At 40.8% G+C, this 70,825-nt stretch overlaps 3 protein-coding genes across 11 annotated transcripts; 1 reads left to right on the top strand and 2 right to left on the bottom strand.

Annotated features, from left to right (window-relative positions):
* Positions 1 to 15,340: 15,340 nt before the first annotated feature.
* Positions 15,341 to 29,699, bottom strand: CBX3 (chromobox 3). Of its 4 annotated transcripts, XM_059845291.1 has the most exons (6): positions 28,592 to 28,734; positions 27,014 to 27,064; positions 23,144 to 23,286; positions 21,462 to 21,627; positions 20,019 to 20,113; positions 15,341 to 18,479 (listed from the first exon to the last, which is right to left on the bottom strand). In XM_059845291.1, the coding sequence occupies exons 2-6, from the start codon at positions 27,035 to 27,037 to the stop codon at positions 18,353 to 18,355; spliced, it is 555 nt and encodes a 184-aa protein (XP_059701274.1). In that variant the 5' UTR covers positions 27,038 to 27,064; positions 28,592 to 28,734; the 3' UTR covers positions 15,341 to 18,352. The 4 variants fall into 4 exon arrangements, with proteins under 4 accessions (XP_059701274.1, XP_059701293.1, XP_059701284.1 ...); XM_059845310.1 differs by lacking the exons at positions 27,014 to 27,064; positions 28,592 to 28,734 and adding an exon at positions 29,482 to 29,699; XM_059845301.1 differs by lacking the exon at positions 27,014 to 27,064 and having other exon boundaries at positions 28,592 to 28,741.
* HNRNPA2B1 (heterogeneous nuclear ribonucleoprotein A2/B1) lies at positions 28,796 to 44,955 on the top strand. 6 transcript variants are annotated; one of them, XR_009486309.1, is made up of 12 exons: positions 28,796 to 28,993; positions 34,018 to 34,128; positions 35,069 to 35,215; positions 36,242 to 36,452; positions 36,745 to 36,846; positions 36,936 to 37,025; positions 37,528 to 37,590; positions 38,052 to 38,171; positions 38,446 to 38,568; positions 39,612 to 39,694; positions 41,018 to 41,148; positions 41,976 to 44,955. XR_009486309.1 is itself a non-coding variant. In XM_059845251.1 (11 exons), the coding sequence occupies exons 1-10, from the start codon at positions 28,964 to 28,966 to the stop codon at positions 39,671 to 39,673; spliced, it is 1,059 nt and encodes a 352-aa protein (XP_059701234.1). In that variant the 5' UTR covers positions 28,796 to 28,963; the 3' UTR covers positions 39,674 to 39,694; positions 41,976 to 44,955. The 6 variants fall into 6 exon arrangements, 5 of the variants coding, with proteins under 5 accessions (XP_059701234.1, XP_059701227.1, XP_059701240.1 ...); XM_059845251.1 differs by lacking the exon at positions 41,018 to 41,148; XM_059845244.1 differs by lacking the exon at positions 41,976 to 44,955 and having other exon boundaries at positions 41,018 to 41,414.
* A 2,355-nt stretch (positions 44,956 to 47,310) lies between these two features.
* NFE2L3 (NFE2 like bZIP transcription factor 3) lies at positions 47,311 to 65,435 on the bottom strand. The gene is made up of 4 exons (XM_059845216.1): positions 65,348 to 65,435; positions 53,342 to 53,443; positions 52,406 to 52,489; positions 47,311 to 50,081 (listed from the first exon to the last, which is right to left on the bottom strand). The coding sequence occupies exons 1-4, from the start codon at positions 65,354 to 65,356 to the stop codon at positions 48,870 to 48,872; spliced, it is 1,407 nt and encodes a 468-aa protein (XP_059701199.1). The 5' UTR covers positions 65,357 to 65,435; the 3' UTR covers positions 47,311 to 48,869.
* Positions 65,436 to 70,825: the final 5,390 nt, after the last annotated feature.

The raw sequence follows: 70,825 nt of genomic DNA, 5'->3' as shown, positions 1-70,825 counted from the left end.
AATCTCAGGTTGCCCTCCCTTCCTGCCCTTTTGTTCATTTTGTAGAACAGCCCCAAAAGACACAGTAAGAAATGTTCCACTTGAAACATAAAAAAGCTGCTTTCCAACCTGATGGAGCCAGCCTGAACAAATCTTCCAGAGCACACAGAGGGAGAAGGTTACATCCTTCACAGAAGCTGGTTTGCACTGCAGAACTTTTCCTGTTTCAATCCTGCTGCTTGCTGACATAGACCTAGCCTAAGTCACAGAGTGATTACAATGCTGGCTTTGTTACCCCATGTTTATAATCCCTCAATTATTTCATTCAAGTTGAATACATTTCTGCACCCAGAGAATGTTACAGGACTGGATCCTGACTCCTTGATCGTATAATGGAAAAATTCCAGATAAAAAGAAAGATTCTTAAATTTGCAAAATACACTGCTTTGAACTAAATAGAGTTAAAGAACAAAGAAATGTGGGATATCATGAAGACAAATTAAAAAATTATTTTTAAGACTTTCCCATATTTTCCTTTTCATGCCTGAAGAGGAAGAAATCATTCAGCTGTAGGCTGCAGAGGGATTCTTAGGCATTACTCTTAGAAAGCATTAATAAAAAATGAGAGTTGTGTCAATGACTGCAGTTCTGAAAAATTCTTGGTAAAGATGCTCAGTGTTTTCATCTTGTGGAAGGTGTAAGGATTGAAAAAAGAGTGAGATGAACAAAAGAAGGAACTCTGTGAATGTTTCCCCCTACTGGTTTGTGTTCTGAGGTGGAAAACAGCAATTGTCCCTCCACTATGGTGTCGTGTTTGCGTGTTTGCAAGGAGGGATTTCTTTGTAGCTTGTTTGCAAAAAAGCATGAAATCAACACATTTTCCAATGTCTTGCTACTGATTCGTGTCCATTTTCCAAGTATGTATGGCAATAAGCAGATGAACATATTTAAACACTCCCACCTGCAAATAGGATGTTCCCTCATGCAGCTTGGGCAAATGTTCTCCAATCTAAAACTGCTGAAGGAATGAAACTCTTGGCTTTAGCTTATCCATTTAGGTGACCATGGCTAAGGGAGGACTTTTGGTTAGAACAAGCAAGTTGCCATGACCCTGGACATTTTCATGCAATGAGTGCAGTAGCTTTAGACTTGGTTTTGCAAGTGCTGTGCTCTCACATTCAGTAGAATCTGCTAAATTGCTGTCTCAAATGTGCCGGGCTTACAAGCACAAAGTCTGCCCAAGCAAAATTGGGTCAGACTGTGGGAGGGAGAGGATTATTTGGATTTGCATGTAATATGAAAAAGGACAGCTTGTTTTGTTTTGTGGGGTTTTTTTTCTTTTTTTTTCCAATAATTCCAGTTTTCCATACTATATCTGATCTGAAGACAAGGTCAAATGGAAGGCCTTGATGGTTTTAGTGTGAAGAAGAAAAAAATTATCAACTGACAAGAAAAGGATTATTAGTGAAATTGCCATCTTTTCAACTTGAGCTGAAGCCAAGAGCCTTATTAAAAACTGAAAACCATCAGAAAGAGCTATGGTTCATTGCCACACACTTGTTTTTGCATAGCGTTGTCTAGTCAACCTGCTGGACTTGCATGATACTCTGCAAGAAAAAAAATTAACAAGGAGGAAAGAAACATGAATATTTTTAAAGGGACTCCTCCTTTACATGTTTGATAGAAGCAAATGAATACTTTTTTTTCCTTTTTCTCCCCTAAATTTTCTTCTTACAAGGTTGTTATTGTTTCCTCCCTTTCCTTCCAGGCAATTTTTATTCTGCTTGGTTTTGTTTCTCAAAGTCAGTTTAAATAAAATTGCATAGAGCCACTGTTTATTTTGCATGAATACACCAGACTGACCAACTGAAATCAATATCCAGGGCAAATTCTAAAGTAACAAAAGATACAGCCCTAAAATTTGCCTTGATATTTATGACTATTTCAGAGAAGGTTATAATAGTGTAGAGCAGTGGTTGACTGGAAGAGCCTCACACACTGGTTTTCAATCTGCAGTTTCTTATTGGTTGTGTGCTGATTTCTTGCAGAATGCGAGACCAGAACATTATTGTTCTTGAAGGGGACTCCAGCTAAGTGGCTTTTCCCCATCTTTTCCATCTTCCCTTTCTATTTGTGTCCCTTTCTAATGGGATGCAAGGCACAAAAGCCAAGCAGCTGGCTGCCCTATTTTCCCTGCTTATACAGCGTACTGAGATGTTTGTAGTCAAGACAGACACAAACATCTCCTTCAGACAGCTCAGATTGCCCAGGAATTAATTGGTCCTCCGAAAACACCTGTGCCCCCAGGGTCCAGAGCAGCAGCCAATGGCAATTCTGTACCTCAAGTGGGTGATGTCTGGGTCAGACTGGCTATAAAATGGTAGCTTTTTCCTTAAGTTTCCAGAGGCTTGGCCATGAGCTGCCATTTGGTTAGCACGGAAAATGTGCATGTCATTTGAAAGGCAGTGCCTGTGTGGATTACTGTGTACTGCTCACTGTTGTCCTGATACATTCAGAAAAGAGGTAGAATAAGAAGAGGCTTGTGATACTTTCAGTCCAAATACTCTCAGTTGGTACAAACCTTTCTGGTTTTTCTTTTGACAAGAAGAAGCCACTAATGGACTGTCATGTGCCATTTATTCCACATCTGTAAACAATAAAATAAAACTTAAAAATTTAGCCATTCTTCATAAACTTTAGTTGGAGCCCTGCTTTAAGCAGGTTGCACATGTGTATTTCCAAATGAGCATCTCTTTCCTATGGCAAATTACCTCACAGTTCTCACCACACTCCTGAATGCTTGGAAACTTTCTTCTTCTGCTGATGGGACCCCAAACCTGAGGGGCAGGTGGGTCTCACCTGGTGAGGTGAGCAAGGCTGCTGCAATTAACTTCTAGACAGTATCTGTGCAATGGCTTGATAAGGTAACTTTTTGTTCCCTTTAGGCAGAAGGAAGTTGGAGTATCAGCAATGGGAACCAGGTGTGACAATAAAGAGGCTGGGAGGAGTTAGTAATTTTGAAAGGTATTTGGATTGATGGTTTTTGTCTGAGATGAGCAGGGACAAGAGTGGTCAAGTTAGTGGTGAATATTTTAAGACAAGCTGCAGCCACGTGGCTACCAATGGAGTTAGAAGATCCAGAACAGCAGAGATGCAATTAGGAGAAGCAGGCTGGAAACAAGAAGGTTTACAGGGTCTGACATTACTGACAGTGGTTAAGGTACTGGGGAATCGTTTGTTCAGCAGAGGAGATGGGCAAGGAAAATGATCAGTTGTTCAGAATCACCTCTTATATTTTAGGATGTTTTGCTTAGTTCTTTTAATAGTAAGTCAGATGCATCAAATGCCTTCTGCTGCCTGGCACAGCCACATCAGACTGGTTTTGCCCTCCCTGTTTCCCACATATTCTGTTCCTTTCAGAAGGGTGTATCCATTGTTTTAAAGTTGTTACAGTGAAGAAAAGCTACTACTTTTTTCAGACTCAGACTGAAACGTACATGGAATAAGCAGTCACATCTGTGTAATATTTGAACCTACAGTATGAATTACCCTGTATGCACTAGTATGTTTGCAACAGCTTCTTGATTGTCTGAGAAACACCTGCAATGTCATTTACAGCCGAAGAAACATGTTGTAGGGTGGACTTTTGTTGCTTCTTTGCAGTTGGCAGCCTGGGCTCTGTGAGACTACATGTGTGAGTTGCAGCAGTAGCTCAGCACCAGCAGCAGCCTCTGACTATTACCTCATCATGAATCCATGTGGTCTATTGATCCATTTCCTTCATTTTGTACATTTACAGGGAAGGAATAGTGCACTTTGGCTTGATCTGTGTAAGGTGGTTACTGGGAAACAATCTGAAGTGCAGAACTGAGAGCCCAGAAGCTGTGGTGCACCAGTCCCTAAAGAAGATGCTCTTATTTCCCATGATGGATGCTTCTGTTTGCTTTTAACACATCTCACTTCTCATGGTCAGCTAAACCACACAAATGCATACTTAATGTAAAAAAAATTGTCTCCATGGAAAGCTGTTGCAGAACAGACACTCTGCAGTGGTTATTCTTAGCTCTTTCCTGTGTAGACAAGCCCTGTGATGTAGATCATTGCTTTCCCTGCCCTTAATATCCTCATGTGAGGTTTCTAAATTATATTACATGGCCAAAAAGAGCTAATGCCAAGATCTAGCTGAAATGTGTTATTTATTTAGACATGGCTTTAGGAGTTTGATTGACTCTAGTTTCCACCTGTGTCTTGATTTCCTCTCTCTGACTCAAAATTTTAAAACATTTGGGTTTGTTTTTTAATTACCTTGTAAATTACCAATGTTGGATAATAACATAATGTGGGAAGAGTGGTAAGAATTCCTTAGTTAAATTTTTACAAAACTCATTGGTCTGACCTTCAGATTTGTTGACATTGCAATACTCCTGGGGAGATTTATAATACCTCCTGTCTCATCTCAGTTTGGGATGTGGGACTCTACTATGCACTTGCTGTGATTTCATGTAATTATTTCCATGCTCTACTGTGCTGTGTTCTCACTTCATTAGCACAGTTAAGCAAGAAACCAGAAGCAATTTTGCAATTATTTATTTCTTTTTAAAGAAAAAAAAAAAAAGAAAACTTTTCAAAGTTTTTGTATTGCTAAGCCAAACCAAAAGGAAATAATAAAGAAGCATTTTGCCTGTGTGAATGGAGAGCATGGTAGCTGGGCTTGCTGTTGCTGTTACAGCCACTACACTTTGATTACAGAAACATTGAGTAATATCTGGGGAACAGGGAGAACTGAGATTTGAAGGGGCTACAGAAGCAACTCTTCTCTACCCGTGCCTTTGTAGAGCATGTATTCATTCATATCTGCAATGTCCAGGCCTTGATATACTGACCTCCACTCAAACCAGCCTTAGCAACTACAGAATTAATTTCTCACTAAGTACAGGAAAGAGGCATGCAAATTTCATGTGAGACCCTGCCAAATTGTTTTAATAATGACACGTGGCTGGGTCAGACACAAAAAGATGAAGCTGGATCTGGTTTTGTGCTTATTCAAACCAGACACAAGCAGTGGGCTGTCTGTAGCTGTTCTAATTGAGCAGCTTCAGATGGCAAGGCATATGAAGGGTGATAAGCAGGAGAAGGAAGTTTGAACCTCAGTTTTGGTTCAAACGTTTGAACCTCATGTTTGAACCTCGTTTCTCCACTTAAGAGTATCTCTTAAGATTGTAACTGCTTTGAAATACTACTGCTTCAGTGCTGACATCTTTAGGTACATACATCATCCTCTGCTAATTCAAGCTTTAGTATTGCCTTAAACTTTAATTTTGCTTTTTCAAAGCACTGTCAAATAGATTTATGTCTTTTTTAAAAATACAGCATTGCTTATTTTGAGAGAAGTTTATATTCTTCATGGGAAAGAGTGAAGGATTAGGAATCAAGCCTGTGATGGGATTGGTGTTATAGGTTTCTTGCAACTGTGGAAAAAAAAATGCTCTGTGTCTTTTGTTTTCACATAACACCCCCAGTGTATACTCAATCATTCTATCTGTATGGGTAAAGTGCTCTCATTTATTTTCACTGTTCTTCAGGTGATTTGCTGCATCCTCAGCCTTGCATTGGCAGGTCAGCTCTGAGTCAATCCAGCATTTACATGTGTAGGGTGTGATTGGTGTTACTGCCAAGGAACAGGAATGTTTCAGTAGGTGCTGCTTCAAGGGCTGTTTTAGCACTACGGCTTTCTTGGAAACATGGTGATTTATCAATGCATAGTCTTTTTACCAGTTTGACATTTTGCACTTCCAGCTGTTGAGATGTGTCCCAAATCTCTCTTTATCACTATTTGCTCTGGTTCTTCTGTTGCTCTTGCACATACACACAGCAGGCAAACTGCACATCACTGTGTACAGCTGGTCTGCATTCCTCCATATCTGCTCTCTCCTACCACTCCACACCTGTCCTGCATGAAGTTAAACAACTCCTGCCTCCTGCCCAAATGTTCAATGAGGCCATTTGTAAGCCACTGAAGCAAATAGTAAGTCATATATTTTGGACATCACTACCACCAGTGTGATACACAGCCATGAAATCACAAGCAGGAAGGCAACCTTGACTGCCCCAAAATCAGCTTGAGAAGCTGTTATTTTTCAGCAGAATTGTTGGTAGTTTAAAATAGTCCTTTACAATGTCTTTGGCAAGGGATTTAAAATTCTTATCCATGTCATTTTACGTATCTATTGAATTGAAATTCAAGATTTGTCATTCATCCTAAAAATGCATTTAGAAACTTCAGCATGGGTCTTGCATTTCTGCCATGAGATAAAGAAAATCAAAATCTCAATTATTCAAGCCTTGACCCATACTTAAGCAGTTAATATTGAAGATTTACATTACCATCTTTATTCCCCTGGTTCACTTACTTCCCTCTAAGCAATCACAACATCCTCCTAATGGAGGCACTAATCTTCATGACAGGAGCTCTGACTGCTGATCTACTGGCAGCAAATAGATCAGTCACTAGAAAGCAATGAGCATAATTAGATTCCTGGGTGAGATGTCAATATATGGAACCATCTTGAGGGAAGTCACCATTCATCTCTAAAATTCTTTGGCCACTGCTTGCCATTCCATTCTTGGGACTAGCACATCCTGAGTGGACCTTTACAAGGAGATAGCCATACAGAAACAGCTGCTGTCATGGTTCTCTTTCTCCATATATCATGTCACAGTGGCATAGAATCATTGAATTAAAGAATGGTTTTGTCTGGAAGAGACCTTAAGGAGCATCTAATTCACCCAGCCTGCCATGGGCAGGGACACATTAGACCACGTTGTTCAAAGCCCCATTTTCCAACTCTTTGAAGTCATCCACCAAGAAAAGGGGCAATATGGTGAAGAACAGTTCAGTGTTAGTGTCTGTCAGAAAGATGGTGCATGGTATTTTGAATACGGCAGCAAATTTAGTCTGGAGCACTGAACATGGAAAAGGGGGTACATTGTTAGTTTGGCCCCAGTCCTTAGTATTCTGATAGGTTGTAAAACACATTGCATAGAGCAGACAAAAGGTATTTCACTGCAGAATAGCACACAGGCTATGAATTCTTTGCAGTTATGTGGGGAAACCCAAACATCACCCCCCAGCAGCACCTTTTTGAAAGAGGAGGAACAGACTGCAGCAATCTGCTGTTAAAACACAGCACCTCAGGGTCCCTTTAGCCATGAAACTCCTGAAAGAGTCTACAGCAGGACGGCCCAAGGATGACTGACTCCCTGGAAGACCTCGCCGCCGTTCACACCGTGAACACCGGCTGTTCCCAGAGGTGCCCGTGGCTCCCCATCACCTCCCCGGAGGTGCCCGCCCGGGCAGGGCGGCACGGCCGCTCCACCTGCCGGGGACCGACTGGGCTGGGTGCGGGCAGCAGCGCGACTCCCAGGCTGGAGTGCCATCTACTGAGTCACCACCGCTGCTACCCTTGGCACTTGGGTGATTCGACCGCAGGAGTCGAAATAAAAGCAGCAACACCTGAGATATTTAAATTTTGTCTTATATATAACCACACGTTTAAATGCTTGAACCTATCAATTGTGTTTTCCATTGTCCCTGAAAGGGTAAAATTAGCTGTAAGTTAACAACCCATTCAAAAAAAGATAGATTTAACTAGGCTCTTTTCTAAATTGAGGGAATAGCATACATTTTCTAAGCAGTGATGTGCAGAATATACTGAGACACGCCACTGGTACATTTTTAACAGTTTAGAGAAACAGCAGAATTTCAATGGGAAGCACACGAATTCTGCTATTCATCTAAGAACTACCAGGCATTATTCCATAAAAGCAAAAGTTCTGAGCACCTCCACCTGGGTCGTTATTAACACTGTCAGGACACAAGCATTTCCAGGTAACTGGAAGCGTGCTGCCCGCACACTGCTTCACCTGGCTTTTGTCCAACAGAAATGCTGTGTCCTGTCCAGGCTTCTTGTGGTGCTTGCTGATTGAAGGAGTAAGCAGGTTCTCAGTTCTTCACCTTCCCAATACATTTAGTACAGAGCATTTGGTGGTTCTGGGAAAACCAAAGTCACAATTCATTGCCTGCCTTTTGATTGGTAATTTAAAAGGTGCGGTAAAGAAAATTCAAGCAGCCTTTCAATTGCAGACAGTGGAAGAGTAAAATGCATTTAGCAGCCTTCTGTTGTCCAACTTGTGTGGACATATTGGCTCTTGTATAGTAGCCTCTATAACTGTATTTGTCTTGATTGGTGACATTCTCTTGGCTTCTTTTGAAACAGATTGTCCACAAGAAAGAAAGCTATTTTTAGCTTGCTGACCATAGCATGTGTGTGCTGAAGAGAAATTGTTATTGCCTGTGGGGCAGCAGAAGACAATACAAATCAGTACTGTAGTAGTAAGTGTTATTGTTCTCTGTAGCTGAGAATGCTTTTATGTATTTCTCAGTATTTTCCTGTTTTATTTGTGTTTAACTGTAGTTATCTAGTTTAAAATAGCTTTTTGTTGTCATTAAAGGAAAAGAAGATCTGACTTTCTAACATCATTTATGGAATACTTGAAAATTTGCAACTTAAGTCTATTAGGGCTGACATCACTGAGAATTAGATTGAAAATCAAAATTTGTAATTCCTAATTTCTTAAGGAAGCAAGTACTGTTTATTCACCTTTACATACATCTCAGATGTATCTTTGTAGTATCTCTTGCCTTAAATTTCCTCATCCAGAGAGTTGCACTGACCTATTTCTTTGCCGGATTTTACACTGCAGTGAGAGAAATGGGGGAGTTGCCAAATATAAAATCCCGAATTCAGAGAAATACATTTGCTAGAAAATCGACCGTGCTGTGACTTGTCAAAATCAAGTAATATTTAGCAACAGCATCCAAAACTGCAGATTAAATCAGCTGCAGTAGATGGAATCATAGAGAAAATCAGAAATGCTGCTCAGTAACAGACAGTGATGTTCCTGCAACAACTGCAGAATGTCTGTGACAACAATGTGAGATGCTGCTTCTCCCTTGAATCTCTGATTTTACTGCCTTCACAGGATATCTGGTTTAGTACAACTGTTGGAATATCAATTTTAGAGGTTCAGCATACAGGGAGATTGCCTTCCTTGCCCTGGTGAAAAATTTCTCCTTTCTAGTTTTACAGGTGCATGTGTGTGTCTGGTTTTTTTTTTTTTTTTTCAATTAATCAAATAAATGAAAATAAACTGAAAACCCAAACTGCAACTCTGTTCATGATTAAAATTAATTAATAAAACTATCATTTCTTTGTTACACAAAGAAGATTCCTTTATGTACCTATGATTTCAGCTTTTCTGAAACATTAAGACGTGCTTTTTTGCAGGGTTTTTTGGTTTCAGGTCAATAATTTCAAATGATGGTAAACAATCCACTGAACACAAAGTCTTGCATTACAGTAGGGTCTGGTAGAATCATTAGACCTCACCCAATTTTCTGTAACAGCTCCTTTGCTGTGGTGATGTGGAACTGGTGTGCAACTCTATGTGCAAAACTGATTCAGTACCTGCAAAAATTATTGAGAAGGTCATGCCTTTTCCCTGAGAACCAATTCAGGATATAGTATGAATCAGCAAAGTGTCCTTTCATGGCTTCTCCTGTTTCCTGCTTTTAATTATGTTCCTCTTTTGCAATAGCATTGCTGCTGCAGTTCCATCCAGCTTGTCTCCCTCTGCCTTGGCTGCAGTGCTGGTGTGTTGAACTGGTGTCCTCAGCACACACCTTCAACTGGACTTAGCAGTACTGCTGTAATGTCAGGGTTTATTTGCACTAACCCAGCAGATGGGTGTGTGTATTTTTATATATATATATATATATATATATATATATATATATATATATATGCACACATACAGACATGTAGGTAGATAGAGATATATAACTATGGGTACAGATATATAGATAGACATAGATGTGGGTAGTTGGGGTAGTTGTGTGTAGATACTTTTTCCCCAGTGATTTTGAGAGGTGATTTTGCTCATTTTGTTCCAGGGGTGGGCAGAGACAGGAGCATTTTCTACTGTTGTTTTGAATGTGAATAACGGTGTTGTGCCTAAAAGAACAGTTTGTTCAAACAAGCACAAAAATTTTCTAATTTCAGATTGGAGCCCAGCTGGGGCTGTCTTCTGCAGCCTACAGCAACATCTCCAACAACACAGTGACTCTCCCTTTTTCTCTGAAGACCACTCGAGAAATAAGCCTTAGTGGAGGAGAGATCAACAGTCATTCTGCATTGCAAGGATGTGAACAACATTGCCAGAGTGATTTCTTATCAGTCTCTGAATATCTGCCTTCTATACAGTACCCTTAAGTGATCCTTAGCTGAGCTTTTTTAAACTCTTGTTTTTCCTGAGTTTTGGAGGGAAAACCTGCTCAGTCCACAGAGCTGTAAACCAAATTGGCATAAAAAAACTTTATTGATCTGTCAACAATATGGAATTAAGCAGCAATCAGTGAAGTAGTAATGCAACAAGTAAACCCTCAGACTAGACACATTAATGTTAATTAACACCAGCAATATAAACACTCTGCAAGAAATACAAGAGATTTTTGAAATGCTACAAGCCTGCCTGACCACACATGCACATTATTTCAATACTTGTGAGCATCAACTCTGAAACAGATTCAGGAAAATAAAACCCTGTTTCCTCTTGTGACCTTTTGATTTGTCTTCTTGAAAGTGGTTTTTGTAGCTGACAAACCCCTGGCATTTCATGCAAATAAAGATGTCATTTTTATTCAACTAATTGTGAGTTCAGGGAAGAGAATAGAACAGAAGAAAATCTTTACTCTGAGGGTGGTTAGGCACTGGAATAGAATGCTCCAAAAAGTTATGGATGCTCCAGCCCTGGAAGCATTTAAGGCCTGGTTGGATGGAGCTCTGAGCAACTTGGTCTAGTGAAAGGAAGACAAATTCCACTGTCTACAGTGGGGGAATTGAAACTAGGTGCTGTTTAAAGTTTCCAACCCATGCCATTCTATGATTCTATTAATAAAATAGAATAGATATGCAGTGTTAAGACCAGCATTATGCATGACTAACTCTGGTGTAGAAGTGAGGGGTCCATCCAGGACAGCATCTCTCTGCTTTGCACATCCCAGGCCCATCCAGCACACAGGGGCAGAGATGGATACAGAAGGGGAAAGATGGGCTCTAGAAGAATATGATAATAAATAGTGACTTTCTTAAAAAAAACTGCCACCATCTTCTTTTCATTATGATTTCCCAGAGCAGACGCGTGCCTTTAAATGTGTGAAAAAATATTCTCAGTTCTAGAATTTAAAATACCTTCAAGCTGAGAATAAGGTAATTTGCTCATCTTCCATCCAAAGAGACATGATTCATCTTTGCTCTGGATGGGTGGTGGTGCTTCACTTACAGTTGTGTGATATTACCTTGCATTCAGTCTCCAAATCCTATCTTGTGATACAGCCATCACTGATAGAGTTTTTAATTCCCAGACATGTAAGAAGGAGGGTCGGCAGAGCTGCACCTTGGACTTCTGGAGGGCAGGTTTTGGCCTGTTTAGCAGACTGATTAACATTGGCCCTTGGAAGGCAGTCCTGAGGGCAAAGGGGTCCAGGAAGGCTGGTCATTCTTCAACAGGGAAATGTTAAAGGCAGAGGAGCAGGCTGTCCCCATATGCAAAACATGAACCACAGGGGAAAACTAGATAGCTTTGGCTAGAGCTCAGTCTGTGATACTTAATGCTTTCTTTGCTGCAGTCTCTAATGGTAAGTCTGGTTGTCCTTGGAGTATACAGCCCCTTGAGCTGGAGGACAGGGACAGGTAGCAGAATGAAGCTCCCATAATCCAAGGGGAGATGGTCATCAACCTGCTATACTGCTTAGACAAACACAAGTCTGTGGGGCCAGATGAAATCCATCCAAGGGTACAGAGGGACCTGATGAAAATGCTCAGCAAGCCACTATCCATCATTTAGCAGCAGCCCCTGCTAACCAAGGACGTTTGAGTTGACTGGAAGTCAGCAAATGTGACACCCATCTGTATGAGGAGCTGGAAGGATTTGAGGAACTACAGGATTGTCAGTGTAACCTTGGTGCTGGAGAAGGTTAGTGAGCAGCTCATCTTGAGTGCCAGCAAGTGCAGGATAACCAGGGGATTAGGCCCAGCCAGCATGGGTTGACCAACCTGATCTCCTGTGACCTGTGGACCCACTTAGTGAAGAAGGAAAGGCTTTGGTTTGTGTCATCTGCACTTCAGCAAAGTCTTCGACACCCTTCTCACAGCATTCTCCTGGAGAAACCAGCTGCTCTTGGCTTGGACAGGTGCACTGTTCACTGGGTAAAAAACTGGTTGGATGGCTAATCCCAGAGAGCGGTGATGAATGGTGCTACATCCAGTTGGTAAGTCACAAGGAGTTCCAAAGGGCTCAGCACTGGGACCAGTCCTGTTCTAGAACTTTATTGATGATGCAGATGAAGGGATTGAGTGCATCCTCAGTCAGTTCATGGACAACACTAAGGTGAGCAAGAGTGTTGAGCTGCAGGAGGGTAGGAAGGCTCTGCAGGGAAATCTGGACAGCCTGGATTGATGGGCCAAGGCCCATGGTCTGAGGTTCAACAAGGCAAAATGTTGGGTCCTGCATTTGGGTCACAGCAATCTCATGCAGCGCTACAGGCTGGGGTAGAGTGGCTGAAAAGCGGCCCAGCAGAAAATGACCTGGGGACAGCAGGTGAATGTGGGCCCAGCGTGTGCCCAGGTGGTCAAGAAGGCCAATGGCAACCTGGCTTGAATCAAGGATAGTGCAGCCAGCAGGACCAGGGCAGTGATTGTCACTCTGTACTGAGCGCTGGCGAGGCCACACCTCAAATCTTGTGTCCAGTTTTGGGCCCCTCATGACAAGAAAGACATTGAGTTACTGGAGTGATACCAGAGCAGGGCAACGGAGCTGGGGAAGGGTCTGGAAAGTGAGTCCAATGTGGAGTGTCCGAGGGAGCTGGAGTTGCTTAGCCTGGAGAAGAGGAGGTTCAGAGGGGTCTTGTTTCTCTCTACAGCTGCTAGTTGTAGCTAGGTTGAGGTCAGTCTGTTTTCCCAAACAAGCTACATAACGAGAGGAAATGGCCTCAAGTTGCACCAGAGGAGGTTTACATTGAACATTAGGAAATTTTTTTTGCTGAAAGGCTTGTCAGTCATTGGAACAGGCTGCCCACGGGAAGCAGTAGATTCACCACCCCTAGAGGTATTTAAAAGATGTGTATATGTGACACTTAGGGACATAGTTTAGCAATGGACTTGGCAGTGCTGGGTTATTGTTTGGACTCAATGACCTTAAAGGTCTTTTCCAACCTAAATGATTCTTTGATTCTAAGTTTCTTTAACATCCATTTTCTTTAAGACAGAACTTCCTGATTATTGATCCTGCTTATACAAACTCAGGCAATAAGGCCCAGTGCATTTCAACAAAGATTCTGGAGCAAACCTACATACACATTTCAAATTGTAACTCTGTGCAGAGCAATGCACCTGGATAACATTTCTGGGAAGGAGAAATTGTATATAGATGCCTATGATGCCTCCTCTGGTCTAAGCAAATCTGAGGGATTTACACATCCAATCAAGGAAAAAAAAGAAACCAAACTCTGCCATCCCATCCCCATAAGGGTGACCTTTTCACCAGATCAAAATATTTTGGCAGACACTGCAATGCATGCAAGCACTTGACCACTTACTTTATCCAGTAAGAAAATCCATCACAAAATGTTATTGCATTCTCAAACACCATGCCATCAATGCCACTGTCTTAAGACAATATGAGCTTCCATCTGGCAGGTGCCATCTGGAGCCCTGGGAATCAGATCCAATTCTCTCACCAAGTTAAAAAATGCTGCAGCATTCAACAAGGAAGAAGAGCACCATTTCTACTTTCATCAGACTGAAACAATTGCAGGCTTTTTTTTTCAGGACAGGGGTTTCAATTTTGCTTGGCATTACTTATTAGTTTTTCTAGCTTAAACCATCTATCATTTATTTGAAATCAGAGTCCAGAATGTCAGGAGTTCCTGACAGGCATTTTGGGACATGGAGGTTTGCTATTTAAACTTCAAAAGGATGTGGTATTACCCAAACTGATGGCTGGGATTGTGTCAACAAGAGGCAGCAGGAATGAAGCACAAAGCCTCTGCAACTCTTTCCTGGTCCTGCTGAGATGAAGGTACTACCAAACACTTTTGGCTCCACTGCTGCATGCCCTCAAGTGTTGTCACAACTAAAGGTTAGGAAATTAGGAAAACACTGTCAGGTGGAAACTGCTTGTGAAAATATACATCAGTCAGGTAAACTCTGCAAGAGCTAGTCTGGATATTCACTCTGCAAAACAAAGCACAACTCCTTGAGCTGGTAGAGTCACAGCATCATAAACCTAGAGGGAAAAACATGGTTCTGTTTGATCCTGTGACATTTTCTTCCAGGAACCACACCGCCCTACTTCCATGGTATTGCACTTCAGCTTTTAAGGTGCAGTAGGTTTGTGCAGCAACTTTTCACTTCAGAAACAAATCTGGGGGCATCTGGCTTGGCTACTAGCCCAAGTTTAGAAACCTCTGTCAGCAGAGTAGACATCTCTTAATATAAGCAGCTAAATTCAGGAGTTGAATAAAAGGCAGCATTTTGAGAAGACATATTAAACAGAGAGAGAGGGACACCAATGGCAAGGAGAATACTGAGAATATTGGAGAAAGGTCTTAGGAGTACAATATTTTATGCTGCAAGAGCCCAATTCAGGTAAGCACATAAGATAATTTGCAGTTAAAGGAAAAATGTAGTTATAGTTACATTTCAAGTCATGACAACATATGTTGAGTCCTAAATGTACTATAATCTATTGCTAAGAAACTGTCACACAGTTTTGAGGAGAACTGCACCATAAATCTAGAAGAATTACCACCAAGCATGCAGAATCCATTTGTGCTGAACTGATAAAAATCACTTGCAATGCTAATAGTTTTTGCAGGTGCCAGACTTGTTTTATTCAATTAATAGCAATTACTCTCATTAATTTGCAAGTAATACAATACTAATTAACAAAGTATGAGTTTTATTCTTTCCTAGCAAAGAAGTAGGAACCAGGCTATAAAAGGATGATATCATAACTGATCATGATCTCAATTTTACATAATCTAGCACTACCTGAGTATTTTCTTCAGCCAGAGTGAGAAGCATTGGAGCAAGCACAACTGTGATTTTTGTGTTTTATATGTTGGTTTTTTTCAGGAGAGCACAATTAACACAGAGTAATCACAAAATGACAGCCTGAAACCCATTTGGTTTGGTATAAGAAAGGAGACAATGACGAGAAACCTATGCACAACTCAACTAACTACAGAAGATATCTCATTTATTTAATCAGTAAATTTTAAATTAATAACATTTGTTAACTTTTTGCCTATGTATGCAGCACATTCAGCATAACTTTACATAACTTGTAACTTTAAAGTGTTGCATTTTGTTACTAGCAAAACTCAGTTTGACACAAAGTGAGGAGAAAAAAAAGGAAACAAATACCAGTCAGCATATTTACCATCATAACATAAAAAAAATCAGCAATCTAAAGAACTGTCTAACAAGCTGCAAAGCTGTTTAAAAGTGAATTCAGTGTATTTTTATTAAGTCAGAAGGAAGAACCAAATATAAGGTAAAAAGCTGTATATCGTTACAAATCTGTATTTTAAGGGTTACAAATTGAGGAGAACCAACCTTTCAACAAAAATCTTTGTCTACCACTAACAATAACCAATAATTAAAAACAACCATTTAACCTGTATTGCTTCAAATCAGCAACTTCACACAGACTTGATATCCACACTTGAAATGTGTTACAGAAACTGCAAAGTTTCAGGCAGTAAAATGCATCTTGTACAGTAACAGTTTTAAGACTCTACAAAGTACTCCATACTGAAGAAACTGTCAGGAGAATACAAGCTGCTTTGGAATTCCTCTTCAGCCCATCTGTTTATCAAGCTACTGGACAAAAAAGCAAGGATTTCAGAATCCTATATACTAGGTGTGTAAGTATTTCTATTACAAGCCTTCCAAAAATTAAGCCATGAACTCTGTAGGAGTCTTAAACGTGATAAAATCAGGGTGATTTGTCTAAGGAATAAGCAAGAGAGGTTAGTTAAGTGCTTAAGTTATCATTATCTGGTGCAAGGGAGCTCCATGCTAACAGAGATATCAGATTATTCCTAGAGCCACAAACAGACTGAATTCTGCCCAAAACCAGTAATAAAAAATCTTTAGGAAAAAGTGCATATAACAAGTTTAGCCATTGCTGTTTAACTACAAGTAGGTGTTCTATGGTGACAGGCTTTGTTTTGCAATATAAATGGCTTTTGAAACTATTGAAAGGACAAATAATTATAGTAATGATTTGTGAAACAGTATAAAAGAACATCAAGCAGACTCAAAAGTATCAACAGTATCAAAAGAACATCAAGGATTCCTTCCTTCACTCGTCAGGCTATGCACACTATATGAGGGTTTCCAGAAATATCTACTTTTTTTAATCTTCTGAAAAAACATACCCAGGCAATCCCAACTGTCTCACCTATGAGAAGGGCCACAAAGATGATCAGAGGGCTGCAGCACCTCTAGCACCTCTCCTGTGAAGACAGGCTGAGAAAGTTTGGATTGTTAAGCCTGGAGAAGGCTCCAATGAGAGCTAAGAGAACCTTCCAGGACCTAAAGGAGGCTTACAGCAAGGCTCGAGAGGAATTACAAAGGCATGTAGTGACAGGACAAGGGGAAATGGCTTCAAACCAAGAGTAGGGTTAGGTTAGATATTATAGGAAGAAATTTTTTACTCTGAGGGTGGTGAGGCACTGGAACAGGTTGCCCAGAGAAGCTGTTGACAACCCATCTCTGGAAGTGTTCAAGGCCAGGTTGGATGGGGCTCTGAGCAACCTGGTCTAGTGAAAAGTGTCCCTCCCTATGGCAGGCAGGTTGGAACTAGATGATCTTCACAGTCCCTTTCAACCCAAAACCATTCTATGAGTCTATGGACACTGACAGTGTACTACAGGATTACATTTTTTAGTCAAAACTGTAAATTAAGGATAATTCTGAAATAATCTTGGCCATTGACATATAAGCACAGCTTAAGGCAAACTATACTATGGTAGTCAAAACACGAAGATGGTTTTTAGATAAAAGCAAGTGAAAAGATAAATGGCAACTTTACTCTTCCTGAGTTCCCCATCTTTTACTTCTGCCCTTCTAAAGGGATTATCCAAGCAGCTGATTACAGGACTAATTTCAAAATTGTCTGAAGTAGAAAGAAAGTCTTTTGCTCCAAGTATCTGACTTAAGTATCTTCATTTAAATTTTCCACTTTAAAAGCTGAGCTATGTAAGTATTCTTGAGGTGATGGCCTGAAGAATAATTCCATCTGAACCTGCCCTAGAGTACATTATAGCCTCTTATTAAGAGCTGAAATTAAAGCAAGGGCTAATACTGTCAATACATGTCAAATATTTCCTAGTATGCCTGCAGAGGCTACTTGGCCTTGTGACCAACTACTGTACCTAAGTTGTGTGGTTGCAATCTGTGACTTACAGGAGTAACCAAAGCACATTAATGTTACAGGCCCTTCCTGACTGAGAAAAACCCGTGTCTTAGGCAGTATTCACGAAAACCTCCGACTACTAATCAAAGCATGGTACTTGTCCAGTATTCTGATAAGAGTAGCAGTGGGGTAATATTAATAATCAACCTACCCCCCGAGAGAACAAATTACAGTTAAATATATTACAAACTGAGTTTAACATATCAAAAGTTGAGAAATACCCCGCTTCAAAAGAGTCACAGCCTATCAGTATAAAGGAAGAATATAAAACTATTTTATTGACCACTGCTCACCAGTATTTACAATAAAGTAAACAATATACAGTCTGATAACATTCAAATTACTACAAAGTTAGTTTTCACCTGGTCTTCTTAAGACCAAGTGATCCCAAATACTAGAAAGAATGACCTTACAGGTTTAAAGGGCTAGGTTTGGGTAAAGAAGATACATGCACATCAATAGTATAGAAGACTACAAAACATCTGTGAGTTTGTTTAGACATTCATTATGATTCTGTAATAACTAAGGAAGTTCATCAATGTTTTATAAAAGCTTTACCTAATATGGAGGAAGTAGTAGTATCAAATGCTCTCTTGTGGTAAATGAAACAAGTTACAGAAAGCCTTTATTTACTTGCTGTTGATGCAAAACATACTACTTCAAAAAAATATCAAATTTGAAACTTGTTAGAATGTATGCTTCTCACATTGCTAATAAATCAAATTTCAGGTTTTAATATTCTTATATATAAAAAAAGCAATGCAAACAATTATTGTGCTTCATCTTCTGGGCATGAATGCCAAGTTAGCCGTTCTTCATAAAAAGCGATTACGATCTGAGGACACTTCACATTAGCTTCTTTGGCCAGCACCAGATCTGCCTCATCAGAGTCTTTCCTGATGTAGAAGAGAGCAGGAGTTGAGAAAATTAACAATCAGTATTTCAAAACATTTAGCAGCTCTTCATAAGTCCTAAGTTCTGAAAACAATATCAGCTAGAAACCAGCTTCCAGTATACCTTTCACTAAAGCTACCAAGACTTTCCATGCTAATGGTAATCATGAGGTTTCATAGCTCCATTGTTCTTCCCTTCCCATGTTTTTTTCTGTTTGAAAGGAAAATGCTATTCAAAGGGAATCAGTCATAAGGTTACATACTGGAGTATGTAATGAAAGAAGTACAACTCAGTTACTTTTGTCTTTTAAAGACTAATCAAAGCTTCAAAGTAAGACTTCAAAATCAATAGGACCAACCAATCTTAAGAGTTGGTACTTACATGCAAATTACATTTACTGTTATGCAAGTAACTTCCTGTATTTCGTACTGTTATTCTTGATGCTATCTTGGGCTAAGAAACCAAGCTTGCCTGTCTGCCATGACTTCACTTCATTTGAAGTATGCTGCCTTTAAAAGTCAGCTTTGTGCATACAAACTCTTATCTATGTTTGTTACCTAAGACAAATTATGAAAAACTAATCAACAGCAACTGAACTAAACAAAAAGTCCTCTGTGTTTGATATTGCAAATTATCACTACAGAAATTCAAACACTAATGATCTTTGTTTTTCAACTTTTTTAAGTTTATAGAATTTATAGAAAATTTGAGAATGCAGAAGGGAGACAATCTCCCACAGCACTAATCTTCAGCAGTCTAGGTAAATCCCAAGATAAATCATGTCTCAGGAGATCACTCAGTTTGACTCCATTCAGAAAATCTGCCCCTCTCAAAGGCTGTGGAAAGCCATCCTTCTTATCCCACCACCTTACGACATCTGACTCTCAGCAAATGTCCATTCAATCTCTTGATTTCTCAACACTGGGAAGAAGCATTAATTTTACCCCATTTGTTCACAAAGCAAGAAATCCTTCTCCCAACACTGTAGCTAAGCTGGTCCCCATCTATCCTCCCAGCAACACAAACTCCCCACATCACTCTTGCCTCTTACTAGCCCATTATGTCAAGCCTCTACATATTGTTTATTCTCCATCTCCATTTCTGCTTTCTCCCCCAGTTGCTTCCAATTCCACTTCGATGCATGCGAACAGCAGGCACTATGCTTGGTTAAACAGCTGGCTATCCAGCAGCTGGCTTCTGCTTATTGAAACATGTAAAGCTGGATTTCTGCCTGCCACTTCCTCTGCACGAGCATTACCAAGATCCAGTTTTTTCCATACAGATGCCAATTTCTTCCTATTTTATCAGAAATTACCTTTTAAAGTAAAACTGAACCAACAGAAATGAAACATATTTTGGGTTTTGAAGGAAGAGGGATTAAGTCCTAACTGAATATAGAAAGCTTGTTTTTCTAAGAATACAAGGTTAATAAGGAGACCACAGAGCTTCTGTGTCTTACTCCTGAGACAAAGTTGTCTCTTTAGGCTAAGTGCAGCTGCCGCCCTCCCTTTATGGACAAGAACTGTGGATGTAAGACTTACCATTTCATGAGGAACATAAGCTCTCCACTGCTATCCGTAGCCCCAATTATCCGCTCAGGATCAAGACCCCTTGCAAACCCTCTTGGTTTATCAACCTAGTAAGTTAGAAGATGGTTATCTAGTTTAAGACAAAATTCTATTTTGGTACTAGATACAGGAATTTTTGTACATACATGCACGTGTGTGTTTGTGTATCAGAACGAAAAAATACAGCCTTTAAACCCCATCAAATCTATAATTATGTAGTATTTTTTCATGACCAATCTTCAGGCCCAGGAATTTAGAGGTATGATACTAATAAAGGATTTTATATCCATGTTTCCAGCATTTATTTCTGAAAATATAATGGATGAAACAAATGGTCTTAAATAATTTCAGCAGATAAACAAACAAGCGTGGTCAGCAAAAATAACAAAAGCAGCAAAGTAAAAAAGCATGCCTGGAAGTGGAAAAAACACATCCTTTTCAGCGAAACAACAGGCATGGGTTGGCTAAACCAACAATGAAACTGCACCCTTGGGGAACACCTCAACTCTTCTTGGCTCACTGACATTACACTGGTGACAAAAAATAACACAACTATTTCCTGTATTAGCTCCTTTATATGTTCACAATATCCTTTTAGAGACAGTGGCCACTACTGTACCAGATGAAGCCAAACAACTGATTCTATGCAGAAAGCAAAATATTCTTTGTATAATTCATAAACTATTTTTTCTGATGCCTTCCAACCTTTTTGACAGTAACCACATGTTCAACTGCCTGCCATCTTCAGTATGTGAAAATGATTGGCAGTGTCAGGTTTCAAACTGCTAGGCCCAAAGTTTACAAAAGAAAATGTGAACTGCTGAATACATTACTATGTGTGCATTATTCTGTACTTATCAGCACTAAATGTATCAGGTTGCCTACTCATTTCAACTGAAGGAGAAATCCAGACCTCTCAGGAAAGGTAAGCTTTTTTCACTCACCCCTTCTACTCCTTCTCCACCATTATGTCTGCTCCTAGTCTAACTGATTTTCACGTTCTGCCATCTTGCCACTGACCCATCCAAAATCATATACTAAATATGGCAGCAAACCAGAACTTCATCTTTGTTCCATTCATGGACCCTTTGTTCTAATAGAAACCTATCACTTAATACCATTAATTAATAAGTCTTAACCAGTCTTACTTACAATTATTCCGTAAGTGTTAGGGGACAATGTAAGAGCTTCTAATCATCATGTCAGTCAATCATCCTTTACTAACCATTTGGACAGTCTCATTACCCACAATGAATGTATACCCTTTTCAAACCACAGATCCATATGCTATGACATTTTTACAGTTTTAAATCAGTGTTCAGTCTCATTCTCAAAGTCACAATATGATTTTTGGGGGATGGAGAGGTAGGGGAGAGATGAAGGAAACAAAAACTTAACACATGAACATATACTTACAGAATCACGCTTTTTCTTTGATTTACTATCATCAGATTCGCTATCTGACAAAGATTTTCTTTTGGCACCATCTGTTTTTTCTTTACCAGCTTTCTGAGAGTTCAGAAAAGCTTCAATTAGCTCTGGACAATCTAAGTTTTCTTCAGGTTCCCATGTGTTGTCAGCACTGAAACATACACACATTTATGTAAAACTAAGTAAAAAATAAAAATGTAAAACTAGCCCCATGGCTCCCCTTAAAATAAGCAACTTAATTTTTGTCTCACTATATAAGGTAGGTCTGTTAAACCCTAAGGACGTTTATCTTGCCACCTTTAATAGCCTTCATGTACTGCATTTGATGACTGAAAGGATGCTCCACTAGTACTGAAAAACAACATTCTTAATGTGAAGGTAACACGAAAAGCAGCTCTATTAACACCTGTGTCTCCAGTGGGGCATGAGAGTTGAAACAAGCAATCCACACCCTACCAAAACTTAACTGTCCATTTAAACTGACTCACTTTCCTGGTTCCTCTGAAGACTGTCCATGAAAACAAACAGTATGATATGAGTACTAAGACTTACAGACAACAGAGTGTACACAGCAGTCATTACAAACAGCCTAAGTATAAATACATACATATAAGCTTTCACACATGAGGAACACTCTAACGTTGTCTCTGAGCACTGAACACAACTATACCTAGAACTATCTGCTTCCTTCAGTTGACTGACTGCAGGAGGGAACAAAGGTGGGCAGAGCTGGGCACTGCATATGTTTCAGTGAGTATGCATTTTGCTAACTAAAATTTGAAGAAGAATGTTCCCCACCACCACTATGCATCTCACATGCAAATACCGGCACAGCACTACTGCACCAGCAGGATACCTACACATTATTTTCCATTACAATAACATATTATTTCAAGTTCAAATCAGACCCTCAAATACTAAACACATTGTGTTTTGTGTTTATGCACACATCACGACACACATTTCAGGTTGCCAGACTGCACAATGTTGCAATGCACTCACTTTGGGAGGTATGCAACAATAATATCATAGCACACATAACCATTTATGCACAAATTCTTCTTTCAGCTGGTAAAGCAAGCTGCCACAGAGTGTCACTGGAAGGAGGCACAACTACATTCCTTCTTAAACAATCAGCTTCTTAAGTCTACTGCAAAGTTTTAACGTACATATGTAAGTCCTACGAAAGAAGATCAAAAATTCCTTCAAGTATGCCTAATGAAGGCAACCGTTCCACAGGCAAATTCAGTTAATCTGAGAGCAGTTCAGGAAAATTAATAATAAGCAAGCTACCTGCTTCAGAGCTGCCTGCAGTTTACATTCCTGTGTGATTTGTTACTCAGAAGTACCATTTATTCTGCTACATATATGATAACTGTCAGTCTATCTTACCTTGATAGCTATGGACACAAGCTCAGAGTGGTAAAAGAACAATCACTAAGAACTTGGTAAAAGTCCTCAAATATTTTATATAGTGTGAACAATGAACTACATTATCTTCTATTTTATTTTCATACTCGACTCTCCCACTTGACTATGCATTTAAGGATGTCCTTCCCTCAAGCTTCTTTGAAGCAGATGCCCATTGTCCAATCTCTTGGCACAGTTTCAAATCAATGGTGTTTATCATTCTATCAGAAAAAGAAAAAAAAAACGGAATGCCTTACTCTGTAAATCCTTTCCACTTCAAGTAGTATTCCACCTTTCCATTTACAACACGTCTGTCCAGGACTTTCTCCACAACAAATTCTTCAGGCTCTGCCTCTTCAACTTTTTTACCTTTGCCATTCTGTTTCTTTCCCATTTTGTGCTACAAAAGAAATTCAGAATGACATTATTCTTTTTTTTTTCCTTGCTTTACACAGTTACTTCACTGGCTTATTAACATTAAAGCCAGAAGCTCAGACTCCTTTCATGTTAGTGCATGTGGTCAGGTAACCTGAGCAAGACATGGTAATCTTTTGGGTTTTTATCAGTTGCTTAATGAGATACCCAACACCAGTTTTTAAAAAGGTGAATTTTTTTTTGTCCACATACTCAGTGACTATACTCCCCTTAAAAATTTAATTCTCAGTGCTACATGCTCAAAACATCAAGGAAGCTTCTAGAAGTTAACTCTATGCCTGTGAAAAGGCAGAGGGCAAGGCAGAAGTAAAGAGAAGTAATAAGGAAACTGTGAAAATGCATAAAATAGAAAAGGGATGGTACTGAAAAAAGGTGGCTTCTACCTTTCCCAAAAAAAACCAAGGAGAAACTGATGGCAGCAAAGTTTATGATGTATTGCTACAATAAGCAAAATACTCAATAATAACCCGCAACTATTGAACAGGACACATGCTAGGAGCATTCCATTACTGCAGTCCCTTCTCATTCTTAGCCATGCACCCATGTAACTTACAAAGAGACTCAAAAAGGTGCATAAATTTAAGACTGCTACACTTAAGTAGAGCACTTAACACATAAATGGAATTTTGCTAACTTACAAAACTTTTTAAGTGTTTTAAAGCTTACATTTGATAGTTCAGGTAATATTCTTTAAGTTCTTAAAGCAAATATTACATCCACATCATCCTCAAGGCATTCCCAGTTTAATAAGGCATAATTAAATAGTAGTAGAAGGACACATTTCAGAATTTCCTTGTTTGTAATCTTAAAAAAGCTGGAATAAGCCTATCATGCTGTATCACAGTTCGGGAGGACTAGCAGACCAAAAGCAGTTTGCTTGCCATTTTGGACTGCACCTCATAAAGGAATTGTCAAGTGGCAGCCATAAACTATTAACCTCCTAAGAGTTATGCAGCACCCTAATTCAAAGTGGACAGAACTAATTCCTCACTAAAGCACTTCCTCTACAGCAGAACACAGACAAGCAAATATGACAGAGCACCTCTACTTGCTTGATAGCCATTCTCTAGTCCTCTCTAATGTGGGTTAGTTTGACAACACTGCAATTTTTAAATTTTCAAACTTTTAGACTTAGTAGAATTTTGTCTTGATGTGGTGAAAGGTAAAAAAAAAAAAAAAATGTATGTTAGAAAAAAAACTGTATTCTTTTAGTGAAGACTGGAAGATGATTCTCTTGCCAAAGCCCTGTCTTTGTACCCCTTATTTTTTATAATTAATTTTTCCCTCCCTCCCCAAAATACTTCACTCTTTATGGTTGGCAACTCATAAACTGAAGGTTCAAACAACAAAGAGGAGAAAAAGTTTCTAGTTTCTTTTTTAAACGGCAAGTTTCTGTATATATCTCACATGGCCATTGTTTTGATTTGAGAGCATAGAAGAGAGAACAGAGCATGTATTTCCAATTAGATTTTAGATGCCTGCATATCCCAGGTGTATTTTGACCACAGCATTCATGTCTGAAAAGTGTTAACTTAAGCATATTGGCTTTTTTTGCCTCCACAGGAAAAAGAATGCAAGACTGATATTGAAGGGAAATACAACATGAAGATGTCCAAGGCTTCTATGAGGGCAGCTTCTTTCAAAAAATGGAAGTGTGAAATAGAAAGGGGTAGATATGAGGAAAATAAACAAATAATAAAAGTAGCAGAGGGGAAAACGACAACACAGAAAAAGACAGACTCACTATACCATAGTAATAACATTATAATTACTGGTGATGAGGCAAGCAGGCTACAAGTGGGGAACATCTCCATCTGTATTCTCCGTTGGACTAAAATTCTTTGATTCAATGGAAGACTGTTTTCTGGTACTCTTTTCGGCTTCACTAATTCTTGTCACTTAAAGATCAATGTTTTGGATTTCTGTATCAAAGCAACAATTTGGTTTTTTACTTTCTAAAACTTAAGTATCTTAAGTATCTTCCACAGAGGAAAATGAATGTCATGGGGGTCTGTATTTTTTTCTTGAAGCGCAGTAAGAAATAGCAAAATAAAGAGTATGCTGCTTCTGTTTTAAATATTAGAGATTTATTAGGTCTTGTGCATCAGCACTGCTCTTCAAACTCTTGAGCCTATTAAAATAACACTTGATTGCAGAGCCTGCAGAAATACTGAACATGTTAAAAACCTGTACATTCTGGGATTATACAAGCCCATGCAAATCTCAGCCCACAAGTGAATTGTGACACCTGACTGAACTTAAATCATACTAAATGCCCACTTGACCCCTGAAGCTCTCTTCTCTAGGGTTCCATGTTGTAAGCTGTAAATTGGACATTTGACCATGGAAGGCTAATGTATAGCTTGTTTCTCTTTCTGCATTCAGAAGTCATATGACACCACATACGACAGATGCAGAACTATGGATAATCACTCTTTCTTTGAGGGGCAAGCTTAAAACACTGATGTGACACTGTGGTGTAGAATTTTAACATACAAGATATAAGAAAATCAGAATTACAGCTCTAGAGCTACCCTATCCCTTAACACATTTAGGTTTTGCATGCAAATATATAATGAAGCAGAATTAGTTATGGTTCCCATGGGAACCATAACTGATTTTCCTGACCTGTGCAGCAAAATTCTCGACATCAAAAGATTAAAAATACTGCATTCGTAAGATTTTTTTTCCTCTCTCCAAAGCACTGCTCCCCAGGCTGGCTAACTTCTTCTCTTCTTCATATTAGGGATATGTGGACAATCAATTACTAACAGAAAGTTTAGACATTCACCTTGGTGAAATATTTTAAACTAGTACAACAAAGAGGAAGCACTCCATTGCACTTCTAAGCCAGGAGTCAATACAAGTTTTGAATACATTTTCAGCTGAGTGATCATTTCTGTAAATTTAAGAACAGGCTTTTTGAGTGTATTATAAACCAGCTATTCTGCTATTGAAGTTTTGAATTGTGCACATATATTTTTTGCTTACTTCCCCATCTCAACCTCAGTAAAATCTCACATAATACTTCTACATGTCTGTCTTTCATGAAACTATGTATCATTATTAGTTGAACTGTAACCAGCAACCAAGTGCCCTTAGGAGTCCATATTTTAATGTCAAGCAAAGCTTTAGAGGACTTGAGATCCATGAATGCATCATTAAAATGGTCCAGGAGGGGTTGACATCTGATAATCTCTGCTCCTATGAAATTCAAAGAAACTGTTATTTGTTAAAAAGCATTTCAAAAGGCATCTTAACTATGCCACATCATTTCTCAATAATGTTACTTTTCATCTGTTAAAACTGCCTTTTGTTAGGCAAATACACTGGGAAAAATTAAATGAGTACATGATTTGGACTTTATTTTTTACATGTATGATGAATTACATGGTATGTTGAAAGGAGGCTAAAAAAAATCCTCAGTGTTTTCTATTGTAGAATAGATGAAATAGTGCAGAGTCCTTTCACACTTTTTTCCCAACAAGTTTCTCTTTAGAAATGGCAGATTTATTAAAACCAAAGACAATGTCCTTTCTAGTAGCCTTACTTTCTGGATCTGAAATTTTGGTCAGAATAATGCTGGGGAGGGGAGATGTGGATGTATCTCTTAAATGGAGATGCCAAGTTATAAGTTTGAAGAAAAATATGTTGATTAAATCCTTATATACTTTAGGTGTGCATGAACTTACCAATGTAGTTTTATTGGAGGCCATTTTTATTGCAGACTTGCAGAGCTTTTACTAGAAAAATGCATGACAATTAAAAGGAAGTTTGCATTACTCAAAGAAAGGCATCCCAAGACAAGCATGGTCCTTGTTCCAACCCCCATGTATTCACTGCATACAACATTTCTTACACGGATTAAATCCAGAACAAAAAGTAGGTTACTACTTTGTCTGGCATAACCCATTAATGCACCATTAGGCTAGCCAGGATAAATGATACTGACAAGGTGGTATATAGGGTTGAAAAAATATTTTTCCCAAGGCCTTCAAAAGCATAGACATGTTTCTAGGGAAAAGGGGGAGGACCATCAGGGATGCTTATTTCCTTAAACCAAATAGAACAGGAGTTCAGATTCTAGCAATCGAAGATATACCTAAGTTATATTAACTGCAAATATCTGATGGGGAACAGATATATATTTGTGGTGCAACGAATCACCCATTATCCTTACATAGTAACAAATTCTTATAAACAGCAAATATTTATCTTAATGCAACTATAATGTTGCCTTCTGATTCTCAAGTTGGCAAGAGTTAAGGTCCTAGAACAATATTAACTCAGCTAAGATGTACATACTACATATTTAACCTATGTAAATTACGTTGAACACAATCCATCCCCTTTTCCATGTCATTTCTCATACCGACCAGCTCCATAGGCATGTATTGTCACCACCCCGCAGCGAGCTATAGAAATGCTAGAATTCCCCATATGCCTGGGTAAAGCAGAGAAGCCCTTTAAGGCCAGAAAGCCTCCTGGACTCAGCAATCCCGCCCAATCCTCCCCTGACACGGGAGGTGGATTTTGGCAGTCCCATGGGCGGTGGGGTAGGCGAGGTGGGAGAAAGGCCGGGGCCAGGGCGCCACTGCCGAAGGTCTTGCCTCGTGTCTCCCGGAGAGGTAGCAGAAAGGGGTAAAAAAAAATATCCCCAGAACCCAATAACAACCCCCCCACCACACAACAGAGGCAGCCCTGCGGAGGCCTGCTGGGGGCGGCTGCGCCTCGGGCCTGCGGCGGGCGCACATGAGGCCGGCGGGGCCGCCCCGGGCGAGGTAACGGGGACGCAGGGCCCGGGCCGCTTCCGCCGCCGCTGACAGGGGCCCTTCCACGCCGTCTTCCCCCCGCCCCTTCACGTTTCCCCCGGGCCGGGCACACGCAGGGACCGCCGGCGGGCCGGCTTTGTCTGCCGCGCGGGTGCCGCTGCCCCCGCCCCCGGCGCTGCTCTCCTTCTCCGGGGCTACTGCGCCCGCGGGTCCGGGGCCGGCCTGCCTCCCTTCCTCCCTCCCCGAGCGGGTGCCGAAGCCCCGATTCCCCGACAGCTCCGCTCCGCCCGCCACCCCCCACCGCCAAGGAAGCGGGGGTGGGGAAGAAGCGGCGGTGGGGGGAGGCGGGCGGGTTGCGCTCCGCATCTCCCCGCGGCGGGCCGCAGCGAGCCGCAGAGGAAAGGGGAGTCAGGGAAGGGGACTCGAGGGTGAGTGGGGTGAAAGGAGGCGGCTGCAGCGAGAGAAAAGAGGGAGAGAGAGAGAGAGAAGGATACAGACTTCAATGGTGCCCAGCCGCTTGGGTCTCCTGTCTCCTCCTGGCTCCCGCCCTGCGCGCACTGAGCGGCGGCAGCAGCAACAGCGACATCCGCGGGGGGCTGAGGCGGGGGGTGGGGGCAGGGAGGGAGAGAGAGGGAGGGCGGGAGGCGGAGGGCGGGGAGCGGCGCGGCGGTGGCTGGCGGGGCTGGGCTGGGCTGGGCGAGCACTGCGCGCCGGCGGCTGTGACGGGGCAGAGCGCACGACGCCGCCGCCGCCTACGCGCGAGCCGCTACAACCTCCGACCGTCGTCGCCGCCGGCACAGGAGGGGGGCCAAGACGTCTCTCCAACGCGGGGCGAGCGCAGGACCGCGCCAGGCGTCCAAAAGAAGGAAGATGCCTCGCGGCGACAGGGAAAGCGACTGGGTAAGCCTGGGGGCGCGGACGGGGTTGGCGGACCCCGGGAGCCACGGCCGCCATCATGGCCGCCGTTGCGAATGCGCGCGGGGCCGATGCTGCCCGCCGCCGCGGAGCGAGGCCCTCGATCGGTGCGGCCGGGCGGGCCCCGGGCGTGGGGAGGGCGGGTGAGGAGCGCTGGGGTGGGTTTGAAGCTCATTTGGAGGGGCCCCCCTTGGACCGCCGCCATTTCCCGCGTTGCGGCGGAGAGGCCTGGGCGTGAGCAAGGGGAGGGGGGAGGGAAGCGGGCTCGGAAAGCAGCTGGGCTCTGAGGCCCGAGAACTCATTCATAAGTGGGAAAAGAGGTTCGGGGAGTCGGCTGGGGAGGCTTCGCTGCGGGCGGGAGATCCGCGGGTGGATCCGCGGTGAAGCTGAAAGGGAGGGGGGGAGTAGAGGGGGCGGGAAGAAAGGAGCTGCTCCAGCGCCATTTCTTTGGCGCGCGGGGCGGCAGCACTCACCCTTTGTCGCGGTGCGTGTAGGGCCGCCGAAGAGGGAAAAAGGGAGGGGATGAAAGAGGGGAGGAGGACAGAACGGCGGAGCGGGCGGCACGCCTGATGCCGACGGTGCGGGATAGAGCGGAGCGGGCTGCGGTGAAATCCGCCACCCTCCGCCGGGGCCCCGCGACGTGTCGCAGTTGTGCCAAAATCTGTGTAGCTCTCACTTCCTCCTGCCTGGGCGGAGGGGGAAGGGGGCCAGGGCGAGGTTTCGGGGGGAGATGCGCGGCCGCCCCCCGACTAATATTAACGCCGATGTTTGAGCCTTCGGGGCCTTTTGTCTATTTCCGGGAAAAAAAAAACCAACAAAAACAAGTGACACGGTGCCAGCGGCGTTAGAGGCCGCTTCGGCTGCGCTCGGGCACGTCGGGCGAGCCAGTCGGTTGTCGGAAACTGCCGAGCTGGCTGAAGTAGTCGATGACTAGCTGCGTCTTTCTGTCCGGAAATTGCCGAGCTGGCGCCGAGCGCCATTTTCGCGTGCTGCGGCAGATTCCGGAAATTACCGAAGCGAGTCGAATGGGCTTCCATTCCTGGTTCGGCTTTTTCCGGCGGCTGTCGAAGCGGATAAGCTCGACGACGACAGCTCCTTCGGCTCATTTCGGAGACGGCCATTACTAACGGAGTCGATGACTTTTCATTACACGATAAAAACACGTAGGGGCGTTATTCAGAACTGCAGCCCCTTTGGAGATATTTAAGCTCCGGATCCTGGCTTTTTTTCCTTTTTTTTTTTTTTCTTTTTTTTTTTCCTTTTTTTTTTTTTTTTAATTAATTAAACCTCGGAAGCTGGAGTAGGAGGGCGCTAACACTACGCGGAGCTGAATTTCAAATTACGTAACAGCTCAGGCAGCCATTACCGACCGGTTGTACGGTACTCTCGAGCAGGAATACATAAACCATGAAGAACATGGTACGTGCAATGGGAGGCTTTAGAGCTTGCTTTTAAGGAGGGACACGCGTTTGCTTGTGCAGATAGAGTGAATTTTTTGGGGGCTGAGAATTACAAGCAATCTTGAAACGTCCGCGCAAGTCCGGGCGCTGCTGCCGGGTCGCAACGCGGGGCAGTGCTGGATGTCTTTGCGCAGAGGAAGGTTCTGGAAGCGGCGATTGGGGCTGGCGCGCAGCCGGGCGAGGCGGCGGAAGCCGCGGTAACCGGTCATGGCGGACAGCGCGTTCTTGAGCCCGTGGCCATGGCTATTAGCTGCGCTGATGCTTAAGTGTCGGAGGAGGAGGGGGAGTCGGAGTTCCGGGGCCTGGGGGCCGTCTTGGCCCCGCGAGGCGCGGAGCGGCCGAGGCGGCGCTGCGGGTAATGGCGGTGGCGAGGGGGAGGGGTAAAATGGCGGCCTGGCTGAGACTCGCGGCTGCAAGGGGCAGTGGGGATCCCTCCGGCAAAGCTGGCAAGGCGGGGGACAGCTGTAGTCGTCTGGTATGCACTGGGGCGAGAAGGAGCGCCGGGGAGGTCTTAGTACCGTGTGTATAGGTGCACGCTGGAATCAATTTGCAGCGCTCTCCCTGGAGGCGGCGGCTGCTCCCGGGCGCCATTTTCCCCGCCTGGCTCGGGGCCGCGGTGTTCCCGCTGCCGCCACATGGCGGAGCCGGCGCGGCCGCTGCGTCCCGGCCGCCACGGGCAGCGGGCGAGCAACCGCTGAGGGATTGCCGAGCCCTGGAGTTCAGGGATGATCCCCCTCACTGGTCTCCATTAAACATTTTTGTTACCCGAATTCTTAATTCCTCAGTCAGCGTGGATTGTGTGTGCGCACGCCTTTCCTTGCTCTGGTGATTAATTTTTTAGAAAAGGTTATGCATTTTCCAGTGCTTTCAAGTTGCCTTAAGCCTGTGAAAGAAAGGTTAAAATACACGTGGATGAAGATCCTAGAGGGGTAAAAATTTGCTCTGGCGCTTGATTCCTGCCAAGGGATGTACTGTGGAAATCCTGTAAAAGGTGTTACCTCCAGCTTTTATATTGTGGCCTTGCTTAGGTATGAGGTGTCTGTGTCTTTACCAAAAGAGTATTTTCCTCAGGATTCTAAGAGGTACTGGCATGATAATAGTTATTGTTGTACATTTTATACTTTCTGCACAAACTTTAGATGGGCAGAACTCTCTAGACTGTGGTAGGGGGTTAGTGTTCGGCCATCCAGAGCTTCTCGAAACTGGCTCATTTAAGACATAGTTTCTCTGCATCTAGAGATGGTCTCCATGTTAGTGGAGCAGTATGTGTTTGTAGTTTTCGCACAGTGGTTTTCATTGAAGAACTGGTAATGAATTTCATTATTGCTGTTTTCTGATGTGTGGTGCCTAGATGTTCTAGGTAGATCATGACCCTAAATACATCTGTAAAATGTATTACTATTCTGTTCAATGTCTGTTAGTTATATATAGTATATTTTTATAACTGCTCCATTCTTTCCTTGAGTTCCATTTACAGGTTTATGGCTGTTTTCAGGGGTAAACAACACTGAAAATATCATACCTGCCTACTAAACTTTCTTAATTCTCATATTTTAATAATAATATCCTTTATTAAATGTATGGTAATTGATTATATAGGAAAAAGTTTTTTTGTAGATCTGTGAAACTGTAAGCAAATGGTCCCTAATTCTCAAGCAGCAGAACTGAAGGGAGGATTTTTATTTTTGCAGTATTGTTGCTTAAAAATTTTTTTTGCCCTCCTACTCAAAACCAATAAATGAGATATTGATGAGATATTGATGTATATGATTTTTTTACACTGCTCTACTGTGTAGTGTTCTTTTTGTTTGTTCCTTTTATGTGAAGAGGTGAAAATAAATTGGGTAGAACGTGTGTCTGCTGCTTTTGAACACGTGTCTTATTTTGCCTGTCCTTTTGTGTAAGGAGGAGACAGTACTAGCTTTCTTTTTATTCCTAGAAGAAAAAAACTAGATCCAACAGCATATTTCAAATATTTTTCAAGAGAAATTTGAACTCAACAGTTTTAAATAGAGGATGTATTTGGAAGAAGGAGGGGAGAAAGTTGACTTCCTTGTCAGACTGCAGTGTATGAGGCTGGTAATACAGAGGTGTATTTTGAAGAAATACACCTGGGTTGCCACTGTTCCTATATGCATCTTGATCAGGTCTGCCTTGGACAACCTCAGAAAATATATTGGTCTGCATGCAGATTGGCTTGATACTTCTAAAAGCATATGTGCACTGAAGTATTTTGCTTGTTTTCTTAGTCTCAGTGTTTTCCTAGTTTCCTGTTTAAATTTTTTCTTAATCGGCATTGCACAGTTAATCATGTTGTGTTTGTCAATTACCCCTCCTGCTGCAATATTTGAGTTGTATAAAAAGTAACCATCAAGCTAAAGAAAACACAACCAAACATCCAAGCAGATTTTATTGATTTTTAAAGTTGGTTAACAGTATAAAGCTGAAGTGGTTTGGTTTGAGTTCTCTTGTCCCTAGCAGAACAGTTCTCTTCAAAACAATAAATTTGTGGAAGGGGACTACTTCTTAGTGCATTTTTTAAGTGTTTGGCGTGAAATTTTCACATAGATGAGCTAGTGGTACTTTTTATACAAACCAGGCAATTAAAAGGCCTGGCTTGTATAAGAAGTTACTATAAAAGTGCTTTGAACTGGTAGAAGTCGGGTGGTTCTCCTTTTGCTTTAGTTTACCAGTGTATACAAATAAGTTTATTCAGTGCCTTATTACTTCTCCTGTTTTTTGTTGAGGTTTTTTGGGGGTTTTTTGATGCTCTTGTCATTGCATAAAAGGATTTCTGCTTAACAAGTGCGGTGATTGTTTCTCTGTGAGAAAGTAAAGTCTTACTGAAAGCATTAGTGGATATGAATATGTATTATTCACATTTCTACTTTGAAAGGAATTATTTTAATGGTGCTCCTGTTGAGGGTGTATAGGTTTGTTGATAATTCCAGTGTTGTGGGATTCCAGATTAATTTTACAGATGCTTGAGTTTCATTTGTTTTAGTAATTATGGAGAAAATATGAATTGTTTACCTGTTATAGAACATATTTAGATGTATTTAGTTGATTTTTACTTATAATGCCTTGTATGAATAATACAGTAGTATCAACGTAAAACAATTTTAACCAGAATGGTTTTTAGGAATAAATGTTACCCAGGATGGAATCAGACAGTATAAATTAATTTCTGTTTTCTGTGATAGAAACAAATCCCAAAGTTCTCATTTTCTTTAAAAACATCTCATATGGCTCTTACAGAGGAATATTCTGAAAGCCTTCATCTGTGGTCCCTTGTTGATATCTAGAGGGAGACACAGGCATAAGCACAAAAAAAAATTTGTATTGTAAAAGTGGACCTCTAGAATTGCATAAATTGCCTAATTTCTGTAATAGGGGTAGAACCTTTAGGAAAGCCTGGTCTCATTTTGAAAATAAGTCTTACTGAAAGTCTTTGACACTTAGGAAAATCTTGGTTAGTGTGTAATTTGCTAATGCAGAAGAGATGTTTCAAATTACATTAATGTAATCTTTTTTTTTTTCCCGTGGCAGAGGGAAAAGGAGCAGTTCCGCAAACTGTTTATTGGCGGCTTAAGCTTTGAAACCACAGAAGAAAGCCTGAGGAGTTACTATGAGCAATGGGGAAAGCTTACAGACTGTGTGGTAAGTTTAGCATACCAATACATAGCAATGGTATGGAATGTGTAGGAATTTTAAATGTTTGTTTTCTGGATAGCTTAGAGAAAATGGAATATTAGCTTGGTACAGATTGTTGCTTTACACTCAGTTCAGTCCATTGTAGCAATGCATAAATTTCACTCTTGCAAACTTGACCGAGTTAGGGAACATTCACAGTCTGTTTTCTGTAAAATTCTCCCAGATTATCTAACCACTGATTGCAACAGTTCAACTTTGGTATCATTGTCTGATGTGCTTTAGGAAGTGCGTATGGGGAGCATGATTACATCTGTGTGGTTGGTAACACTTGGCAAAAAACTGGTGTCTTGGTAAGCAGCCTCAGTAAAGCTGGAGAAGATTGTCTTTATCTGTGATGTTTTCATAGAATTGTTAAGGTTGGAAGAAAGCATTTAGGTCATTGACTGTTTAACCAAGCGCTGACAAGTTTATCACTAAACCATGTCCATAAGCACCGTGTTTGTGTGTCTTCTAAATACCAACAGGGATGGTGGCTCTGATAGAAGCTCTCTGCTGAATTGTCTTGGGGGTAGTAAATAATAATACAGGTTGAAAGTCTGTGGTCTTCATGAAGCTTCAAAGAAATTATGTTTTGGGTTTTTTTGGTTTTTTTTTTCTTAATTTTTTTTATTTGCAAAAATGAACACAAATATAACTGCACCTCACTGATCTAGCAGCATTTCTGAGTTAACTAAGTCTTGGAGGACAGCAGTGGTTTGAATTTCTTTGATCCCAAGCAGTGTCACTCATATTAAATCAACAGAGTCTGCTACTTTTACTATAATTGTGTTTTGATATCAAATCAAGGTAAAAGTAAATTAGGCTTACACATTTTCTCTTAATACTGTTAGCAAAAAGCTCAACATGAGACAGGTATAAATAGTTTAAATGCCTTTATTGATTCTAGGTAATGCGGGATCCTGCAAGCAAAAGATCAAGGGGGTTTGGTTTTGTAACATTCTCTTCCATGGCTGAAGTTGATGCAGCTATGGCTGCAAGACCTCACACGATTGATGGAAGGGTGGTTGAGCCTAAGAGAGCTGTGGCTAGAGAGGTAAGTATGACTTTGAAAGCAGATGCTTCTCATGCTTTGAAAAATGCCTGTTTTGGTCAGACAGTTAGGCTTTGTTCTTGTTTGAAATTGCCTGGGTTTAAATTACCTGGTTCAAAGCCAATAGCTGGGGCACTATTTCCCACCATTTTGGTCTCTTATGTAAATGTCTACTGTTACAGTGAATTGCTGTGTTATTCTGGTTATGGAATCATGTCTGCAAGGGACACATCTGGTGAGCCGAAAATTGTTGTAGCAAACATGTTCTGTTGAAAAACTGTAATTATGCAAATTCCAAAGTAACTCTTCTCTGGAATAATTCCTGTTTCAAGCCTCAAATTAATAAACTCCTGACTATTCCAAGATCTTTCTGGGGTATTTCTAAAAGGTGCATAAAACCAGAGCCAGGTTACTGTGGCACAGAGGTACTTGAGGAGCAAGGGTGGATTATATGGCAAGTTCCGTTCACCACATGGAAGCTCTGGGAGGGTTTACCGGTACCCCAGCTATCCTAGTTTTCTCTCTATTCTCTGCAGAATGCAGGGTTGGTTAGCATTTGGAAAAAGGTAATTACAGCAGCATGCGTGTATACTGTTTAATGGGGTTAAAATGCATAGTTGTGAATTTGCTGAGGTTGAAGGACCTTGAAACAAGTGGAATGTGGGTTCACTGCTGTCAGAGAATTGGGCAGAAGAAGCTGATGCATCTTTGTTTTAACAGTTACAAAAGTCATGCTCTAACTTAAGTTATTAAATACTTGCAGTTCTTTCAAACAGTTGATCTGTATAATTTTTCAGTGCTTTTAAAGCTTTGACATAAAAGGGAGAGGAAAAACCTCCAAGTTAACCCTATGTTACTTTCCTCTCAGAAGGCCCCCTAAATGAGCTTGCAGGGTCATGTCTCATTAAAGTGCTGTACTTCAGTGCTTGAAAAATTGTAGTGTATCTGAGTTCTATTCCTGAAATCCAGATAAAATAGTGCTTTATGAAATTGGTTTTTTTGTGCTAATTTAGAAAGTTCTTCTAACAGGAATCTGGAAAACCTGGTGCTCATGTTACTGTGAAAAAATTATTTGTTGGTGGTATTAAAGAGGACACTGAAGAGCACCACCTTCGTGACTACTTTGAGGAGTATGGAAAAATTGACACTATTGAAATCATTACTGACAGACAGTCTGGTAAAAAGAGAGGGTTTGGATTTGTTACATTTGATGACCATGATCCTGTGGATAAAATTGTATGTAAGTAATTTCACTCCTTCTTTGGATAGTATTAATTCTTTCAGCTTCAGTATAAAGCTAAACTCACAGATAATGGTATTAGTTACGTGCCTGTATTATTTGCTACATCAAATCATAGATTGCTGGATTGTGTGGGAACATGTATTTCAAATAAGTGTTGCCATCCTTGTGTAAAAATTGTATGGTATTTTGTGTTCTTTTATATTATTCAGAATATGTTTCTATTGGAAGTCTGGTATTCTGACTTGTTGCCAGTTAAATGCTGATAGCCTGTTATTTGATACGGTTACAGTGCAGAAGTACCACACCATCAATGGACATAACGCAGAAGTAAGGAAAGCTCTCTCTAGACAGGAAATGCAGGAGGTTCAAAATTCTAGGAGTGGGAGAGGAGGTATGTATAAGTAATAGTTAATAGTTTGTGGTTGATTTTTGTGTTAACTTTACACAATCGCACTACTTAAAAATATTAAACTGATACAGGGAACTTCGGTTTTGGTGATGCTCGTGGAGGTGGTGGCAACTTCGGTCCAGGACCTGGCAGCAATTTCAGAGGGGGAGCCGGTAAGACAGGCATGTTTGTAGCATTTACATTTTTTACCTTATTAATGCTGTCTTTCTAGTTCTGGATAACTTTGTACGCTGTGGTGCTGTTTGACTTAAATGCACCTCTAGCAGTTGAGAGAATTTTTGGGAAAAAATAACTCGCAAGTGAATTTGTGTTTTGGTTTTTCTGTTTTGCTTTGGTTGGAGTTTTTTTTTTTTTTTTTTAGCTTTTATTGAAAGCCAAAAGCAATCTAAATTTCTATCTATTCTACATCTATTTGCTAAAAAGAGATTTCTCTGGTTCTGTGCAGTGCTTGCCTGACATTTTAAAACTGGATACTGTACAAACGCAAGAAAAGGAAAAATGTAGAGCAATGATTGGATCTTTTGCTTTATTTTTCTGAAGTTAATAGTACATGTTCTTAATTGATAGTTTCTGAGATTTAGTTCTTGAGGTCATAAGAGTTTGAGAATTCGACTAGTTTGCTGCAGGTAAATTGAAATTCTTTGGGGTTTTTCCTCCTAATAGATGGATATGGAAGTGGCCGTGGATTTGGTGATGGATATAACGGATATGGCGGAGGACCTGGAGGTTAGTTTGCTGTTGTGGTGGTGGTTTATTTTTCTCTCATTAAGAAACACTTTCTTATTTATATCCATATGTATAAAATTTATATTAATTACCTGAGCCATTTTGTTGGCTTCTGTCAAATGGTTGTTGGCTTATGTCAAATTTCCATATGGCAGATTGTATGCTTATTTCTTGGACAAGCATTCTTTAGGATAAGAGTGGGTCTTAAATTTCCTGGAAAATAAGGATTTTAATTAAACCTTTCAGTTGAGGTCTTTAGGCAGTCTGACTGTTGGGGTTTAGTCATAGTTCAGTTAGAGTGGGAGTTGGTATGTGATTTAAAAAATACTGTCCGCAGAAATTTCTTTACAAAACTACCTTTTTTGTTCTCTTTGTTCTTCTAAACAGAAAAATATTCTTTGTGTATAATTTGAGTGCGTTTTATATTGATAAGCTGATTTGAAAGGATTATATTCTCACAGGTGGCAACTTTGGTGGCAGTCCTGGTTATGGAGGAGGAAGAGGAGGCTATGGTGGAGGAGGACCTGGTTATGGCAACCAGGGTGGGGGCTATGGAGGTGGTTATGACAACTATGGAGGAGGTAACATCTAGGCTTAAATTGTTCAAGCATTTCAGTTACAAATTACTGCGAGTCATTTGAGGCTGGGTGGATGGTTGTTTTGAAATGTTGTGTAAGGAAGCTGTTGTTTTTCGGGTAGTATGAAATATAATGAAAACATTTTTTGGTGCATGCACTGCTGGAATACATGTGTGATTTTGTACTTTATTTAGAATTTTTTTAATGGGGTGTCTTTGAGTGTTGCATCCATTTTAGCTCATGTAGGTATTTCTGCACTTTTGTGTTGATAATACAGGCAATTACGGAAGTGGAAACTATAATGATTTTGGCAACTACAACCAACAACCTTCAAATTATGGTCCGATGAAGAGTGGAAATTTTGGTGGCAGCAGGAACATGGGGGGACCATATGGTGGAGGTATTGTATATGTCCTGTATATTTCCTTGTAGCTGGAGTGGGTGGACTTCTAGGACTTTGAGGGAAATAGAAGAGAAGACATGGGGTAACTGTTCTGAACTAAAAAATGATAGACTGAGATTAGATACTAAGAAAAAATTTACTGTGAGGGTGATGAGGTGCTGGAACAGGTTGCTCAGAGGTGGTGAGTGCCCCATTGCTGGCAGTGTTCAAGGCAAGGTTAGATGGGGCTTTAAACATCCTGGTCTAGGGACAGATAACCCTGACCATTAGCATAGGGGTTGGAACAAGATGACCTTAAAAGGTCCCTTCCAACCTAGGTTATTCTGTGTGATTCCAGGGTGGATATGTAGGAATTGGATAACTTATGCAATAGATGGGCTGCAGTGCCTGTGTTCTTTCTGCAAGTTTGCTTCAGTGTCTCATCTTGAGATGGTAAAGCTTATCTCAGGGAAATTTATTTTTATTATTTTGAAACAGATAAAACACATTAACTCTTTTTTAGTGTTGTGCAATTTCAATTTTAAAGATGCTATTTCATGTTTTTGCTGTCAGCTCACACTATTGTGGAGAGTCTAGTTACTTAATTTCCAGCATATTTGCTGTGATTTCTTTTTATCCTCCTCTTTTGTCTTTTTTTTTTTTTTGAGACGTCCTGCTTTTTGTTGTCTTAAAGTTACTTAATAAGGATTATCAGGCTTGTGAAATGGAAGCTGAAACATGAAGCCCTTTGTTGTAAGGTTTAGACTGCAAGCAAATTCAGCCCTTACAGGCTCAAGACAGCACAGTGCATCAAATTACGTGTGGCACTGTTGACTCTTCTAAGATTTCAGCATGTAGTTGCTTCCTGTGGCAGTCTTTGGAGGCTCTTCAGAGGAAGACAGTGAAGTATTATAAGTCTGTGTTGCAAATGCTGTCACTGGAAGTAAAGCAGATGTTACTCTTCATTTAGTCAAGCTTTGATTGATTGCTTCTGTGAAAAACTTTCCTAGACTTAAAAATGTACTGATGGGACCATTCTGTTTCTTGTTCTGCAACTGCAGGAAACTATGGTCCCGGGGGCAGTGGAGGAAGTGGTGGATATGGAGGGAGGAGCCGTTACTGAGTTTCTTCAAGCATGCCATGGGTAAGTATGTTTTTAAGTGTTAAAATTGCAGTGATTCTTGAGAGTAGCTGCAGGAGTTAAAAGCTTTTTAGGATATTATCTTTCCTTTAAAAACGGTTAGAAGAATAATTTCATAACCTATTTTTTTACTCTTTACTTCTGTTGAAACAGGCTTCACTGTATAAATAGGAGAGGATGAGAGCCCAGAGGTAACAGAACAGCTTCAGGTTATCGAAATAACAATGTTAAGGAAACACTTATCTCAGTCATGCATAAATATGCAGTGGTATGGCAGAAGACACCAGAGCAGATGCAGAGAGCCATTTTGTGAATGGATTTGGATTATTTAATAACATTACCTTACTGTGGAGGAAGGATTGTAAAAATGCCTTTGAGACAGTTTCTTAGCTTTTTAATTGTTGTTTCTTTCTAGTGGTCTTTGTAAGTGTAGAAGCATTCCTTTGATAATGTTAAATTTGTAAGTTTCAGGTGACATGTGAAACCTTTTTTAAGATTTTTCTCAAAGTTTTGAAAAGCTTTTAGCCAGGATCATGGTGTAATAAGACATAACGTTTTCCTTTTAAAAATTTAAGTGCGTGTGTAGAGTTAAGAAGCTGTTGTACATTTATGATTTTAATAAAATAATTCTAAAGGAAATATTGTGTAATTTTAGATTTTTTTTTTAATACTGTAAAATAAGGCAAGGAGTGGGTAGCATAAGGTCCCACAAATAATACAAAGCTATTGTTGTACGTGTAAAATTTAATGCTGGTGAGAAAAAGTATGTTGTCTGTAAATTACCAGGTTTAAAATATCTAGGTAACTTAAGGGGTATCTCTGCAAGGAGAAACACCTTTTTAGATTTTTTAGATGCTGCTTCTTCAATGGCAAGGAAAGGAAAAAACCCCAGCAAGGTACTCTTCCAGGGACGCAGGTCTAGTACAAGAGAACTCTTGAAAACGTCACTAAAAGTTCAGCCAGTCTTAAAAAGCTGTGCTGTATCTCTGCAAAGCTTTAACTACGGTAGATTGTTTATAAGGATGGCAACGAAGGCTGAGGGTGTAGAGCAAAATAGTTCTAAGCTTCAGTTAAACTTCTTTAGGTAAGATCTTGTTTACTTTTCCTTTCTTAATGTTTCAAACCCAAGAAATTAATAATGTATGACAGTATTCTTTCAGTATAGTGATTATCATTATGTAGTTTAACATATAGCAATGAATTGAGTTAACAATTACAAATTGAAAAGAAATTTGTGAATCCTGTTTTCTTGTATTATTAAATTTTTTTACAAAAATAATTGTTAATTTCAGCTACTTAACATATTTTTTTCCTACTGGAATCTAGCTATGATATGAACCCTGGACAAGCATAGACTGCTGCCACTGTACACTGCTACAGTTGAACAAATGAGACCTGCAAGTGTCCATTAGTAAAGCTTTGCAAGGGTTCCATCCCTGGTGTTGGTAGTTAAAATGGTAGGTCACAAGTTAATTAAATCATACAACTTTATTTTTGCATCCTGCAACATTTTCTTTTTTCTTGGGAGTCTATGCATTATGGTGGTTGCAAGGTAATGCAATGAAGGTAGTTCTGTGCTGTTGAAAATGAACTATGTTGTTACGTGTCTTGTCTGCTGTAATCTATTCTATATAACACATTTCATCCTGAAGGTTCCCAAGTAACTGTAGAGTGTTTACGTGTAAGGAAAAATTTCACCACAGAATACATCTGCCTCTGTGAAGGAATGTGTCGTCCATTCTTTTAACTGCATAAGCAGTTCTTTAGGAGGGCAAGTGAAACCTTCAAATGAAACTGCAGGTGGTATTTCATAAGTGTACAGTGTATTTATGCAAATTGGAATTTGGCTAGAATGTTGAGGTTTCCACCATTTTTTATAGTTCTTGCAGCTAACAAACCTTAGTGCCAAATTTAGTCAGCCTTACTCTCACTGCATTGAATGTTTGCACCTCAAACTGATGGAAATTTATCAAGCAATGAATGAGTTACTCAGAGTAAGGGTGGCGTACTCTACTAGATTTGGTTTTAAATAAAAATCAACAAAACCTGTCAAAAAAAAAAAAGGCAACCAAAAATGCCTTAATTTCAAAGTTCATTGCCTCTAAAAGGCTACCCATTGAAGAACGTGGACTCAGCTAACAAAAGTCCTGTTCCTTTTGTGTTAGACACACCAGTGAACTGCTTATACTTTTTTTTTAAAAAATGGCTGAAGTTCCCCTATTGGTAATTTGGTTTAGACATATGTGATAAACATCTTCAGATACACTTTTTTTTTCTTTGGCAGGAAGGTGCCATGCTGCAGGTAACTAATGAAGAAGTGGTCAACCACAGAAACGCTTCAAGAAATAAGAAATTCTGTATCATCAGAAAATAGTTGTTTTTGCTGCCTTCATTAAAAATCTAGAGGTCAAATGAATACTGATAAAACATCACAATTAGTACAGCTCCCTGTAATGATGGGTTTTTTAAATTATAGTAATAATGTCTTGTAAACCTTTCAAATAAAATTCGGATTCGTTAGGAGAAACAAATCACTAATGTTAAAATAGCAAACATTCTGTGATTAGAAAGTTTAACTACATATATTTATAACTTTCATAGCTTTAAAATAAAGTATTTTTATACCAAAGTAGTTCTTAGTGTAATGCTTAATAAAAACGTAGTATGTATCTAACATTAAATAATGCTTATGTTTAGACCCTTTCATGATTTGAAACATTCCATTTTGAGGTGAATTTAAAACAGAATCAGTTTGACAAGTGTGTTCATGCTCTGACCATGGGCATCTGTTCTCTTCTGGGAGAAACAGTGCTGCAAATTTAAAAGTGCTGATGTCTTTGCTGTTGGACACAAGTGCTTAAAAGTAGCTTTTTTTGGCTGTGTTTTATATTACCTCATACTTTCCTGTTAACAAAACTACAACCAAAGTCAGTTTGTCAGATTGCAGTAGGACAAGTGCGTTATCCTTTTCACTTTTAAAGTGCTTTTAGCATGAAGAAAGACTGACTGGAATGTAGAGTTCCTGCTGTGTAAAACTCTATTACCCATAGCTGCATCTGGGGGCTGAAGGAAAATACCAAACCAAAAAATACCAAACCAAACAAAACCATTAAAACACCAAGTGTGATTTTGGGAAAGCTTCAGTTGGGTGTGTATTTAAGGGAAGTTATCTTGAGGTTGTACTGTTTTAACCACTTATCTTCATCCATGGTTTATTCAAAACTTGAAATTTATATGCTTTGGCAGAATCATCGTGTCTTTAACCTTTATAATACTGTTTAAGGATTCACATACAATTTTTTTCTGTTTCTTAAGTTGAACTTTGAAATACTTGAATAGGTAACCGGTGAGCTGCAACGGAAGCAGAAAATGAAGACGCACAAATCTACTTTACTTTCTTCTTTCCAACAGAATGACCAGATTATAAGGAATTTGCCTTCTTTCCTATAACTTAGATGTAGTTGATGGAAGTTTTTTTCTTTACAGTTACCAAGTCCACATTCATACACCATTTCAAAAAACTAACCAAACCATTTCAAAGGGCAGTAATTATTTTTCTGTTTAAAATACTATTTCAGTAGTGTAGCAACAAGGTTTAAAATACTTGCGTTGAATATGTTTTCTATAAGGAGGATGTTCTCATTTTGATCTGATGGCAGTGGGGGAAGGGAGCGTTTAGGGGAGACAGTACTGTGCAAGAATGAAATTACTGGATATTTCAAGTGTCGAAAACCTGGTGTCTTTAAGTTTCCTGATGTCCTGCTGTTGAACGTTCATGAGTTTTCTCTTGGTACGGTCTTACAAGTTACTGCATATGACAGTCAACAGTGGTCACCAGCAAATATGGTGAGACAAGTCAGTTTTGAGTCAACCTGATACTGGAAGTTGGCAACATCAAATAAAAGCAGTATTGTGCGGTCGATTATTGGTCATCAATTTGTAGACAATGGATTCTTTCTTTCTATCAAGTGGGATTTAGTCACTACAGACCTTGTCTTCGAAGTAAGTGTGACCTTGTCTTCCCAGTAAGTGTAACATTGCAGTGTTTCCAGGTTCTAACAGCTGAGGATCAGGTTGTCAGTGCATAGGTCCAGCTTTCCCCCAGCGAACACTTTGTGCAGCAAACTGAGGGAAGAAAGTAAAACAGCGTAACTTATTGCTAACTGGTGAGCCAAGGAACGCCCAAAAATCAAGTATGACTTGTATTTATAAAGTGATGGTGAAAAGAGGTCAGTAGTAGAGTTCTGGCCACTCAGACTTTGTGTTACCTACAATGAAAGTTGAATTTTTTTCACTTCTGTTGTCCTGCAGGTGCTAAAAACATTCAAGAAAATACGACCAATTGCTGTTAATGCTGTAAAATGAACAGGACTTGAACTTTGTTATGTGTAGGAAAGACTGGTCTTTTAGTTTGATGATATACATGATCTTGGTGATGAAGTCATATCGCTCCTGGGGAAGAAAACCCAAGCCCCAGAAATGGATCTGAATTTTCAAAGAGTTGTCAGCTGAGTTTGTTTTGGCAGCTTTGCTTCCTTGGTAGAGGATAATTGGCTGGGAACGTACTGGGGCTGTGCATTCCCTGTAGGCTTAGCGTTGTATTTAGTTTTTCAAGTAGCGTGTGAAGCAAGTGAGCACTACCACAGTAGTGCTATTGCTTTTCCATGTAAGGGAGATGGCTGTTTCTCTTCTTGTTTATTCAGCCATACCATTCAATGTGTCCAGGATAGGAGTATCACAAGGAAGGGTGTGCCTGGGTAATAATCCATTTTGCCAGAAGTACTGTCCCTTGTAACAGTCATGTTTTTGCTTTGCAGCTACTGTTGGTTTGTGTTGCACAGAAATTTTGTCAGGAGTTAGTCCAGTTAATGGAGCAAGAGCTGGTTTGCTCATCAGCAGTAAAATTACCACTGTATAAATAATACCTGTGTGACTTACCCGACAGAGTCCTATGAACATTAGGTCAGCAGTGTTTGGGCACTTTGTGAGACCTCCCATGCTGCTTCACTGTACAAAAAAGGGTGACTGGGGGACAGTCCTAGAAAATTGCTGTTACCAGCACCCTTCCCTCCCTCCTTGTTAGGTTCATTTTCAGGCATTCTTGTATGAAAATGGGTGGCTGATGGATTTCATGGAGTTCTAGTGGCTGTGCAACACGTGTCAAGTTGCACTGCTTCATGAGGTACACACTGCAGTAATTCGACTTCACATGGTTACATCTGCAATCTCTGTTTGGTTTACTAAATAAACAGCTTCTCACTACACCCTGGTGTTGAGTGTCCTGTTGCCTTATTTATAGCTCTCTGCCACTTCTGTCCTCAAGATTCTTGTTAGATGACTCCCAGAGGATGAACTAATGTGTGTGTGTGTTTTGGGACAAAGATTGACAAGTTAATACTCATGAAGTGCTTTGTCCATTCTTTTCCTCACTGAAGTTTGTTCTTGTTCCCTCATCTAAAACTAGATTGTAAGCTCTTGAGCAGGAACATCTTCAGCTTGTAAAATCTGGCATTGTAAAAAGCCAAATCTGTTGAATAAAACAAACATGAATTTAAAGCTGCACTTCAGTGCAGTACTGCAGTGGTCATTTAAAGTGTGTGTAGTGTTTCAGCAGAATGCTGTGTGTTCTAGGAGCGCTTGTTTGCAGGATGCCTCAATGGGCCTGTCCAGCCTTACAGCTCCAAAAGCATGCAATGGGGGTTGCAATTGGGTGGAGTACTCACTTGCCTTGGCTGCTGGTGCATGTTTCTCCAGAACGGGAGTGAATCTTGGAGCAGCCAGCAGGTAATACTTCATAGTACATGTTGCTGCCATCAGTAATGGGAATACAGTCCATCCAGTGTTTTTCCTTTTACTTAATCTGACCTTTCCCTAACCTCTTGCAGATAAGCTCTTACGAACATAAAAACGCAGTTTACCACTGAAGTGTTACAGACTAAAAAGCTTTGCCCTGGGACCAGTATGTTAATGATCACTCCCACTTGGGTATTTCTGGGTTTTGTTGCTGTTGTCAACAGCTATGTTTACAATCATCAGCTTAATGGTTTCCTAGTTACATTTTAAAAGTGTTTTCAGTCCAACTTCAGAGACTTGTGTTTCAACTTAGTGAGGAAGGATGCAGCTGTAATGTCTTTGAGCCATCTGGCTCCAGAATCGGTTTCATACCATATCATCTCTTTCCACGTAATAAAGCCCCTGGTTTGTACACCTGGGATTTTGATTTTGTGAAAATCTTGATCTGTCAATAATAAAGACAAGACAGACTTCAGTCAGGTGTTACCCACGTTTTACAAGCCTTTCAGTAACAACTTTGATCAGTCCTGTTTACCTGAAAACTCAGTTCTGTAGTGTCGCTATTTTGGTATTGCAAATACGGTCTAAGGCCAGTACATAAAGTGCATTAAAAGCTTCAGCTGTCTAGCCTAACCATACATTATTTAATGGAATTATAAAGCATAGCCAAAACCAGGCCATGTTTGGGAATTTTTGTTTGGTGTGGATTTTGTGTGTGTGTGTGTTTATGTCTGTCTGGAATTCTTCTTTAAACACAGGCTAGTTTCAGAAAGGGAAGACACTTCAAATCATTGTCTACTCCAATTAGAAACAGGACATTAGTCTGAACTCCACCTATGGTTTTGTCCTGTGGGCAAGTAGCTGATGGTTTAAAAAAATACACATACTGACATAAAGTTCATTGTATCGTCAGTACTGTTGCAGTCTGCCCAAAATCAGTATTTCAGCTCAGTTTTTTGTGGTAGAGTTGCTTGTTGGGTTCTGAGGAACTGAGGTTCTTACATCAACTTGTTAAAGAAATGCAGTTACTGGGCAATAATGACAGTAGAATTAGCTGAGGGCAGCTCATGATCCTTTACAATCTACAAATTTACAGGGAATGGAATGGTATTGGGGCTGATGTCTTAAATGGATCAGTTGGAGCAAGCTGCTTTCCATTAGTATTCTCAAAGGGTTGCAGTATGCTTTTTTTTTGGCACATACCAAAACGTAACTCTGTAGCTGCTTCCCAGTTGGGTCTATGGAATACTGCATTAGCAGCTGGCCTTACAAAAATTCACAGAGCTCACCTGACACTGCTATTGAAGGAATGGGCACCAAAAAGTTTAGGGGGTTTTTTTTTGGGGGTTTTTTTTTTTTTTTTTGCCTCCCCATGTGACGCCCTAAAGCAGAAATATTTCTGGCTTTCTGGATTTCTCAGTTGTGAGCATAATGAAGTAGCTATGAGAATTTATGCACATGGGCAGTGAAGTAGGTTTAAAGACCTCATCCTGCAAAGGGTAAGTGTGTGGATTTTAAAATGTTTACATCATTTAATTGATCATGATCATGCTGACTTAAATATGCACTTCTTTTTTCCCCTACAACTAGAAATAAAGTTAACAATTCGTCATATGTATCTGATACCTACTGCATGTTTTGGGTGGAGTTTGTGATCTAGCCAGTAGACAAATCCCATGTGAATACAGATTAGGATAGATGTGTCTCACACTGATGCTTAACCAACAGCAAAAAATAGCATTGCCCCAGTAATGAGACTTTCTGCTATGAATTTACACTTATCAATTTTAGACTGTGGTGAAACCAATGAAGAACACATGCACACATTTATTTAAAGAAATATTTTAATAGAAAATGCTGAGAAAATCGTTCAAACAGTCTGATTTCATTATTGATAATTCAGTGCACTTGGCACTATCTTAGGGCTCCCTTTTTAGAAAATGTCATAGGATAGGATCAGTTTTGTTACAGATAAGTGCAAGCAGCCAATGTGACTTCCATGCCAGTGGCAGTTTGTTTCTTCAGCAGGTATAATTTGGCATTTAAGCTTGTATGTGTAGTTCTTACATGATTGGTACAAGTGATTTTTTTAAGTTTGCTCCATTGTCATGCCATGACCAATGAGAACTTTTAAAATACCAGTTTTTATATGTTTCAGTTATAAAATTAACAAGAAGTATTTACTGTTTTCTAGAAATTATTAGTAGTAGTTACTTTCATAATAATATACCTCAACATTCCTTATCATTCATTATAGGCCTTTTAGGCCATCTCTCTTGCAAACCTTTTTAGGAAGTTTTAAGTACATAAGTGAATAAAACTTCTCCTTGCTAATAGCACAAATAAATGTCAAACCAAAAAACTCCATTTGGAGCGCTATCAGAGTGTAACCTCAAAAATTACAAGTATAGATAAACAGTAATTTGGTTCAATTTAATTTAAAGACTAAGTAAAATGTATATTTAAAAAAATTAAATCCGGAACATTAAAGACACTTAAAAAATACTAGTTAAAAATGCCTCAGAGAAAAGCTCAAGTACTTCTTGAGGAAGGTGTCAAAATGGGAGGAAAAGAGAAAGTACACAAATATCACAGTCACTAGGAAACAGAACAGAAACGCCTTCACCATTGGTCATTTTGTGGAAAAAAGTTGAGATTAATTTAGTTGCAGAGGATGAAGGTATGAAAATATTTAATCAGCCACTATTTTTCAGGATGTTTGAGGATTGTGTGTATGAGTCATAAAATTAAGTGCCAGGTTATCTTTGCTTGGAGTTACAATGCTGAAAGTAGTGAGGAAAAATGCAGTAGCCTCCTGGGCTGCTCTCCTCAAAGGAAAACCAGGAAAAGCAGAGCTGTTCTGAATAAATGCAAAGCATGCAGTTATCTCTTGAGCCTATGAAAATCCACAGTGAATTTAAGTTGAAAATGCACTAGAACTGTCATTTTTCTTTCAGTGCTAGAGAATAAAATAAGGTTATTTTCTGTATAGTCAAGCATTCAAGACTAAAACATTTTCTTGCATGTGTAACATTCATCCAAAGTTGACTTTTATCCCTCACTGATGTTCTCCACTCTGCCCCCCATTACCAGTAACTAAATTCCTAGTTTTAACATAGGTCTATAAAGCTACACTACACTGATGGTCTAGCTCCTTTAATTCTAACTAAAACTAAACAGATTTCCTCATCTGGAAGCCTCAACTCATGGACCTTCTAACAGATCACAGCTGCTTGGGTTTGCCAGACTCTTGAACACAGAGTATTTCTCCTCAAGTGTAGCTGTTTGTTTGAACTGCTGTAATCACTGACCTTTAGTCATCACACAAGTACTCTTATCATCCTTTCAGGCAAAATAAAGGTGATTTAGATGATCTCCAGTCATGTTACTTTTGTTTCTGCTCTTTTCTGTTATCTTGTTTCTGTTCAGATTTGGCCAAGTGCTTGGGTATTATGAAAACACTGCCATTGCTACTGCAGTCAATGACATACTGGCATGGGTTAACAGGTCTACCCTGGTCATCCCTCAGTCTACTGAAAATGTCATGATACAAGTTATTCAATTTCTGCTTTATCTGGTTGATTAATTTGCTACACTGGGAATGCTCCTTTTTGAGGCTCTCCTTTTGTGTTTGGAGATTACACACATCTTCTTCCAAGTTAAGAATTGCATTCAGTTTGCGTTTACGGCATTTTTGGGCAGCTACCTTGTTTTTTCCTCTTCGTCTGATGTCACGTAGAAGTGATACCTGAGTTTCTGTCAGCTGGTTCTTTGCTAGCATGGTGTTAAAAGAGTCAACGGACATGCTCACAATTTCCTCGACTGAAAATGGTATTCTCAGAGCTTTTGCACGCCACTCATCTCTGCTCCGGTTTGTAGCAGTAGAATTATGGCACCTCTCCTTTACTTCGTTTGCTTTCTTCATCCACATCTGTTGATAATGCCCTGGAGTGGGTGCTGCTTGACTTGGCAGCTGATTGTAAGTGTGATTATGAAGAAACTGCTGAAGCATGGCTTCTGTAGAACACTCTGCAACACCTGGATATTGCACATGGCTGTGCTTAATGTTTTCTTGGCAGTGGCCACCAACAGCTCCTAAGCCGTGCAAAGGAGCAGATTTAACACCGCTGCTGTACCCAACAGAATCTTCACAGCAGACTGAATAAGAGGTGGTGCTGTGATCTGAATTCAAAGATAGTCCTGAATCTGAGCCAGGTTCTTCAAAGATGTGAGAAACTTCTATAGGACTAAAGCCTTCCTCCAAAGCCAAAGACATGAGCTTAATTTCATCAAAATTATCATCATGGGCTGTTAGATTTCTAAGGTCAGCAGCTGAAAAGAGCCCTGTCAAATTCGACCCATGAAATTGTGATTCTGGATTTGTGATATTAGAGTTTGACTGAGGGAAAAACTCTTGCCTTTGTAAGTGTCTTGGTTTTGAATTTAATTGAGTGGGGTAGTCTGTTCTTAGCAGTACGGCATCAGGAGGACTGAAACTGTTCTGAAGTGTCTGGGTCAAGTTTATGTTGTGGTGTGAGGATGATGGGTCTTGGCCTCTACTAGAAGTAGCAACTTGTGTATCTTCCAGTAAGTTCACCTAGAAGATGAAGGGGAAAAATGAGATCTTTCATAAAATGAATGCTTCTACATCCCTCGCCTACACAGTCATGAACATTTTTTAACATTCCACTACTTTATTCTATTAAAGGCAAATTTTTGTATGTTAAACTCTTCTTCTAGCTATTTGGAATGCTGTTTCCCATCTGTATAAAGCATAATCTGTATTGGCATATGGCAAAAGGAAGCAGGAAGAGTGCAGAAGTGACTGAAGGAATGGGAGAAGGACTTGCAAAGGACAGTGTGGGACTGATGAGGGTTGAGAGGGAAAAACGGGACTATTGCCAAGTCCCGTAGGACTATGACCTATGTGTTCTGTCTGATCTGATCTAAGAAAAGTCCTGCTGGGAGGAGGAGTGGTCATGACCCTTCCCTGGCAGTGGTATTGATGATTCAAGGGTGAGCTGGTTCAAGGTGCTACACTGTTAAAACCCAAACTTTTTAAAGAAGATGAATAGCTCATCTGCAGAAGTTAACCAGTAAGGACAGCGGTGAAGAAAAGAGTGGAAAACAGGAATATTAATACTGTGCTTTTGCAGACTCAGTACTTATTTAACAGTTTATGAAGTTTTCAGGGATGTGATGTGCCACATTTGGTTGAATTCCATTTAACTGAAGTCTATTGTATCCAAAACTCAGCTGAACTGTTTTACTGATCAGTTTGGAGGTAACATCAAGTCACAACTTTTGTGGATGTCTTGACTTTAAATTACTACTCAGGGTTTTTTTACAAAGCCAAAGCTGATATATGATGCCTCAGCCCTCATGTTCAAACAATAAACTGGACTGGTAATGCTGCAGTAGCACTAAGGTCCACCTTTTGAGGACCTGAGTTAGAGTTGCTGGGTCTTAGAAGTACAAAAGCAAAGCAGTCATGAAACAGATCGATACAAAGTACTTGAGAATGTGAATACATCGAGTAGGAAGTGTATAGGATTCCTCCATAGTTGAGTGTCCTTACTGTGTTTCAGGAAAGAACTGATTGCCATTCAGTGAACATGTAAAAAGCACTTTCCACAGGGAAGGAATGATGTACTGTAAGGACTAGAACATCTCAAGTTCCCTATTATGCTTACTGGGAGCTCAGGTAACAAGAAGCTGGTCTTGCCTTATTTCTCCTAGGGAGTTACCTTGTACTAGACCACCTGCAGTCTGTGGGACAGAGATACTATTTTCAACTAATCCTTTGAAAAGAGTGATTCTTAGTAAGTCAGCTATCAAAAGATTCCACTCACTGTAAAGTCTTGATACTTAGCAGAAACAATCAATCCATATCCAACAGAAAGATTGTCACAAGATGGCAGTGCATTATGATGTTAAATAAAATATGCAATGTGTTACTGTGTATTGTAATAGCTGTACAAAGGCTACAGCCAAACTCCCTTCAAATTTTGAGAACAGAGAAAATAAAACTGATAAACTTCTACATCTCATTAGTGTGCAATCCATTTCCAGAGCTGGACAGAAGAGGAGGCTAATTTGTAGGCTAGAAGGTACTATGCAAGCTAGAGACCCCCAAAACCAGATAAGCATGGAGTTATATGGAAAACACTAATGACCCTAGAAGAGGATCCTGTGATGGGAAGTGTGTGTAAAATGCCCTTGAAGAATTGTAAAAAAAGGAATGTAGCTTATGGTCAACAGTTGCAGCTATGAGCTGTGGGAGGTGGCGGAGACTTCAGTTAAGATAATAACTGGTTTTTGTGAAGATGGGCACACAGCAAGTATCAGAGGGCCACAAGATTTAAAAATACAAAAAACCCCAAAACACTAAATGGGTTTACTGCTAATGCTGACAGACCTGATTTGCAGTGAAGATGATCTGCTGTTCTTGAGAGTAGCAACCCTGTAAGCACTTGACCCAATATTTATGACAAATGTAATCTTTCACCACAAATACAATAAATAAATGTGTAATAAATGTAATAAATCAGTGTTGCTCTAGAGAAACACACCAAGAGCTGCTGCATAAATACAAACTCGTATTAGGCTTCAGAAAGGCAACTATTAGTTGAACTAATTGAGTTGTCCAGTGGCTCCATCCAACTTTGAACACCAGATCACAGTAAAGACACAGCTCTTATACCAGACAAGTTGCTGGGGAAAATTTTTCAAGTAAAGCCAATGAGAGCTGCTGTAAAAGGTGGATAGTAGCATCTTTAGCAGTTTCAGGTAAGTTTTACATCAGTTTGCCAATATATTCCCAGAGTGGGTAGGGTAGGCTGTGGTGGTTTTATTTGATAAAACAGAGTAATTGCTGACTCTATTAAAATCTATTGGCAATACCTGTATCTTTTCATTTACCTCTAGCATGTTTTCCACCTGCGATGACAGAAGCTGTAAATAGCCCTCTAAGGAGAGAAGGGAATCTACATAGTTGCTGTTGCTCTGTGACAAAAAGAGAAACATGGTGTAAGGCACAGTTATTTCATCTAAAAGGAGGTAAAAATCAAAGTCTGAGAGGAAACAGAGAAGAGTGCAATACTGCTGCTGACCCCACCATCAAGTCTTCAATCTGATGGGAGATTACATGTTGCTAGAATGAGCAGAACAGCTCCATGGCCTGAGCATCCCTACTCTGCCCACAACAGCAGAACTGGGCTCTCCTCTGAAGCTGTACCTCCCCACCAGAGTGGAAAAATCAGGTACTTTTTCAAAGCTAAACTCTCAGGGGAGTGGCAAACACAGAGGCTGGCAAGACATCTGGATCAGACGTTCTCAGCTCTCACAAGGTCTCAAGAAAATTGAGTGCTCTTTTCATTGCAGCTCTTAGAGAGAACAGAACTGAAGAGTTCAGTGTCCCAAATGTAATGCTACATCTGAGCATCAAGCTTTATATAAATGGTGAGAGCAGTATAATTTAGCATCCATGTCTCTAGTGTTCGTAGGCAAAACCATCCTTGCCCACAAGCACATTTTCATAACAGAGAAAATAAGCCCAAATTAAAAAATAATTAGTTGCAAGTGTTTTCTGTAAACCTCTGAATATTTGAACTACTCAAAAAATAGTGGGGGATTGAGGGAAGGAGGCAATTTTCAAAAAGGTGTACAAGGACATCATTCACAAAGCATTGTCTGAAGTGAGCATTTCTTTCCTGCCCTGGCAAGGAACACTTCAAATAAAAAGAGGAAATAAATGATTCCTTTCAAAACTCACAACTATTTATCTTAGTGATAAGTTCTGTATCCTCCCTCACTTCCTCCTCAGTTTTCCCTTCTTCCCTTTTTTTCATCACCTACTTGATTTATGTCTTTCTCCTCTTCCTGCAGTTCCAGCTGATCCTCTCCTGGAGGTGGACAACAGTCATCCAAAGCTCTCCGACATGCTTTCAGGTCAACATCCTGAAGACACAAATAAAACGGTTCTATTCCACAGCATGCTCTCAAAATCCATCTTTAAAAGGCACTTTTTTTTTCTCCAGTGACAGCCTTCCAAATAAAATATGCACTGAACAGGTCATACGGATGAACTGAGTGTGTAGACTTTGGGGGCAGAATAAGACCAGTGTCAGTTCAGGGGGGCAGCCACCACCTCTTGCTTTGGTGCCCAGGCACTGAACCCATCTGCAGCAGAAATGGACACTGGAAACAAATTCCTCTAAACCAGACAAACAACCATGATGTGATTTCATGAAAAGTTTGGACCATCAGTGTCTTTTGGAGGTCATTTCACAACATCATCTCCAAGCCAGATAGATACTCAATGATGGAATCATAAAACAGGCAATTACACCTAACCAGTAAGCAAAATCCCTTGCTTACCTGTATTGTAATAGCAACTCTGTTTCCTATCACTTCCATGTCGACATTACCCATTTTCATTTACCCAAGTGATGGAGTTTTTTAATCTCCAGCGATGAGATTGTTCAAATTTAGGGGCCTCAGAAGCAATTTTCAAGTTTTATTTTATTTATATTTGTACCATCTGACTTCATTGTTTATTATACAGGGCTGGAGTATTGTTAGAGTAAGAAGGAATCAGTGCTAATTTCCTATTTTTAAAAAGTGTGTATTTATATTTAAAAATATTTTCATATTTCAGCTTTTGCAGGGCAAGTCTGTTTTATTAAAATGTGAAACTGAGAGGAGTGGCAGCCAGGAAACCAAGTGGCCACACTGCAGTTCCAGGTATGCCCAGCAAAATGCTATGGCAGGAGCAGTAAAGACAAGTTTTCAACAGCAGCAAAGATAATGAGTTAGTGTTCAGTTCTAAAAATCTCAGCAAACAATTTACTTTACAGGTTTGTTATAAAAGCATAAACTACATAAAACCAGTAGTTGTAATAGTCATCAAAACATAAGAGTTTTTAAATTGTTCCTTCATACAAAACACATTAAAAAGTCAATATAAAAAGTTCAAAAACAGGACTCTGGAGAAAAATTAAATATAACTTTACAACAAATCAACATTATTTTCAGTTTTGTACATTCTATTTAAATATTTAAAAATATGAAAAGCAATTTCATTTTAAACTAATTTTGTTTGTTGGCTTTCAATTTTTCTGTGCTTTCCTTTCAAGATTGGAAGAGAACTTTAGCTTTATAAACAGCCATTTGTAGGCTGTTTATAAAGCTAAAGGGCACTCATCTGTCATTCTGATGTAAGAATGAAGAGTTTCCTTCAGTGATGCCTAACACGGTTTCTACTCATTAGAAATTATATTCCAATACATTATGTCATCTTTGTCAGCTTCATCTGGAAACGACCAGATGATTTTTTATTGCCAAATATGAGAAAACAAATTTGCTTGCCTAAAACCAGACATACACACATACAAAACAACAATAGCAACAAAACAAACCTCCTAACCAACAGATTTCTCTATGCAGTTAAACAGGAGAGGGCATTTACTACACAAGACACTGAGAACATGGCAAGTAGTTACTTGCAAACACTTAAATGAGTCCAAAGGAGCAAATCACAGGCACAAAGTTAGTCCCATACTTATGTGCTTGCAAAATCAGGCCTAGGCTTTAATTTTACAGAGAACCAACCTAATACTTGTCAAATTAATGTGACCTGTTAATATTCCAATTAATAAAATTCATGACCATCAAAAGTGAGCAAGAAGTCAAGGACAACTGCTATTAAAGACCTTAAGCAGGCTCCTCTGGAGCCAAGTGGCCTGGAAAGCTGCTGCTGTGGCAGAGCATTCAGCTCCTGGATAACACAGCAAATTCATCACTCTACTGGCTGCAGAAGAGGCAAATACAGGAAATACTTAGAAATGTGGTATCTATAATGTGATGGCTCTAAAGACCAACTGCAAGCACTGGGTTTGTATACCGAAGGTATGAGTCACAAACTTTTAAAATTTGTCACTCCTTTTAAAATTTCCAGGGGTATAAACCTATTCCTCTGCCAGGGAAAAGAAAAGCTTGGGGTAGCTTTGGGAAGAGCTCATGGTGTGTCCTACAGATAATTCAAAATCCTCACAGTTTAACTTTCTTACAGTGGAAATCTGACTGCAGATGATGCTGGTCTGCATAATCTACAATGGAGATGGTCCTTCCCCCAAATCACTGTAAGGACAACTAAATTTCTGATGTACCTGATGGGACATCTCCTTTCTGAAAGGGAAACTAAATGCTCCTGAAGCTCACAGAAATTTGTGAGAACTGTCTTGCATTAATTTCCCCAAGATGTCAAAGATAACTGAATCTTCAGGTCTTACCAGTATATAAAACTGCTGACTGCTAAGGAAATGGAGAATATTTCCAACTACAAATTCTGGAATTTTTCTAGAGTCTACATTAATTTTTATGTATCTTTTAGGAAAAAAATACTTATCTTTTTTCTCGACTCAGCCATAGATGGTGTCATGGTACCCATAGTTTCCAGGCTGAGAGCCACCAACTGCACTACAGGATCACAAACCATTTTTCCTAAAGGACTCTTGGCCTTAAGCACAGAATGGAGGCCAGAATCTCCCTCTGATCTTTGCACAGAGCTCCTGCTGATGTGAATGGAGCAGAGGTGCCAGTGGGGAAGGGAGGGAAGCAGAGTCTCACACTTGCAGTCATGCCCATTCCCTGTGGCTTACCAAAGGGAATGTCTCATCTCTTCTGAGTGAGCTTCATAATGCTGCCCTGTGTGGCTCTGAAGATTACTCTTATTAACACCATTTCTTCCTCCAGCAGATGCTATTAAAGATACTCATGGCTGTTCACAGTGATTATTACCACAATAATTTTTCCATCCTTTCAAAAAACCTGTTTTCAGCACTACCAGAGTGCTTGCTGAAGGATCCTGGCCCTGCAGCCAGGTTTTCACAACAGTGGTGGCATAGATACAGCACACGTAAGATATTCCACATCACAAATTTTCACCTACGGGATCATTTCAGCAAAACCCTCTATACAGCAGTCAACCAGAATCTTTAGGCTTTCATTTCTCTGTTTTGTCTTTTCACAAAAATCCCCTGGATTATGCTGGTTTTTGCATAAACCAGGTATCCCCTGGTTTTTGCTTTTTGTTACACTTCACACCAGCTTGTTAGTCTTCCTCAGTGATGAAGAATGACTGAACAGCATAGCTCAACAACAACGCTTCCTTCCATGCCTGTTGTATCACTTGGGACTGACTGCTGGATTACTGCTATGGGGAGAATAGGAGGGGTGTCTCCCTAAGAAACAGCCACACTATGTTTTTGAAGAAGGCATTTCATTAAAGATACCTTAATTCTACAGACTGGATAAAAGTACATCCATTGACAAAAGTTTTATTACAGAGGATATTAATGTAATGACAAGAAGGATTAGGCATAGATCCTATTTATTCAGTGCTGTGCTGCCACATTCAGTGTTTCTGTCCTTCCCATCCTTATTCTGCAACAAGGGTAACAGAAGAAACAGTAATAGAGCTACAGCAATACCACTGAGGCCAAGAAATCGGGAAAGCACATGGTTGTCTCTGTATAGAGAAAAAGACTTCTGCTGATCGTAGAAGACTGAATGATACCACCAAACCCATCGACTGCAGGAGCCTTTCCCTTTCTACCACTGGAGGGTGTGGAAGTTCCTGCCTCCAACAGTAGGCTGCTTCCAAATGGTAAACTGCAACCCTACCCGAGGGCAACCTTCGATTTGCATTTGGAAGGACTTCTGTGCAAGCACAAAGCCAGAGAGCTATGCTAAAATTCTCCTCATAAAATAATAATAAAAAAATAAAATCCCAAGTATCTAAAATTTTCATCTTGCTTCCATCACTTACTGTTTTCAGTTGCATTAAAGAACACAGTTGCATTAAAGAACACTGAGTATGATTTACTAAATTATCTGCCAGCCTTGCATGTGGGGGGCTGGGCTCTAACTGTGCACCTGCCCTTTCCCTAAGGTACAGCTCACCACAGGTCAGCTACAGGCTTCAGTTGGTCAAAATGAGAAATAGTACTTTATGTCAAATCTGCTACTTAAGGAGGGCCAAGAATCAATATGGAAGTGAGAGAAAGTATGGTTTTGTGGGTTGCCTGGCCTACACTTAATTGGAAGCATGCTGCCTGCTCCAGCAAGGTTTCCAGAGTTTTTTACTCTATGTTAAAAACAGAGCCTTCAGATTCCAATTAAGTAAATCACAGTATTGATCTCAGCATGAACTGGGTGCACTGTACATCAAACTATCCTCCACACATCTCCTCCCCTTGCTTCCTACACCCATGTTTTATCTGCTGTCCTTAAAAGAATGTACAGGGAGCAGAGCCTGTAATGACACCAAAATACAAAAAGGTCCACTGTGGTGTACTGGATGGGTGAAGAAGATCCCTCTGAAGGGGCAAGCAGAAAGCATAATAAATCTCTTTTCAGCTATTGATCTGTGTGCAGTTGGCACCCAGGACTAGAACTAGACAACCCAGGGCTACAAGTGCACAGAAATACTTGAACTAGCTCTGGAGTAACAGAAAGGTCTTGCTGGAAGACAGCAGAGCAGACAGGGTGGCTTGCCTGGGTGCACAGACAGCACTGAGAGACAGGGGTACCTGCCCCTGCAAAGCTGCTTCACTGCAGACTCAGTGTTAGATTCAGAATTAGACTCAGAGTTGTCAGACTCAGAGATGTCAGACTCAGAGATGTCACTACAAATATCCAGTGCTGGAGCAAAGGTACACAACCCCAATTACTTGCAAAAGAACTATTTTTCTTTTTTTTGGTACTGTTTACTCATGTATCCTGTTCATCATGTGGTATCTTCTAGTTACTCTACATTATGCTCTCTTTATTTTAGTTGTTAAGTTTTAAACTGCTCATTAACCTTTGAGATGATTTTCTACAAACTTTTGTCCCTTCTCCATTACTAACTGCACTTCTCTGAGGAAATAGCCCTCTCCTTGTTATTAGCTGAAAAGATGTAGCACAGGCATGGCACTCTTTGCCATGTCTTGAATAATTAAGTAGCATTTCTAGAATAGAATCATAGAACAATTTGTATTGAAACGATGCTTGAAATTTGCACAATGCCAGCAGAAGTTAAGCAAAACAGTTTCTAGTAACATAACCTGTAGTTTCACTTTACTACTTGGTAGGATTAAATAAAATTAATAATTAAATATAATGAGGTGTATCTGATATAATTCAGCTCTAATTTTAGTGATCATGCTCTTTGCCTGTGTATTTTAAATATGTGATAATAATCTTACAAATTGATATCTACTTAATAGATAAGAAAAATAGAAAGAAAAATATTTCTTCTTGTTTCTCTACAGTCACAATAAGTCCTAAAATATCCTGAAAAAGCCAGAACAGAAGAGTACTTTATTTTTTGAAATGCAGCTAGAGCTAGGGTTTAGGATGTGTGGAGGGTGGAATGGTGGATGGACACACCAAATATCAGAGTAACTTCCATGTTATGGCTAGGCTTAAAAATGACAATAAACAATGCTAGGTAAGCAATGCAACCGAGTAAATCAAATGGTTCATAGATGTGACTCCAAATGTGGCAGCTGTCAAACATTTATGACCTATCTACTCTAAATCCTTATAGTGCCATCTGGGCTGCAACCAAACACTCCCTGTGAGAGCCCTCCTGTGTGCTGCAGTGAGATGATAGCACCTCTCCAACCACATGCATTTCAGGGCTTCAGATAGCATGGGCCAGCTGTGTCAGCTATCACAAAACACACATTCTGTGTGCACTCTGTTCCAACACAAAATTAACACCAACCTACTCCCCAGATGGAGGCAGAGACAGGTACACGTTGAAGACACAGAGACTGATAGTGTTGTCATTGACTTCAATTCAAACATAGTTTTCATGCTGAAAATAGCTCAGTAACCTCTTCAAAATGAGCTTTTAACACCACTTCTAACAAACACAACAAACAGGTGCACACTCCAGCCGTTTGGTCCTGTGTACATGTTTTTCACCAGAAACTGACTTCATTGTAATGACAGACAACATAAAAAATAGAAATTTTCAGTTTCCCTTGAAGTTGCTAAATAGAGCTTAAAGACTAAGTAGCAAAATAGATAAAAGAATGCAAAAGTAGACACACAGGATGCTAAACACAGCTGGAAGCAGTGGATAAAGAGATAATGAGGAATATATTGGCTTTTGTGGCGAAGCCACGTAATAAGAAGTAACAGTGCATGCCCTAAGGCAAGTTCATCTGTCACACTGGGGGCACTCAGTGAGTATGACCACCAGAGACTCCTCCAGACAACCCTCTAGGACCATAAAAGGGCTTCCACTAAGAGGCACATTCATGCAAATTAGTTCTCAGAAAAGTGATGTTTATGTATTAGTGTACTCACTGTAGTGAATATGTATGGTCCTGATGGAATAAATATCTTCTTGTAAAGTTTCACAATACATTCAATTAGAGGAGATATTCTCTATTCTAATCTAATACATTAGATTATAGGGTGTGTTCAGCACACTGAGAATAAAGAATGCCTGCTTTCTAATACTTCCAGTTGTGTTTGAAAGTTTGTTTTCTGTCCAATTTCGGTATCAGTAAAGCATGCAACATCCCTGAGAGTAAATGTGCTGAGGGTAATTAAATTTATTCAGTCACTCTTTCAGACAGAGCACAGTAAAAAAAAACCAAAACAAAAAAGCAAACCAAACCCCATGCGTCCCTCCGTCCTTCCTCCCAAAAAACAAACCAACCAAAACAAACCCAAAATCTCTTTCTATGCCTCTGGTGCCCCAAGATGCTTTTTTTCTGTGGTCTGTGAACTACCTGACATCAGGGTTCTGTAAGATACCTCCCTTCCTTCCTGCTCTACCTTTACCATAGGCTGGTTGTATACCCTTATTGGCAGTAGTCAGTACTGAATAAAGACAAAATTACCCAGGGACCTTTTTAGACAAAATTACCCTTTCAGATAAAACTTTGTCTGCAATTCAGTTCCAGATGTCTTCCTTTTGAGTCTTCCCAGGCAAACATACTTTCTCTGGTATCTAGCTTACACAACTCCCAGCTTTTCCAAGCCACCAGCCTCTCTACAACACCAAATGCCTGCCAACTCACAGTTCTGAATAGGGAGCACTGTTAAAGTCACAGTCTGACACCTCAGCTCCTCTAGGATTTGAGTATCTTCACTTTCCCTGTGACCCTCACCTGTAATTCCTCTTCTAATTTCCACATTTACCACACTCTAATTCCTTCTTCTTTATGCCTGATATTCCCCTCATTTACTCCCTCATGCACTTTTCATTCACCCCCTGCACTGGCAATACCTTGGCCACTCTCCAGAGAGCAGGAAAATGCTGTTGTAAGTCAGCCCTGTACCACAACTCCAACTTCCTCCAACACCCTCCCTGAACACTCCTTTGACTAGGCTTTTTCAAACACTTGCAAGACCAAGTTTGAGGCTCTTCTCTTATGCCACCTCTTTCTGAAACACCATGAAGTCCTCCCCCCACCTCCTTAAGGTGAGTTCTGACTAACAGGTAAGGGCCATCCACAAGCAGGGACCCATCCCATTTATCTACTTCCAGATGTCTCTCCACAGCAAAATTGTCATGTCCTCCTGCTCAATGAATCCAAAAGAAAAAAAGAAAAGAGTAATTAGAAATATGTTCTGTAAGTTAAGCACACAGCTTCAGTGGGAAGCTCTCAAATGGATTACAGAAACAGCCTTTGGAGAAAAACCTTCAGAGAAAAGCCTACCTGGTCCCTACTTAACTTTCACTTTACCAAACTTTGACACTCACCAAGAAAAAAAAAAATCCATAACCCAAATTATTCTCACTTTATATAAATACTTCAAATGGTGTTCAAAGTCTGGGATGAATTCCCCCCTTCCAGTGCTTTAATACCATAAAACTCTGCCTCTGATGGTGTTCAAAGAACTGTGCTTGTATGAGGTGTTACATAACCTCATACTCAGGTTGACTCAAACGGCCCTTTCTAAAAAGTAACATAGAGACAACAGTACAAAAAATACAAATTATCCACTGTGCATCTTTTTCCTTAAATTTTGCAATTCATAAACAACAGCAATGTTATGCTGTTAATTATTAATTAGAGCAGGTGTTGTTTAATTGACTGCAGGAATTCAGCTCTTGGGAAGGCCCTCAAAGATCTGTTGAAAGAATGCAATACATTCAGATATAACAAACCTACTTGACTCGTGTGGGAGCAGAACCTTCCTTCTCTATCTCACCCTGAGCTGGAGCTCATTTCACATGGAGTGCAATGACCTAGCTCAGCAATTCCTGCTCTCATTCAGGTACTGCCTCTTCTGCTGGCATGGGCAGCATCACTGCCTGGGGTTCACATGATTTGGAACAAATATTTTTGCTGTAAGACTGACACAGAGAAAAAGTTGAAGAGCTACACAGTCCATACTTGCTAATCTAAATATTTTTCCCACGTATATTCTGAAAATGATAAAGAAACTATTGATTTTTTAAACTCCCTTTCTTCAAATGTCTACATACATACATAAACACTTGCACACGAAGAAGTACTGATAAACAAAAAAGAAAGGGAAAAGAAAAGCTCTGAATCAAGCAGAGCAGTTCTGAATCCTTGCAAGACCTTCAGTTAAGACACTGCTGTGTAGCAAACTTCTTGAGACCTTCTCTGTTTAGGAGGGAATACTATTACCATACACATAGGACTGATGCCACATCTTGTAGCACTGAGGCCTCCCGTTTCCCCACACACAGTTTTTAAGGTGCTTGGGAAAATGTGTTTCATTCATTTTTCACATGGACTTAGGGCTTAGGGTAAGAGTTTTCAGAAGTGTTGTTGAGGCAGTGTTACATTGAGAAGCCTAAGGAAAATGCAGTTGGCAGAGTGGGGCATGGAATGTAACCCAAGTTATGTGCCTGTAGAATGGCTTCTCTTTTCCCCACCCATATAAGACCTATACTCTGTCAGCTACATGTCTTCCCATTATAAACCCTATCCCATTATAAACCCTTTCTTAAAAAGAATGCCAGCAAAACCAACCAGGACTGCAATCTCTTTTTCCAGCTAACTGTGAAGAGAAAGACTAGGTGCAGCACAAACACTGTTGGAATTGGGAAAATAAAAGTAGCATGAGAAATAATCACCCCAAAGAAAAGACCTGGCTCACTCTTAGGCTTTTTATCTGTTTCTTTAGCAAACAAGCCCACTAGAGCCCGAACTCTTGGACTCAGGTGTTCTGCAAAGAGGTAGGGCCTGAATCACCACCTTTCATTACTACAGAAATGAATCCATTTCCTTGCATGAGCTGATGAATGTTTTTCCAGTTATCCAAAGCAAATGTTTATTGCTTTTTAATTTATTTTCCTCTAAACTCATGGTTCTCAGGGAGCTTAATCTTAAACATCCCTGAGAAAGAAACCTACAAGCTGTGATTGTGTAGCTGACCCAGATCAGAATAGTGAAGAGGCACTAAATTAATACCTTAAGCCATAGAGCAAGTCTACCAACCCTGCTCTGACCTGCTGTAGGGGATGCAGGACAGGGCAGCATGCATAGCACAGAACTTGGAACAAAAAACCTTTTTTTAATGTAGTCATTGTAATGGTTCAACCACTTTTATGCCTGGTTCTGTTACACAAGTCCATCTAAGAAAATGAGTAGCAAGACACTGACTTAGTATGAGTACTTTGTCCATTAAAGGGTGTATTTCAGAGGAAGTAGATTTTGCTATTTTTATTACTAAAGCAATAAAATATTGCGGGGTTTACATTTAATCAGCAAGCCTATGTTTGACTACAGAAACAAACAGAATGAAATAGTTTGCTGGGAATGTAGTGAATACAAAGGTTAGGGCTGATCCCAGACTGCTGGGCAGCAAACTGAGTGTAGGAACCTACCCACTCACTTTACTCCTTGTCAGAATCAAAGTAATGATGAGGTGCTGTTGTAACACTGCACCTCATCATAGCACAGGACAGTTTAAACCCCTGCAGTTTAGTATGCTTCAACAGCAAGCTTTGGCCACTGAATTAATTTTCATCTGCAGTTGTTTTCAAAGGTAGTTTTAAGCACCAGATCTCAGAAGACAAGGACCAATAGCTTGCATTGTGTTGCCAGAAAGGTTCTCACCAGGGACTGGAGTCCAATTAATAAAATCAATCCAGGGATGGCTAAATCCAGTTGCAAACTTTTCATGATGCCACACAATACCAAGCAGAAAAAACCAAATACTTCCATCTGTTTACATAGACTTCTCATCCTGATCTAGTGTGGATAAGAGAAATGCCAAAAATAGCTCAAATCTATGTTTACAAAAGGCAAATTGATATCACCGAACCACTCTGGAATCCATTATACTATTACAATAACGTTTTGACAACACAAGTAGACTCAGTCAAAGCTACCAAAGGTCACCTTAAAAACAAAGATCTACTTTTTGATCTGTGTTTCATGTTTTGGACCTGCCGTGTGCTTCAAAAGACATCCGGTGGAAGTGACATGGGAGTTTCTAGACAGATGTCCCTTTATGCTTTATTTCAAGAACTGAACAATGCCTTATCTTGCTCCAATCATTATTTCACTTATATGCATCGTGGTAAAGAGAGAGGCCCAGAGCTACACTTAGCAAAGAAATGAATCATCTTCTCTCTACATAAAAAGAGTCATCCCTTACAGCCAGGGTGTTGAAACTAGTTTTGCAACTACTTTTGCAACTACTTTACAAAAATAACCAAGTTAACACATGGGGAAATAGGGAAAAAGAAAAAAATTAAAAGAAAATTTTAAAAGAAAAATAAAACCTATCATGTATGACAAATTAAACAATTACCAGTTGATGCTGGTCCATTAATTCACAGTAAGAACCAGCTATTCACAATTGTTCAAAACTAACTTGAAAAATGTTGGTAGTTCAACTTGGTATTTCAAAATGTACTGAACATGAGAGTCACAAGCCCACCGTCTTGGCATTCCTGTACCTTTTGTATCCACGAAGTGCACCACAAAAGTCACAGATCATAAACTACGCAGGAAACAATGAAACTCTATTCTCAACAGCAACTTAACAGGGAAAAGCCAGCCCCGCAGCTGAGTGGCTTGGCTAATCTTGGAGCTGCAGCTGTGCACAACTCTTCGGCTCTGTGCAGGAATGGGCACAAGGCGACAGGAGCGCGGCAGGGACTGTACGAGGCGCGAATAACCAGGGACACTGGTCAGCGCTGCCGGCTGCTTATTGCTTCACGGCGAGGTTGAAAGTGCCGCGCTGATAACGGAGGGCAGATAAAAGGAGCCCGGAGGTTTGCCCTGGCACAGTGAGACCCTCTGCATGTAAGAAATGTTCCTGACGAGTGAAGTTACCGCATTACTACGCACAGGTGCCCTGCGCCCAGGTGAGGGATGCACCATGTGAAACACTCTGGAAAAGCGTTTTTGCAGATGCGTGATATTCCTGAGAAGCCCGTGTGCCCACATGAAGAAAACAGAGGCGATGCCGGAGGAAATGCCAAGTAGAACTGTCCGTCCTGGCCTTTACAACCCTGCCCGGCAGGTGACAGCGGCGCTGGGGTCCGGGCTGCGCCCGGTCCAGGGCAGCTCTGCGGGGCTGTCCCCGCTCCGGTGCAGGAGGCTCCGCGGTCGCTCCGTCAGCAGAGGCTGCGCGGCAGCCCGGCCCCGCCGCTCGGCGCTTTGCCTCCCGCCGCCCGGACACGGGCAGGGCACGGCCAGTCCCGCACACCGCAGGAGGTGTGTATCCCTCCTGCCCTTTTTTTTTTTCTCTTTGTGGGACGGTGCCTACCTCACAAAAGCGTTCTCCTTCGCGTCCCCACCGCTCCCCCCCACGGACAGCCCAGACCGCCCCGCTCGGCCGAGGCGGCTGCCGGTCACTTACCTCTGCCATGGGGCAGCCGCCTCGGCCGGGGCCGCCGCCGCCTCATCCTCCTTCCGCGGCGGGGCGGGGCACGGCTCCACCCGGGCGGGGCGGGCGGGGCCGGGGAGCGGGCCCGCGGGTTTCGGGGCTCGGTGCGCCGTGGCTGGCCCATGGCTGCCCGGCGCAGGCCCTCGGGGGGCGTGTGGGCTCGGCGGGACCCGGAGCGCAGCCCCAGCTCCGCGGCTCCGCAGCGCAAACCCGCCCCCCGCTCCTCTCGCCGCCGCCGCACCGGCCCTTCCCGCGGACGGGAGGCGGCGCCGGGGCGGGACGGGGACGGGAACGGGGACGGGAACAGGGGCTCCGCGGGCACGGGATCCCACCTGTATGCTGGCGGTTCCTGCGTGCCGCGGGCAGGAACAGCATGCGGTTGCTGAAGCGAGCTGGAAATAAAGGAGACGAGTTACAAGGGGTAGTAATTACAAGGGGAAGGAAATTAAAAAAAAAAAAAAAAAAAAGCAAAGAGATTCTTCATAACCCCCGGTCAATAGAATCTCCAAATAAAGTTACAGGATGCAGATACAGGTTTTAACTACAGTGAACCTGCTGCTGAAGCATCTCTTCCGTGCCTTTTCTTTCCCACCTATTCAACTGCATTTCCCTCGGCACATCTACTCAGCACCACAGGAACTTACTCTCTCACATGCTAGAGTTACATTTACAGTTGTGTTGTCTCTATCCTCTGGAAAGGTCTCTTATCACTTCTCATCACTTCTACTTATCTGAGTGTTTCAGACTTGTTTTGGCATTTGCAAAGCGTTAGGCTGTTCGGGCAGACCCTGAAAGTGTCACTTCTCCAGTGATAACTCTGTGTGTAACGGGTGCAGTTGCTCAATTTCGCTGTTATCACAGATGACATTTCCCTTTTTCTGTGGGGTCCAGTGTGATACCACGCAATGAGTGTATTACAGTGTCCCTAACGTTTTATTGCAAAACTTGCTTCTTGAATTCTAACGAAGTAACAGTTTTCTTTAAAAAATGTAAATTGTACTGGAATAGGATACAGTCTTCCATTGCCATTTTTGGGGGTATTTTGTTGTTGTTGTTGTTGGGGGGTTTTGTGGGTTTTTTGTTGGTTTTGTTTGGTTGGGTTATTTGTTTGGTTTAGGGGTTTTTTTTGTTTGGGTTTGTTGTTTTTTTTTTTGTTTGTTTGTTTTGTTTTTTTGGTTTTTTTTTTTTTTTTTGATGCCTGAGTGAGATCTCTGACTTTTAAAGTGGAAGTAACGTTGATTTTGCCGTGGGAAAAATAAATTATATCTGTGCTAAGGTAAATATATTTACAATCATGATTCACTGCATAAAGCCAAGACAGCCACCACAAGTCTTTATATTCCACATTACGCATCGGTGCTAAACCTTTTATTTGGGGGGGGGGGGGGTGGGGTGTTAGCATGCTCAAAATCTCTGCACATAATTTTTATGTTTGTAGATCAAGACTTATGATGATGAGAAAATAAATGACAATTGAAGAATTTCAATTTGCTTGTAGAATTTCTTGCAAGAGACAGAGAAGGAACTTGGCACATCCCACTCCGCGAGGGAGACAAGAGCCTCTTTGTGGCCACTGTAGGCCACTGCAGGGATATCCATGAAACAGGCCTGTTCAATCGTTTAGTCTTCGACAAGTTGTGTTCAAAATGTTTAATAGAAGTTCTGAACTGTTACTGTTTCTTTTGGCTGCTAGGTTTTCACCTCAACTGAGTTTTGAATCACGGTCCTTAAGACACTCAGCAACACACACAGGCTACTAGAGAGGGACTGGAACCTGAGGCTGGCCCAGATGCCTTGAAATGGAGATAACCTTCAATCAGAAGACATTCCATGGTGGCAGATTTAGGGATTCTCTGGCTCCCAGTATTCAGAACTTTAAAATCCTGCCCTGAAATAGTGATGAACAAGTGTGTGCTCACTTAGCACTCTCCTGCAGAAAAGGCCTTGGTGTCAGAGAGCTCTCGGGTGCCCTCTCCCAAAAAATGCTGTGACTATTTTGCACATCAGACACCATCTACATAAACAATCAGCCCTTCCTCCTGATCTGCAAAGTCAGTACTCTTTCTGTGCATCTTTACAAAGAAATTAATTGCAAAGACCATTACAATGTTATAGCATGAACACTCCTTTTAGAATGAACCCCTTAAACAAGACACTTCCCCAAACCTCTTAGTCAAGTTCAGCACAACAGCAGATGTAACAATTTATACCAGTTTGGCCTGCTCTGGCAGCTCTTTGCTGAGGGAAAAAAGACAATTGGCTTCCCTATGTCTTACTAAAAGCTTGATCTGAGCCTGTGAAAAATCATAGAATCATAGAAAATGCTGAGTTGGAAGGGGCCCATCAGGATCATTGAGTCCAGCTCCTGCCCCTGCACAGGACACCCCAAGAATCCCACCATGTGCCTGCGAGCATTGTCCAAAAGCTTCTTGAACTCAGATGGGCTCGGTGCTGTGACCATTTCCATGGGGAGCCTGTTCCAGTGTCCAGTCCCCTCTGGGTGAAAAGCTTTTACCTGGTATCCAACCTAATCCTCCCCTGACTCAGCTTCGTGTAATTTCCTTGAATCCTGTCATTGGTCATGAGAGTGCAGAGATCAGTGTCTGTTCCTCTCTTCCCATTGTGAGGGTGTTGGAGACCACTGTGAAGTCTCCTCTTCTCCAGGCTGAACAAACCAAGTGACCTCCTCATAAGGCCCTTCACCATATTTGTGGCCCTCTTTCAGACACTCTCTGATAGCATAATGGTTTTTTATGTTGTTGTGATGAAAACTGGCCCCAGCACTTGAGGTGAGGCTGCCCCTGGTGCAGAGCAGAGTGGGACAACCCCCTCCCTTGTCCAGCTGGTGATGCTGTGCCTGATGTGCCAGCCAGGACATGGTTGGCCCTCCTGGCTGCCTGGTGCATAAAAATGAAAGCTGCCTTCTCCTTCTTTACCTCAGTTTGCAATGTAGTAACTTCTCAGTGTTTCTCCCGAGTGACTCACATGGAAATGGAAGTTGATCCCTATGGCATGTGGTCCCCTACACTTGTCTTTGCACATAGGAAAGCTGGACACATAGGCCAGGTAAGTGCCACAATGGTTTTCAAGATTCCTGGTGTGTTCCTAGAGAACAAAGAGTGTATATATGTTCATGTATGGAACTGCAGGTGATTACATCCCAGCTGTTTACAGCCTCCTAAGGGCATCTGTAGTCATAAATTCCAGAGAAATCTTTCAGTAGTTTCAAGTACTCAGTCTAACATTCAGTGAATCTAGTAAATAACTGTTTTATTTTTCCTTATGCTAAATTCCCATAACAATTAATTTTGTTCAGTAACACATCAGCAAAGTTGCCTTGCATATGACATTTCATAATTCTGGATTTTTTCAATTTATAAACCTACTTCTCATGAAACATGCTTTTAATCAAGGTAACTTATGTAGATAATCTTCTCTCAGGGAAGCATTAACATCAGCTTTAATAAGTATATTGCTCAACTACTTGGTGTTGATTCTGCTGTGCTAGACTGGTGCCTCGGTCCCCATTGTGCCTTTGTGCTTCATGCCAGTGTTGAAAAGGAGGGACAGGCTCTTCACCATTAGAGCATTTACAGCAGAAGGCAAGTGATGGAGTAGAAATGGAGTAGAAATCCTTGTGGCAGCTAATGCAAGTGTTAAGTTTGGACCCCTAGAGTGGGCAGGTACTGTCAATCACAAACATACAAATGTCAAGAATGTGTTGTCTTGCTTTAGGCTGTAATAATTTTCCTACTTTATCTTCTGACTGATTTCTTACCATAACATCAAATTTGTCACCCTGAGTGTGACCAAGTAGCAGGAGCTTTATTACTTCCCTAACAGATGCCCCTGTTCTAGTTTCACTTTCATACTTTTTTGTGTCACAGGAGAATCTACAACTGGTACTGGGTTTAACAATTCTCTCACAATCTATGCATAAGTGGTTCCAGTTACCAGTTTTATGTTATTACCTAACAGTGTTAGCTATAAAACAAGTAGAAAAAAACCCTGTTTGTTAATTTTGGTCAAATTTTTGCTCTGTGCTTTGCAAAAAAATAATTCATTACAGGTGTTTGTGTTGGCAGTAAGAAAAAATAGCAAATGAATCTTCAGTGGCCAGGTCTGGCTTTTTCTGAGTCAAAAGGCACAAGCTGAGCATGGACCTGGAGCCCATTTTTTACACATCACATTTTTATCACTTTCACACACTCAAACCAGCTCTCCTTTACGTCAGATGCACAGATACAATGCCAGTGTATAAATACCAGGCTGGATCATGTATCTTGCTATGCTTTTACATAAATCCTTTGGAAGGGCTCTGAAATAGCTGCATTAGTACTGCTGAGGCCATGGCTTATAGAGCTGGACACAGATCATGGGAGAGTGGCTTATGAAGTCCTCCTAAGCTGGTCTGTAATGCACACATGCTTTCATGTCTTGTCTCTGTTTTACCTCCTTGCAAGGGATATAAGCAGATACAGATCTAAATCTGTCTGTCTGTCTGTCTATCTATCTATCTATCTATCTATCTATCTATCTATCTATCTATCTATCTAATCCATCTGTCCTCAGGGGTGGGAGGTCAGTTGTGCCTCAATGCAGAAAGACCTTAAGTTCTAGATATTGAAAGAGTTAAAAGTAAAAAGCTTTGTCCCCAGGACATTGAGCCACTCATTCACAGATTTAGTTAGTCAAGTATAAAGCTGAAAATCACTTTCTTTTTACAACCCATCCCCTAGATTCAAGCTGCCAACTCTCCTTCTCCAAATGCTTACCCAAGCTGCCCCCCATGCTGGCACTCTGCCTATGCACAGCAGTCTCCCACAGGAAGGGATGGGTCCTGGTTTTCTCTTTTGACCCATACCATCCACCTACTTAGTGTTTCATCTCTACCATCTGGAGAACATAAAATGAATGTCAATTCATTTCAAAACCATGGGAGGTATCATTTTTCCTCGTTGACATACAGTTCAAAACACAGCAGACATCCAACCTTCAACACTGCCTTTTTAAGGTGTGCCTGGGTATGATCCAACTCCCCCTCCATCCTCCACAAGGGAGCCCATTTGTCCTGTCCCAGTACCTTAGCTCTGGGAAATTCACTCTTTGGTCCTCTGTGACCTCTTTTTGTTACATCAGTTGATCTCAATACTGAAGAGTTGGTGGCAGCCCTGTAGAGATGGGCTTTTTGTGCATCTGTGCCTTAATGCTTTATTCCTTCTTCAGGCAGTAGTTGGGGACCAGCTGAGGCCGCAGCTCAGCAGGAATTCCTCCTACCAACACAGTCACAATGGCATGTGCCAGAGAAGACAGCACTCATGCACAGAAACACATTTGGAGTACAAGGCTACTGGAAATAACAGTTGTAACCTGAGGAACACTTGACTTCTTCCTGGAGAGAGTGATAAGTAAGAAGTGATTGATCCATATAAAAAAAAAAACCAAACACCA

Source organism: Haemorhous mexicanus, chromosome 1, assembly GCF_027477595.1.
Source record: "Haemorhous mexicanus isolate bHaeMex1 chromosome 1, bHaeMex1.pri, whole genome shotgun sequence".
Taxonomy (NCBI): Eukaryota; Metazoa; Chordata; class Aves; order Passeriformes; family Fringillidae; genus Haemorhous; species Haemorhous mexicanus.
Note: the sequence above shows the minus strand (reverse complement) of the source record. Positions and strands in the feature narration are given on the sequence as shown.

What these genes read in the sequence shown, in the direction of transcription:
- CBX3 (XM_059845280.1), bottom strand. Translation starts at nt 25,135, where the DNA reads ATGGAGATGTTCCCCACTTGTAGCCTGCTTGCCTCATCACCA. An exon ending in GCCTGCTTGCCTCATCACCA is followed by an intron (nt 23,287 to 25,093) that starts GTAATTATAATG and finishes TTTCTTTTGTAG; the next exon opens with CACAAAATGGGAAAGAAACA. An exon ending in CAAAGAAAAAGCGTGATTCT is followed by an intron (nt 20,114 to 21,461) that starts GTAAGTATATGT and finishes CTAACTTACTAG; the next exon opens with GTTGATAAACCAAGAGGGTT.
- HNRNPA2B1 (XM_059845251.1), top strand. Translation starts at nt 28,964, where the DNA reads ATGCCTCGCGGCGACAGGGAAAGCGACTGG. An exon ending in TTCTAGGAGTGGGAGAGGAG is followed by an intron (nt 36,847 to 36,935) that starts GTATGTATAAGT and finishes AAACTGATACAG; the next exon opens with GGAACTTCGGTTTTGGTGAT. An exon ending in TTATGACAACTATGGAGGAG is followed by an intron (nt 38,172 to 38,445) that starts GTAACATCTAGG and finishes TTGATAATACAG; the next exon opens with GCAATTACGGAAGTGGAAAC.
- NFE2L3 (XM_059845216.1), bottom strand. An exon ending in AGGAGAAAGACATAAATCAA is followed by an intron (nt 52,490 to 53,341) that starts GTAGGTGATGAA and finishes TTTTTGTCACAG; the next exon opens with AGCAACAGCAACTATGTAGA. An exon ending in AGGTGGAAAACATGCTAGAG is followed by an intron (nt 50,082 to 52,405) that starts GTAAATGAAAAG and finishes TTCATCTTCTAG; the next exon opens with GTGAACTTACTGGAAGATAC.